This window comes from Plecotus auritus (assembly GCF_963455305.1).
Source record: "Plecotus auritus genome assembly, chromosome: 6".
Taxonomy (NCBI): Eukaryota; Metazoa; Chordata; class Mammalia; order Chiroptera; family Vespertilionidae; genus Plecotus; species Plecotus auritus.
Window position 1 is genome coordinate 118,399,697 of NC_137773.1, and position 71,502 is coordinate 118,471,198.

A 71,502-nucleotide genomic window follows, 5' to 3' on the forward strand; every position below is an offset into this window, starting at 1 on the left:
GGTCTGAGGGACAGTGAACTGGCCCCCTGTTTAAAAAGTTTGAGGACCCCTGCCCCATTGGAACGCAGTCATCTGCATGTTCATGGAGGTCACAGGAGTCTTGAAAATGTGTTCAGTATTCAAGGAATGCAACTGAAATCACAGAAATGTCATTTGACAGGACTCAAGATGAGTGAGATGGTTAATTATGACAATAACAAGTGTTGATGAAAATGTGGGCAAACACCCATAGGCTCTTTGTGTTGAGTGTAATTTGCTGTCACCGTGTGGAGAGCAATTGTGCAAAAGCTAGTAAAATTCAAAGTGTGCATATTGTTTGATTCTGTAATTCCACTTGTAAAGAAACCATTGTGACCTTGTTGGAAAAATGGGAAAGCACCTAAAATCGCAGCATCATTCCAGAAGAAAGCCGGCGCCGCATTGCGCGATGGAACATCCCAGAGCAGTTGCGATGCATCAGCCTGCACCGCACAGAGCCCTGGTGCGTGGAAGCACCCGCAAGAAGATTGGGGCTATGACACCATTTTACCAGGTGTTAACCCCCAGAGGACATATACTACTCCCTCTAGTTTTGTGTATGTTTAAAATGTTCCATAGTAATTTTTCATCAGTTTTGTTATTTGACTGAAAACTAGACACTCCCTCAGGCCAGGAGGAATGGGTGAGCTCAGCCCTCCTCCTCCTCCTCCCACTCCTCCTCCTCCTCCGCTCCTCCTCCCTTACCCTTCACCTGGGCCGCCCTGGTGGGACCAAGGGAGAAATCCATGCATGTCTGGGAGTCCAGGTGGACACTTAAGGACCTTGATGTGGCACTGGCAAGGCAGCACGGGCATGGTGTGTGGCCTCGGCCAAGCCCAGCTCAAAGAACTGGGCCCTCCACCTTCAGGACCAGGCCAGAATCCAGTTCATCTCTCCCGTCAGCAGCTGGCATCGCCCAGACAGTCACCGTGGTCCCTCTGGCCAGTGTCAGCAGCTTCAGGGTGAGTCTGACCCTCCACACCTCACCTCTGTCGGGCCACACCCGCTGAGCAGCATCAGCTGGTGGTGGAGGCGGGAGTTCCCCAGCGAGTCACCCACACGGGTTCCAGCGGGCCCAGCTCTGGGCCCCAGGGGTCCCTCCAATTGTCTGTCGGCGGCTAAGCTCAGCCCCATTGACTGAGAAAGAACCAAAATAAAAATTTTAAAGATACTTTATATTGTTTATTGTTACATGGAATGCAGTGAAGATAAAAACAGAGATGAGAAGAATATGGCTTCAATGTACCAGTGAGGGGGGAGGTAGAAGACTACAAAAAGAGCTCCCACTGAATCTATGTTTTATTTATTTATTGTTATTTTTAGAGAGAGTGGAAGGGACGGGGGAGTGAAAGAGAGAGAGAAACATCAATGTGAGAGACACATGGATGGGTTGCCTCCCCCACACACCCTGACCAGGCTGGGTATCAAACCTGCCCCCAGGCACATGCCCTTGACCAGGACTTGAACCTGGAACTCCCTTCAGTGCACAGGCGGGTGCTCCAACCACTGAGCCACACCGGCCAGGGCTATAGTTTTATTTCTTTGGGGAAAAATTCATCTGAAGGAACTATAGCAAAATATTAAGATTTGGAGAAACCAAGATGGCGGCATAGGTAAGCACCTAAACTGCTGCCTCGCACAACAATTTCAAAACTACAACTAAAAGAACGGACACCATCCAGAACCACAGGAAAGCTGGCTGAGTGAAAATTCTACAACTAGAAGGAAAAAGAAAAGCTCACAGAGAATTGGAGGTACGGCAAAGAGGAAGGGCGCAGAGAGGAAGGGCGGCTGAGAGCCTGGCTGACTTTCTCTGGCGGAAGGGGGAAGGAAGCCCCTGACGCACTGAACCCCAGTTCTGACTGCACTGAACCCCGGTTCCAGGCGAGCCCCTGGGGATCCACGCTCTTGTGGGGGGAGTCTGGACTCTCGGGCGGAGACTCGGGAGCCGGGGAAGGCAGACGTCTGAAGGCACGCGCGTGCCAGTGCACACAAAGGCTGCGGAGGTTGCCACAGGCTTTCCCTAGTGGAAGGGAGTCAGGGGCTCCTGACTGCACTGAGCCCCAGTTCTAACTGCACTGAACCCCAGTTCCAGGAGAGCCCCTGGGGACCCACGCTCTTGTGGGGGGAGTCTGGACTCTCGGGCGGAGACTCGGGAGCCGGGGAAGGCGGAGGACTGAAGGCACGTGCATGCGTGCAAGGGCAAGGCTGACGGGAAGCCAAGACTGTCTGCTCCGCCCTGAGACTCCACCCCATCCAAGCTGAGCACAGAGGCTATTGCAATTTGGCAAGTCTAATCCTATAAGGCTGTCTCCAGCACCGAACTTCTCCCAGCATAGACACAGCTGATCCTTACACCCAACTGGCCTGGAAGTCAATTCCTCCCAGTGATACCAACAACAATCAAGACTTAACTACAACAAGGCTGTACACACAGTCCACAAAGGGGTGCACCAAGAGTGTCCACCTCAGGTTAACTAGGGAGGCCGACCCACTGGGCCATATAGGAAACCTAGCACACAATGCTACCCTACCAACTCAGGGAAACAACAAAAATGCGGCGTCAAAGAAACAGATCACAAACGAAAGAAATGGAGGAAAACAAACAACTGGATATAGAATTCAAAACCACAGTTATAAGGCTTTTCAAGAATATCCTAGAAAAGGCTGATAAATATAACGAGACCCTCGAAGATATGAAAAAGGACCAACTAGAAATTAAACATACACTGACTGAAATAAAAAATATTATACAGAGACCCAACAACAGACTAGAGGAATACAAGAATCAAGTCAAAGAATTGAAATACAAAGAAGCAAAAAACACTCAACTGAAAAAGCAAAAAGAAAAAAAAAAATCCAAAAAGTTGAAGATAGTGTAAGAAGACTCTGGGACAACTTCAAGCATACCAACATCAGAATTATGGGGTGCCAGAAGAAGAGAGAGAGCAAGATACTGAAAACCTATTTGAAGAAATAATGACTGAAAACTTCCTCCACCTGGTGAAAGAAATAGACTTACAAGTCCAGGAAGTGCACAGAACCCCAAACAAAAGGAATCCAAAGAGGACCACACCAAGACACATCATAATTAAAATGCCAAGAGCAAAAGACAAAGAGAGAATCTTAAAAGCAGCAAGAGAAAAACAGTTAGTTACCTACAAGGGAGCACCCATACGATTGTCAGCTGATTTCTCAACAGAAACTATGCAGGCCAGACGGGAGTGGCAAGAAATATTCAAAGTGATGAATAGCAAGAACCTACAACCAAGATTACTCTACCCAGCAAAGCTATCATTCAGAATTGAAGGTCAGATAAAGAGCTTCACAGATAAGAAAAAGCTAAAGGAGTTCATCACCACCAAACCAGTATTATATGAAATGCTGAAAGGTATTTTTAAAGAAGAGGAAGAAGAAAAAAGTAAAGATAAAAATTATGAACAACAAATTCATATCTATCAACAAGTGAACCTAAAAATCAAGTGAATTAAAAACCTGAGGAACAGAATAATCCGGTGAATATAATAGAATCAGGGGCATAGAAAGGGAGTGGAATGATAATTCTCAGTGGGAAAGGGGTATAGGGGGTTCAGGAAGAGACTGGACAAAAATCATACACCTATGGATGAGGACAGTGGCGGGGAGGTAAGGGCAGAAAGTGGGGTGGGAACCGGGTGGAGGGGAGCTATGGGGGGAGGGAAAGGAGAAACAATTGTAATAATCTGAATAAAGATTTATTTAAAAAAATAAAAATAATAATAATAAAAAAATATTAAGATTTATTGACCTAGGAGGTAGGTAGACGCTTGTGTGCTAGGAAAAAAGTTAAATACAATAACAATTAGAAAAACATTACAACAAAAACATCTAAATCGGTAATCAATGTTCAGTTAATTAGTTATTGAGCCCTTTGCTCCCAGAGGGTCTGCCTGCTGCCTGCCCGCAGGGACAGGGACAGGAGGCGGTGCCGCTGGACATGTCTCAGCCCCTGGGGTTCTGCTTCCCCGCAGTGTCCACAGTTTGGCTCAAATAAACTCAGTTCTTCTCAGGTTTGACTTTCTTAGTGAGCACCTGCGAGAGAGAAACCAAGAGGGCCCTTCTCAGCCACCGGGCGCGGGTCCTGCTGGCGCGGGGGCGGTTTTCTTCCCGCTCTGCCGACGCGGGGTGGGGCGGGGGGGGGGGGGTCTCTGGGCGCCCCAGAAGGAGCAGGCGCCTTGAATGGCGTGGCCATGGTGAGGGCCCCTGGGGTGACCAGGACCAGAGCAGACGGAGAGGAGAGGGCCCTGCTTCGGAGAAGGAGCGAGAGAGCGAGCACCTGCCCGTGGGACGCCATCCAGGCGGGTTGTGGCCGGGAGGGGCCCCCAGGGCGGGGTGGGGGGGGCATGCGGGGCGTGGGCGGGAGGGGTCGATCCGCCTCCTCGCTGAGTAACTGGCCGCGTGTAGGTCAGGTGCTTCGGACTGTCACCTGGAACCCCACTTCTTGCCTCTGGTCACTGTTAGGTAACAGAGGAAGGGGCGCTCACGGCTTCCCCCCGCTCTGCCTGCTCCCCTGCCTGGCCATGGCTCTGCTCCCATGGCCCCTAAGGGACGAGGGGGGCGGGGCTGGGAGCACTGGGTCCTCCACGGCCCTGACAGGGAATCTTTTAAAAACTAACTTCATCACGTCCCCCTCTGATCAGCACCCTCCTGTGTCACCTCAGCTCATCTCATTCAGAGCAAAATCCCAAATCCAGGCACCGGCCTCCAGACTCCCACCCCCACTCCCACCCAAGCTCCTCACCCTCAGCCTCCTGCCCCTCCTGCCCCTCCTGCCCCTCCCCACTAGCCTAGGCCTCCTTGTTCCAGGCAGGCTCAATCTGGAACGCGGCTCCCTGGAGCTGGCTCTTCCTCCGCATTTTCTTCAAGGCTGAGGGCTGCCCGCTCTTCCTGACCTCTCTACATTGCGCTGCTCAGCCCAGCCCCACCCACATCTCTCCCTTCTCTGCGCTGCTTTCTGCAAGGCTTATACCACCTCTTGACATGCTGCATGCTTTAACCATTTGCTGAATATCTCTTTCCTCCCCACGCTGAGATTGTTGGGCAGGGCAGAGAATCTGGCCTGTCTTGGTCATTACTATATTCTCAGGGAGAAGAACGTGGCACGTAAAAAATGCTCAATAAAAATTTATTAGATCCTTGAAGTACCAGAAAGAAAGATTTTCAGTGAACACAGAGGATGGAGCGAAATATCATCTTACCCATGACCTCACTTCCTATCGCTCTTCTGGAAGCCCGCCCTCCCTCTAGGCTCCCTCGTCCTTCCTCTCCCGCCTACCCCCCCTCCCCACCTGTCCTTCTCTACCCCTTGCCCCCCAGGGCTCCTCTTCATCCCCAGGGACCTGATGAGGTCTTTCAGGCCCTGCCCAATTCTTCAGAGCAAAGCCTCCTCCCAGCAGACACATCTATCTCACTAACATCGACTACTTCTGAGGTTCAACAGCAACATGTGGTTGTGCTGTTGTCTTTTTCTTCGTCCTATCAAAGGCCATGTTCCCAGAGGGATTAGGAAGGAACAAGAGGGGGAGAGGGGAGAAAGCTCCATCTGGGCACATCTTTATAGCCCACAGAGGCAGCCACCCCAGGCAGCAAAGGTGTGGTGGCAACTGTCTATGAATCTCAGGAGCAAAGAGTCACCAGAAAAGGGACTTTCAAATACATATGCCAGCTACCAGCAGCCAGAAAAACATGTAACATTGAGATACCGCCCACATACACACACACAACTGTATATTTATGGAGTGCTACGCTCTGATATATTTTCCCATGTGATTTTATTTTTAAACTAGAGGCCCGATGCATGAAATTCATGCAAGAGTAGGCCTTCCTTCCCCCCGGCTGCCGGCACTGACTTCCCTCTGGCACCCGGCACCCAGGCTTCCCTCCAGTCACTGGCAGGCACCCGGGACCTGGGCTTCCCTCATAGCCCCAGCTTTGTCCGGAAGGTCATCCAGAAGGACGTCCAGTCTAATTAGCATATTATGCTTTTATTATTATAGATGCCAGTCTTGATTTGTAACTTTATTTTATAACCCAGTGGATCACAGACCACAGTTTAAAAACCTCTGGTCTAGACCTAAGCCCTTGAACTAGAATATCATGCACACTTTGCACCCTACCAGATAAATGTGCGACAGAGTCACTGTATATCAACACTTCCTGCTTCATGAATTCACTAGAGGCCCAGTGCATAAAAATTCATGCACTTGGGTGGATCCCTCAGCCAGGCCTGCACCCTCTTGCAGTCTGGGGTCCTTCAGGGGATGTCCGACTGACAGCTAAGGCCCGCTCCCTGAGGGATGCAGGGGATGGCACTGCTTCCCCCCCCAATCTCCATCTCCTTTCCTGACTGCTGGCACCTGCTTGGCTGGCCTGGCACTGCCTGCTCGCCAGCCCTCCCCCTCTGACTGGTAGTTCCTCCGTTCAGTCAATTTGCATATTACCCTTTTATTATATAGGAAGTGTAGGGTAAGTAAAGAAAATGATGTAAATAAGGCTGTATTCTTTAGACTTTTTATTTCCAGGAGAGAGACATTGCACTGTACATTTTGAGATATTATAGTAGAATAAAAATAATTACGATACCAGGTAAAATATTAAATAAATGGAATATTTCTTCACCATATGAGCAATTTCCAAAGCCTGCACTCTTGTGAATGTGTCACCAGATGGCTTTTACTTCCTACTTAGTGAATTTACTGAGCTTTTGTCCTTTCCCTCTCCCTGCCCTTCCTCTTTCTCTACCTTTCCCTTTCTCTCCCTCACTCCCCCTCACACACACACACACACACGCCCACACACTCCCATGCACACATTTTATCTATCCCCAAGTCTCAGGACTCAGCCACCACATTGCAGTAGGACTCACTCTAACATTGTGTAAACTAAATACCAATCACTGGAAAAGTGAGTTATTTACTGAAAGAGTGGCTAAGCCTTTGAAAAAATGTTCAAGAGCTGGGGAGCACATGGCAAGTGGACAGTGTTACATTGCACTGTGCACACAGCCAAGTGGCGGCCTTGGAGCTGCAGCTCGGCTTGAGTGGGATTTCACAGAGGACCTCCTGGCTCTAGAGTCCTGGTGGGATCGCCCTCCGCTGGCCAGGACCGCCTTACAGCAATGGTGGAGGGAGTAGGACAGATGCAGTAACTCCCAACATGCACTGTGGAAATGACTTTCCAGGCAGGTGGTCACTGTCCCCCTTCTCAAGGGCAGGAACCAGCCCAGCCCAGGGCTGTACTCAGCGGCTGCCTCCCGGGGCTGTGGGCAGCACGGAGCCAGTCGGGGGACTTGTCTGAGCATATGTGTGCCATGAAATACTATGCAGCTACTTTAAATCTGAACAATGGCCTAGGTTTAAAGCTCCTCAGAAAAGCAAGTTGGAGAAAAGTATGTATAGTATAATCCCATTTTTACTTTAAAAGAAAGGAACACATTGTATTTGGGAGAAATTACTTGTAGATGTTCATAGGAGGGTGGTCAAAAATATAGACAGATATACACTAAATGATTACTATTCATTGCTGAAGTGATATGGGCTGTAATGGTTGTCAAAAGAGATAAAGGGGTCAATAATTGGCTATTTCATTGTACAGGGTGGGGCAAAAGTAGGTTTACAGTTGTTTGTATGGAAAATAATACAATAATTAATAAATAATACAAGAATAAACTGTTTTGCATACTCACAACTATAAACCTACTTTGCCCTACCATGTATAATTTCATTTCTTTCAAAAAACAAGATTTCTCTCATTAAAAATCTAACAAAGCATATTTAAAATAATAAGAGATCATTAATTTTTTCAGCTCTCTTTTAAGTAAAGTGACCTTCCCAAGCCCACCTGAGCCAAAAGGGGCTGCTGGGACAGACCGCGAGTTTTCACCCAGCGATGCCCTCTCTTCCACGCTGCAGCTGCCTCTCCTGCATCAATGTGTGTGAAACTTTATGCCCTTAAAATAGTGTTGGGAGAACACAATAGTAAAGAACAGAATAACGCATGTGTGAAAACCCAGCCTAAATTGTTGTTACCAACAGTTTTTAATGCAAATGTAAGCCTGCAAGTCAGGTGTCACCATAGCAGCTGAAGAAATGTACTGCCGGCAGTGTTTGGCAATAAAATAATCATCACTGTGTGTATCTCTGATGAAATGAGATTTAATCCATTTGAGCTCCTAATTGTCTGCCACACTACGTTAAAGATGGATACTATTGTCTCCACTGCTCAGGAATATGAAATTCAAAGCAATATTCATAAATTCTTGAAATAAGCCAGCTTAATGAACTGGCAAATTAGACTTTTCTACCTCTTTATTTAACATCAGTTCCATGAATTTATCAGAGTTCACTGCAAAGGTGAAAATTTAAAGAAATATTCCTAAATTCATTTATAATTAGAACTAATGACTTTGGAAAAGACTTCTCATATTTTTAGAGACAGCCATTATTTATTATTGAATTTATATGATTTTGGGTAATAAATGTCCAATCTTTTCTCACTGACTTCTGTTATTTATAGTTTAGATTTTGTAATAAGACCCCAAAAATATCTCATGTAAAGAAATCAATTTTCTTCCCCAAACACTGCAATGACATTCAGAAAAGCAATGGCAAGCCATCTGTCAGTGGTTTCAGTAAGGGAGTTGCGTTGAAGGCTACATTTAGTGATATCTGGAGACACGTTGGGTTGTCACAACTGGGGAGGCTCTACTGCTATCTGGTAGATAGAGACCATGAATGCTGCTCAACCTCCCACAATGCCCAAGACAGCCCCATGACAAAGGGTTACCCAGCCCAAAATGTCAATAGCACTAACACTGAGGACCCTTGACTTGTGTAAATGTGTCTCATGTAAAGAATGCTCTATTGAATTCAAGGGTTTTAAAATAATGACATCACTTTTTATCCTGTCACGTAAATTTAGGACAAAACCAACTATAAGCATGAATCTGGCCCAAATGGTTTTTCCCCCTGAATAGTTAAAGTAATAATTACTTTGGCATCTGAAATAAAGATGATAGAGTGCTAAAATGGAACCCTTAAATATGAATTAGACAAAGAATTTTAATTTGTCCAAGTATTAATATTATTTCCAAGGAGATATCTTGCCCATTTTAAACCAAAAACATCTAATTACCTAATAGGATTCAAGATGTTTGCATTTTTGTTCAAAGTGTTTAAAAGAAATCTGCTTGGGATTCTGATTTAGACAAGAAGAATCTATTTCCAGAGTCAAGAATTATGGCAAACAATGGGGAGATCGGGAGGTGTGCTTCCCTGTGACCTGTATTTGCCTAAAATGTTATGTATGGTGCCAAAACGGGTTTGGCTCAGTGGATAGAGCGTCGGCCTGCGGACTAAAAGGTCCTGGGTTCGATTCCGGTCAAGGGCATGTACCTTGGTTGCGGGCACATCCTCAGTGGGAGGTGTGCAGGAGGCAGCTGATCGATGTTTCTCTCTCATCGATGTTTCTAGCTCTCTATCCCTCTCCCTTCTTCTCTGTGAAATATCAATAAAATATATTTAAAAAAATGTTATGTATGGTCAGCTTCAAGGCAGAGGTTCCACTCTTGATAGAGATAATTTGATGTCGGTACAGTGAGCTTCTCCTTTAGGGTTCTAGACGAGGCTCTCGTTTCGTCTGTCTCTCATATGCCTGTGTGGGGACTCTGGCTCATTTAATTTTATTAACTTGGTACTCTTATAGGCCTTATTTGTTCAAAGGAAAATCTAATCATTATAAAATGGCCCAATGAAGGAAAATGAAAGAAACTGAAATTTTTCTCATCCAAAAGAAAATAATAATCAAGTGTCACAACATATAAAATTATCCCAATTTGTTCAACTTCTTGAGAACAAGGGTGCTCCAAAGGAAAGTTGGTAAATTTCTACGATATGTTAATATCCTCTTCAATCTCATTTAGCGGGGTGAGTATAACTGAAGTTTTCATAATTTAAGGATTGTGGAACAGTATTTCTTATAGTGAGGAAAATGGCTTAATGGTTATGTGCTTATTATCATGTATTTTTTGGAAAATAAATGTTACTAGCACATTAAATGTTACTAATATTTCACTAATGTCACTAATTAGTAACATCAAATGCTACTAATATTTCTCAAAAATAGTGAAGTAAATCCAATTCAATTTAAAGACAAATATTAAGTGAATAAGAGTCGTGGTGACACTGGATGTGGCAAACATTGTGCTGGTACCTAATGAATGAAATCCCAGGCAGTGCTGCAAAGCCATCACCCTAACATTTCATTGTGTAGTACTTTGAGTGAACCAAGTATAGGGATAGAGGCATAATGCCCTCAGCATATGTCATTACATTGGTTTTTATAATTACTGATAATAGCAATTAACACTTAATGGGCCCTTATAATGATGCTCAATAACATTTCAATAGTGCTTATTACATGCCAGGATGTTGGAAGGATGTTTCTTGTTTGTTATTTTTTTAATTCATAACAACCCCATCCAATCAGTCCCAGCTAGTACATGGTGAAGGTGGGACCTACACCCCAACGTCCTCCTCTGTAGTCTGTACTCTTAGCAACTACGCCATACTGTGTTTTTTGTGATAAAAAATGTTCACGTGTCTAATTACACCTCCCAGTGACCTTCTGCTGACCCTCCTGCCCACATTGCACACCTGAGGTTCATTTCTCACTAAGCTGTGGAGAGGGGTAAATGGACTCTGAGGCACTGAGAGCCCGAGTGGAGCGGACATAGCAAGAGCCACTGAGGAGGAGGAAGAAAAGGAAAGAGAGAATTTCAACTAACATTTATTTCTCGCCTCATCCTTTTTGAAGTTCATTTTTTGTGTGGTTATAATGTACTTATACATCAACACAATAGTGTGTGATGTAATGTGTAATTAAATACACATATATTGAGAGTGTTTGAGCAAAAATTTTATACTGATAGATACATATTTTACAGTAACCCCATATTTCTTTCCTCCCTGGGCCATTCCCTCGGCATACACGGGTCTGCTCAGAAATATAAATTGTTCCCTTAAAGCCTGTGTGTATGTGTGACTTTATTTACTATGCACATTTTAACTCATCCACTCAGTACATTGTCACTGATTGCTGGGGAGTATCTCAGATATGAAAAGAGTATGTTATTTTGAGGTTTCATCCATGACAACAAAACAAAACAGCTAATCACTTCAGAGGAAATTACCTATTGCCTAGAACAGGGTCGGCAAACTGCGGCTCGCGAGCCACATGCGGCTCTTTGGCCCCTTGAGTGTGGCTTTTCCACAAAATACCACGGCCTGGGCGAGTCTATTTTGAAGAAGTGGCGTTAGAAGAAGTTTAAGTTTAAAAAATTTGGCTCTCAAAAGAAATTTCAATCATTGTACTGTTGATATTTGGCTCTGTTGACTAATGAGTTTGCAGACCACTGGCCTAGAACACAAGAGGTTAGATGGCTGAGCAGCCTGGAGATCCACTGAGCAAGACTTCACACAGCCTGTGCAGACACAGCAGGCTCCACACCCCCGCAACTCTAGCCTCATGCTGCCAGCAGTCTTGTCCAGTGGTTACGAGCACAAGTCCCTGACGCATGACCTTGGGCAGGTTATTTAGCCTGTGCTGAAGTTTTCTCATTTGTATGTACATAATAACAGTACCTACCTCAATGGGTTGTGGTGAAGGAGCAGATAAACTAATATATGTGGAGTGCTTAACACAGGGCACTCACAAAGCACTTCATTCTCCTTACTGTGCATGATGATTAAATCTGTCATGTGTCTGCTTGGCTGAGCCAGTGTGCCCAGATATTGGTTCAAACATTATTCTAGATATCTTGGTGAAGGTGCTTGTAGGGGAGGTTAACGTTTAAATCAGTAGAGCTGGGTAAAGCCGATTATCTGTATGTGATGGTCTCATCCAGGAAGAGGGTGGAGCAGAAAGAGACTGAGCTCCCACCAGAAAGAGGGAGTCTGCCAGCAGCTGTCTTTGGACTTAACTCTTCCCGGATCTCCCGCCTGCTGGCCTCTCAGCAGATTTTGGATTTGCCACCTTCCACAATCATATAAGCCAATTCCTTAAAGTAACTCTATCATCTATCCATCATCTATCTATCTATCTATCACCTATCTATCTTTATTTCTGCCTTTACCTGCCTATGTCACACACACATTCCGTTGGCTATTTCTCTGGAAATCCCTGACTAACACGCTGTGGATAATGGTAGGTAGCATTTATGAAGCCCTTCCCACATACTATTCAACACTTCAGATTTGACCTCACTTGTTCTCCATGAAAGCCCTATTTACTCCTTTTTACAAACTGAGCCTAAAAGAGACAAGTGACTGGCCCCAGATCATTCACTGGTATGGACAGAGGCAGGAGCCAATGCCCTCCCAAGTCAATGTTGCCCTTGTTTATTGTGGGGTATGAGGCTGGGCCTGCCTGTGTTGGGTAGATTGCTTTGTCTTCCTCTCATCCTCGCAGCGGGGGACGTGAGAATATATTTATGTGGCTATTTGGGCAGCATTGATTCAGGCAGAAACCCAAATAGTGCTTCAGTTGGGAGACAGAGGCAAGGGGTGTCTATGAGCAAGGGAAGGGGACAATTACATCAGTAGAAGGAAAGCACTGCTATTGGTGCAGAAAACATAAGATACTGACCCTAGTTCTAAACAGTGGTTTTAATTTTCACTCAGTAGTTGTCAATCCAGTAGTCATGATATCTGCTTTCCTGTTTTCCTGGCAAACAGTTCTTTGGGATTCAGCATTGCATTAGGCTCAGTCCCTGGCTTAATGTTCCAAAGGTCTGAGGCATGCAAGGCAGTTCCTCGGGATGGTGTTCTTATTAGTTTTTACACACCCCAAATCCAACCCACTCCATTGATGCTGCTTTCAATGAGGAAACCAAAAACATTGTTTTCAAACTCATCGACACTTCTTACTCTTTTTCTGAATTGTCTCCTCTGTGGCATCTGACACTGCTCCTCCTGCTTCCTTGACAAACTCTCCTGCCCCAGGGACAGCCCCAGTCATGCTTTCCCAGCTTCCCCGGGAGTCTCCTCTTCGCTTGGCCGTCCGGTCACCTGTCCAGTCATTAGACATGCACCCTGTGGGCCTGCAAGGGCTGGGTCCTCAACTCTCTTTTCTTCTCCTCTTCCATGTTCTCCTTCATCTGTCTCATGCACCCCACACCTGTTTCATTATCCACATATACTCCAATGACTCAAAACTCTGTGTCCTAGCTGAGATATGGCTCCCAAACTCCAGACTAGTGTCACCACTGCCTTATGAGTCAGGCTTCTCAAATTCGGTATTTTCAAAACTAAATTCATCATCCCTGCATCCTCCCCACCAACCCCGCCTCCAAACTGCGCCTACCTATGCATTTCCCATCTCAGGAAATGGCATCAACATCTAATCCTTAGCTGCCCAAGCCAGAAAGCTGGGTGCCATTTTCTATCTCATCCTGACCCTTCACATCTACTTGATTGCAAAGTACCATCCAATTGACTGCTTAGTATTGCTCATATCTATGCCCCTGGCTTCATGCTCACTCCCCGCCCCCCCAATGGGCTGCAGTGTGGTCTGCACACTCTCAGACTCACCCTTTCTAGTCCACCCTGAACTCTGCAGCCAGATGGACTTTCTAAACTGTAGCCTGACAGTGACTGTCCGAGGCTTGAGTTTCTTCATAGCTTCTCTCATGAGAAAGGCTGTATTGGACACAAACCTCTGCAGCTTCACAGAGCCTCTCAACTCCCTTCTCCGGAAGGAGCTCAGTTTGTTGCTGAGCTGAAGAGGTTCGTTGGCCTGTGCACATCAAAGCCCAATAAGACATGAACAGGAGTTTGCAGCCAAGAATGTAAGGATTTATTAAGGAGATGGCACCATGTCGCTCAGGCTCAAAGACCTGGCTCCCCAGTGGCTTGCAGGGATGGATTATACAGGGAAAAATCACTAATCATGGTGACTAATAGAGTTAGGGTCATGGTCTCTACTGATTGTTAATAGGGTCGGGATAACTGATCATTGCATCTGGTCCTGACATCAGCCATGGAGTTGTTCTGTCCAACTTCAGCAGGATCTGTTCTGTGGGATCGTTCCTGGATCTGGAGCTAAAACACAACTGAGGCCAAGATGCTTTCTTTAGTTTGATTGAAAACTCTCTCTCAATAGTCCAGTGGTTCTCAACCTTCCTAATGCGGCGACCCTTTAATACAGTTCCTCATGTTGTGGTGACCCCCAACCATAAAATTATTTTCGTTGCTACTTCATAACTGTAATTTTGCTACTGTTAATGAATCATAATGTAAATGTCTGTGTTTTCCGATGGTCTTAGGCTCTACAGCAGCGGTTCTCAACCTGTGGGTCCGTAGCAGGGTCACCTAAGACCATCGGAAAACACAGATATTTACATTACAATTCATTAACAATAGCAAAATTACAGTTATGAAGTAGCAACAAAAATAATTTTATGGTTGGGGGTCACCACAACATGAGGAACTGTATTAAAGGGTCATGGCATTAGAAAGGTTGAGAACCACTGCAATAGTCAATAGACCCAGGAACTTGCTCCTAATACTACGGGATGCTGACCAGAACCTCCTTGTCCTGATTCTTAATGATTAAGCAGGGGACAGGGAGGTAGGTGAGTCAGCGCCCCAGGTGAGGCCAGTTTGAGTCCAAGGGCGAAAAAATCAAAATGAAAGGCTAGATTAAAGGAAATAACATTCTTCATGATTATCTGTTCTGCTGGCTGGGGCCCATGCTGAAGTGTTGGGCCTGCATGTCCTTCAAGTCTCACCTCTAACCTTTGTTGTGAGCCATCCTCAACTCTCAGAATTGCACGGAGGCCATGAGTCTGGCTTCCTGGGCAGCTCCGAGGGCGAGATGATGCAACCTAAGTGTGGAGAAGAAACTCCCAATGGATGGGGCTTGAATAATGGGAAACGGAGGTGAAGGGAGCTGAACAGATCTGTTTCTCCTCTTTCTGTCTTTGTGGACTACGAGGCATTTCTTCCTACATCCTTTCTGGAGAAGTCCCTTGTCCCACGCAGTTTTGCCGTCCGAGTTACCTGCCCTGCCTCTTTCTAGCTCATGCTAACACGGTGGCCACCAAGGCGAGGTACCACAGTTTCCTCACACTACTTTGTTTCTTCATTTGCCTCACTTCCCTTTTGAACTTACCCTCACTGCCCTGGGATTGCATCTCCTAAACTAAGTGTCAGCACTTCATTGCTTGCCTCAGACGGCGCCCACACGTCCCCCCCTCCCTGGCTCGGGAACTCAGCTTGCTTCATCTGTCTGGTCATGTTCTGGCCCCACACTTTGCAGTTCCAGGAACACACCACTCTCTCCTGCAGCCCTTTGTCGGTCCTCTCATCACCCCCTAAGGTTTCAGTCCCCTCTGGGAAGCATTTCTCTTTTTAATTGAATTTATTGGGGTGACATTGGTTCACAAAACCACCGGTTCTTGGCATGACTTTTGCACCAAACTGCTTATGTCTCACATTGGCAAGCTTCACTGTGCTGTCCTGTGTGGCTTCTCACTCGGCTTGGGGTTGCCATTTGCTGGTCTGGCTTCCCCACTGGTTGGGAAGTTACTCACTATTTTACCTTTAGCACCTGGCACTATGGCTGACAAAGGGACCAAAAAGTATTTGATAAGTGATTGAATACATGAACACATGTTTTCAAAAGAAGACAAAGTCCATGGAAAAGAGTACACCAGCAAAGAATCATGCTAGTGTTGGTAAAACAGTAGAGAGAATAGTAGAATGAACCACCAGGTACTTTACACCCAGCTTTAACAATGATCAATCAGGGCTAATTTTGTTTCACCTATACCCTTATTTACTTCTTTTATATAGTTTGAAGCAAATTTCATTTACCATATTACTTCACCTGTGACTATCTCAGTGTCCATTATTTCCTAAGAAAGATTTGGTATGCTTAAAATTTTTTCTTGTTGTTGTTTCTTCATTGTGAACCTTCATAGTGAAAGGAATTTTAGAGACAGGACAGGGAGTTTTAGGGAATAAGGGAGGTCCACCGGAGAGGAATGCATATGTGAAGGGCAGAAATAGCTCCTAGCCGCCAAAGTGCTTATCATACTCTCACAGAGAATAGGGAGAAATCACAAGATACGGGAGGGAAGAGGGTAACATATTTCCACAGAGGATAGAGAAATGTTGCAAGATAAGAGGGAGAGAAAGAGGGGTCATCGCGTGGGCTTTGGACTTTGAAACTGATACTATGTAGCAGAGTAACCAATGAGGGGATCCTAAATTGAGAAAGGGTCCAATAAAAAAAGGTCATGTTCAGACAAAGAACTGCAGCATATATAAAGGGACACAAGACAAATATTTTTTATTTTTTCCATTAGAGAGAGAGAGAGCAGGTTTTCCTATTTGGGGACCCCTCGTAGGGAGAGTTTGTATACGCTTACAATAAACTTCTACATTTTTATTAAAGAAGCGTTTAGTCTGTGAATTTATTCTTCAACTTCATTGAACAAGGACCCACAGAAGAATCTGCACTCCAAATCTCACGTATCAATGGCAGTTAATAACATGTAGTTGAATGGTTAGGTTTTATGACTAGGTACAGGTGGGGCTCAAGGCTTAAATGTTTAAATGCCAGCACTCCCACTGACATGTTTTAGGGGAGTGCATGTAACCTTGGCATATACCTGGACATAGGTTTCCTCATCTGAAAAATGAGGTTAATAATAGTCTCTACCTTATCAGACTGTTAGAATAGTAAATAAGAAAAATAGCTAAAAGGCTTGGTACAATGTTTGAAACCTAGTGATGAGTGTTGGCTACCTTTACTACTCTTATTTGAAGAAGGCACCTTTAGAATCACCTCCTAAATAATTTGGAAGCCTGTTGGGTTGGATGTTTCTATCTGCAGAGTACTGAAAAGCCCAGCCTACATGACTTAGCAGGAAATGCAATATCTGACATCCCTGGAGGAAGAGCGTCCATCAGTAGCTCAAAGATGCCATCAAAACCCCAGCTCTCCCCATCTCTCCACAGCCCCTTTCTCATTATATTTTAAGACTCGTTCTGGAGCACCTCATGACTCCCAGAGGGCCGCCAGGGTGAATGCTGCTGTGTTCTCAATCACCTGGTGAGAGGGAAAATCACACCCTCAAGCAAGGAATGTAAATCTTTCCTTCATTCTGATTGGACCAACCTTATGTGAGCCATGGAAACAGTGGGGTGGGGTAGCGAGGAGGAGCAGCATGTAATTGGCTCAGACTGCGCAGGTCCACTCCTTTGGGTTGTGTTAGATGAGGGAGAAGCAGGAGTGAAGGGGGTCTGCTGGGCAAGTGGTGGCAGTTCCCACCTGTCTATTCTCAGAAACATGGAGATGCCTATTCATCAAGAGGAGGAATTCTAACATGTTTCATTATGTTCAGAAACTATATTACCAGATTTAAAACATAAAGTATATATGTATATTATTACTTTACATATTTATAGCTAATATTCACTGAGGGGTTACTTTGTGCCAGACGCTATGTTAAGTAGTCCTTTATATTCACAAACACTCTCATTTATTTGATCAGCAAATACTTACTGAGCACCTACTGCATTCCAGACACTGTGTCCTCACTGGGAATGATAAAGGCCAAAAAGAGACCAAGAGCCCAGTGGTTGAGCATCCACCCAGGAACCAAGGGGTCACTGGTTCGATTCTCCATCAGGGCGCATGCCTGAGTTGTGAGCTTGATCCCTGGTGAGGGGCATGTAGGAGGTGGCCAGTTGATGTTTCTCTCTCATCATTGATGTTTCTATCTCTCTCTCTCCCTCTCTCTTTCTCTCTAAAAATCAATAAAAATATGTTTTTAAAAAGACAGAGAGAGAGAGAGAGAGACCAAGGCCCTGCACTCTCATGGGCCCTGAATTCCATAAATAGGAAACAGGCCACGAGGATGGAGTGAGTGGGTGAGTGGCTGAGATCACGCAGCGTGAATGTGACAGTGTTGGAATTTAAATTTGGGGAGTCCAACTCAGAGCCAAGCGTGGTTTGTGACAGGAAAATGTTTATGTGGCTCCAAAGGACACAATGCCATTGTGAGGTAAGAATTAACTGGAATCCAGTCACAGTTCTCAGCTAGCTTCAGGCTCCTTCATCCCTGCCTCCACCCTTCAGGGAGGCTCCCTGCAGCTTTGAGGAGGCGTTGAACCAGGGGTCAGCACTGCCTCCCCTGGAGATCTTTCTAGGTGGTGACAGGCAGAGAGCAGGCCGGGGTGTCCACCTGGACCAGGGTGCTGCCAGAGCCCCTGAGGAGCCCGGGACAACACACACAGGAGGCAGAGGCTCCCACTGAGACCCACCCTCCTCCTAGGCCTCTAACTCTCATTTGCATAATTTCAGGTAGCCTGTTTCTTTGCTTCTGAGCTACGAGTGTAGCCAAATTATGGGGGTGCCAGAAGAAGAGAGAGAGCAAGATATTGAAAACCTATTAGAAGAAATAATGACAGAAAACTTCCCCCACCTGGTGAAAGAAGTAGACTTACAAGTCCAGGAAGCACAGAGAACCCCAAACAAGAGGAATCCAAAGAGGACCACACCAAGACACATCATAATTAAAATGCCAAGAGCAAAAGACAAAGAGAGAATATTAAAAGCAGCAAGAGAAAAACAGTTAGTTACCTACAAGGGAGTACCCATAGGACTGTCAGCTGATTTCTCAACAGAAACTATGCAGGCCAGAAGGGAGTGGCAAGAAATATATGAAGTGATGAATATCAAGAACCTACAACCAAGATTACTCTACCCAGCAAAGCTCTCATTTAGAATTGAAGGTCAGATAAAGAGCTTCACAGATAAGAAAAAGCTAAAGGAGTTCATCACCACTAAACTAGTATTATATGAAATGCTGAAGGGTATTCTCTAAGAAGAGGAAGAAGAAAAAGGTAAAGATAAAAAATTATGAACAACAAAGTGACAACAAATACATACCTACCAACAAGTGAACCTGAAAATCAAGTGAATAAAAACCCTGATGAACAGAACAGACTGGTGAATGTAAAAGAATCAGGGGCATGGAAAGGAAACAGACTGACAATTCTCGGGGGGAAGGGGTTGTGGGGGGTGCGGGAAGAGATTGGACAAAGAGCTTACACCTATGGAAGAGGTCAGTGGGGGTAGGGGGGGTGGGAGGCCTGGAGTAGGGTGGGAACCGGGTGGAGGGGAGCTATGGGGGGGAAAAAGAGGAACATCTGTAATAATCTGAACAATAAAGATTTTTTTAAAAACCTATACAGAGAATTAGTTATTGAATTTTTACTGAATCATATAAACTTGACTGAAATTAAATGTGTCTTTTCATTAAAATTGGTTATTTGATCAAGTTCAACATTGTGTTTTTTAAATCAATCTTGCAGAGGGTTTCAAGCCCCACTATGTGCCAGGCAGGCACCGTACCAGGCCCTGGGTGGAAAAAAACCAGCATGGCTTGTCCCCTGAAAGCAGACTGTGAAACAAAGATTCTCATGCAAATGATTTTTCTTTTTTTTACTTTTTATTGATTGATTGATATTAGAGAAAGGAGAAGGAAGAGAGAAACATCACTTTGTTGTTCCACTTGCTGATGCATTCATTGTGATGAACTCAAAACCTTGGCATATGGGGTTGATGCTCCAACCACCTGACCACCTGGCCAGGCTGCAGGTGACTTCCTAATGCAGCGTTCCCAGGAGACCCTGGTCTGAAGGTGGGGGTGTGAGGATCAGGGCAAGAAGGCAAGCCCAGTGGTGCTCCCAGGAAAACTCCCACCTCAGCCTTCTCTTTCGGGAACTCGGGGGCTTTTCCTGAATCAAGATAGGGCACTGGGCTTTGTCTCCTGTGTGAGCCAGTCGCTGGCTGCAGGTCCTGCCACTGAGATGCAGGCTCAGGCACCCAGCCTCCGGCACAAGCAGAGGGAAGCCCCGCAGAAGCTGTGAGTAGTCCTGCCAGAGTTCCCTGTGGGCAGCCGCAGTCCATGGGGCTCAGGGAGAGCACGTGAGGGAGAGGGGGCCAGCAAGCACAGGTGGGCAGAGCCGCCACCTTCTCCCGACACAGTGACCACCACCCAGTGGGCTGGAGAGGGTGTTACTAGACCAGTTGGTGCGGGGCTGGCCCTGCCCAAGCAGGGATCGCCAGGCTCTTAACTCACTCAAGAAAGAGTTCAAGAACCAGCGGAAGTGAGAACAAAAGCAGGTTGTATTCAGGTGGAGGAGAAAGGCAGGGGTGGGCTCCTGGAGATAGGCCTGAGCGGGGTGCCTGCGGCCTGGTTGCAAGTCTCACCCACGGGCTGTGAAAGAAGTGAGTGCTCATGGAGTGGGCGGAGTGGATGCTGTGGGCATAATAGGTGGAGTGGACGCAGTGGGCATAGTGGGTGGAGTGGATGCCGAGACCCAGGAGCTGTCAGGTCAGTGGCGTCCTGGGATTCTACAGGTTCCCAGTTTTTGAACTTTGTGGCGCCTTGTTTCTAATAGGCCCCTTCAGAAGTCATGGCAATCGCCTCCCAGCCCCCTTCTGCTTGTGGTGTTAGTTTTCGTTACAAAGATGGTGTAATGAGCTTTGGTGTCTTCCTCTGGAAAATTTCTCTCCATCTTGGATTGACCTGGTTTCGCCCTTCCTGTTGACCTCTGGACCACCACGGGCTTCCTGCCGCACCTGTTCCCTGTGATGGGGCGCGGGGGGGGGGGGGGGGAGAGGAGGGGTTGTGGGAGAGGACCGGGGCCTCTGACCCAGATGCCTGCTCCCATGTTCTCACTGCACTGGCTGGGAGACTTCCCTAATGAGTCCCATCTTGCCCAGGACCAGGAATGAGAACACGGGTAAATGTGTCGTTATGAACTATGAACAGAGTGCAATTTCAGAGACTGACGGGCAAATATCCAGTTGGAATGGTCACCAGAGGCAGGCATTCTTTGCTGGGCACTGTGGGATGCTTAAGCCCATTAGGGTCCCCTGCCCCTAACTGTGATCAACAAAAATATCTTCAGACTTTGCCACATGTCCCCTGGGGGACAAAATCTCTCCTAGTAGCAAACCACTGGTTTAACATGTGAACTTTTTATTTCAAAAAGCCATTTAAAACTTATAAGTTTTATAGTAATTATCTACAAACTTTACAATTAAAGATAAATTACATCCAAACTACAAGACAGCTCTTTTGGTCCTTCTTTGATGTAAACATTAAAAACAAAATCTGCAATTAAAAAAATATTAATACAAATCATAAAAGAAACCCAGTGTAAGTGTGCCTAGAGTAAGTAATTTCTTGCTATATATCTCAGTTCTCACATCTATAAATGGAGAAACTTACATAAGAGAGTTCCAACATATTTTTCTCCTTTAGAATTAAAATTATGTCATGATTCACTGAAAGTATGTTTAGTTACCTTGGACTTTAAATGATGATTCAGTTTACAAAAATGCAATTCACATGTAAATTTAGGGAAAATAGGTCTATAGAATGAGGCATACTGTTTTTCCTTTCAAAAGTCTTTTTGAGAAATATAATTATTTTAAGGTAGTAAAATTGCCATATATATGTACGTACACATACACACATACACACACTCTACAAAGTAATTGCATCACTGGTTAAAGGCCAGGTTTTACACTGCTGTCTTCTGAAAGCATTATTACCAGGTTCTTCGCTTTCTTTTACAACTGACATGGCCACAGGCAAAGAGAAGATGCCAGGAAAGGTCAATAAATGCTGAGGCGAATCACTTTGCATGGGGGAGGGGGAGGCTGTTTCCATGGCTTCTGATAGAAGCAAAGGGAGAAATGTGAAGAATGGAAACTAGTTTTCAGTGACGAACAAAACGAACTGGTCTATAAATACTTCATCATTTCAGCCCATAAGGTTCATTGTTGGGTTATCTTATTATGAGTAATCATGGGTTCCTTTTTTTGTTTGTTTCTTTTTCTGCTGATCTCTGTGCTACTCATCTCTGAAATAGCACCCACTAATTTCTTTTCATTTACTTCGTTCTGCTATAAAGAAAATATATGTAGTCATCAAGTAGGAGGTTAGAGCCATCACCACCCAATTTAAATATATAAAACACATTTTTAGAGTCAAAGAGTATCGTGTACAATGATAAAACCCAAAGTGCAGTCTTCCAATGTCTGCCGGGTGAAGCAGCATAGGTGGCTGGTAAGATATCACTGGTTTTCTACGTGATTGAGAAGGTCCTCCGAGCAGCAGGTCTGTCTTCCTGGGAGTGGCTGCACGGACCTCCTTTGTTCACAGGTTAAGCGCCATGTCAGTCACCAGTGACTGACACTATGCTTTCCGTCCGGAAGACAAACTAGGCTGGGCGCTTAATGTGGGGTCTCCCCTCCCTTAAGAGAACACCCCTCTCAGGCTCAGTGCCAGGGGCCTGAGTAGGATGGCCTCGTGCGCATCTCAGCGCCCCAGCCCAGGCCACAGGCCTGTCCAACCACACGTCCCATCCCAGGCTATAGGCCTGTCCAGCAATACATCCCAGCCCAGGCCACAGGCCTGTCCAACCACACGTCCCAGCCCAGGCTATAGGCCTGTCCAGCAATACATCCCAGCCCAGGCCACAGGCCTGTCCAACCACACGTCCCAGCCCAGGCCATAGGCCTGTCCAACAATACATCCCAGCCCAGGCCACAGGCCTGTCCAACCACATGTCCCATCCCAGGCCACAGGCCTGTCCAACCACACATCCCAGCCCAGGCCACAGGCTTGTCCAACCACATGTCCCAGCCCAGGCCACAGGCCTGTCCAACCACACGTCCCAGCCCAGGCCACAGGCCTGTCCAACTACATGTCCCAGCCCAGGCCACAGGCCTGTCCAACCACACGTCCCAGCCCAGGCCACAGGCCTGTCCAACAATACATCCCAGCCCAGGCTACAGGCCTGTCCAACAATACATCCCAGCCCAGGCCACAGGCCTGTCCAACCACATGTCCCAGCCCAGGCCACAGCCCTGTCCAACAATACATCCCAGCCCAGGCCACAGGCCTGTCCAACCACACGTCCCATCCCAGGCCACAGGCCTGTCCAACAATACGTCCCAGCCCAGGCTACAGCGATTGGTTCAGAGGTGAGCACGCACCCCACCATGGTCCACTCAGACTCAGTCCTGGGATTCCTGCCGGAATTGTTGGGGGGCCTGGAGTGCTCCCCCTTTAGTAAATGAGAAACAGAGGACGCGAGCCTGGTGCTGCTGGGGCCACCTCGCTCCGGAGGCCCGACAGGAGGCCGGCCAGCCAGGACACGGCGGCGGGAGCCTCACTCACCACAGGCCTCTGGGTTCCCCAGGACAGAAATTCTTTCTCTGCCTCAGCCAGTTTGAATGGGATTTCAGCACTTGGCAAGTGAAGGGTTCCTGAGCACCGGGCTCAGGCCTCGGTTGTGGAATGGAGCAGAAGAATCCCTGATCGCCGGTTCTCTACACCGTGGCAAAACTCCAAAACACGCAGGAAGCGCTCACCCAAACCCTGAGGGCTGCAGAGCACTGCTGTCAGAGCTGCTATTGGACACACAGGCACTTGTTTTTGTATGTTTTAACTTACACATGTATGTTCTACTTTAGCTATAGCTTATACATATATTTCAGTTTTTCAGAGGTTAGGAAACTTGTCCCAATCGCAGGGCTTATCATGCAGTAACATTAGTACTCCTCTTGCAGGGCATAAAGGTTAAATAGGTGACGCATGTCAGGGTTCAGTATCATGTCAGACGCGTAGCGAGTGAGCAGTAGGTGTTAGATGCTATTCTAACTATGACGACATCTTGGGATGTTGGGAGCATTATAGAAAAGAATGCATATTCAACATTTAGCATAACATCTGGCATCTAGTAAGTGCTTATTTTCATGTTTGCTGTCGTTATTTTTATCAGAACCAGTTACTGGGTTTTCCTGGCCAGCACTGTCTTCCACAGCCAGACCATTTCTCTCCTACATTCAGGCTCTCAGAGCGAAAGACATGTTATTGAAAAGGGATATGGGTAGATATTGAGACATCTTTTGTATACCTTTCCAGCCTTCGGTTTCAAGAATCTTCACAGCAGTGTAGATACTTTCAATTTGCACCTATACTATAAGATACAGTAGCTAGTAGCCATGTGTGACTATGTGAATTTAAATGTAATTATAAATTTTGTTCCTCAGTTGCACCCGCCGCGTTAAAGTGCTCCTGGGCTTGTGGGGCTGGCTGCACCGCCCTGTTGTGGAAAGTTCTGCTGGAAGGCACTGTGATGCACTGGGAGCGATTCAAACCAGAACTGGAAAAGCAAAGAACCTTCCATTTGTGCCACTGGGAAGGGATTGCTGTCTGGGAAGGGCTTCCTGGCTGTGTCCCTAAAGGGGTCACAAGGTGACTTTACCTTGATCCAGTGATGATCGGCCGGCTTTCCCTAAGCCTTGCAAACCCCCAGCCTTACCTGCCTGCCCCTCCAGAAGCGGAGCAGGGCACTTGTGGTAACCAGGTTTGGGTCATGAAATAAGGATGCCAACCTGTTGATTTATGATGAAAACTTTCATGCCCAAGGCCCTCGGGCTCTCCAGGCCTCGCCTGCAGGCAAGCCCATTGGAGCCCTGTGTAAGCGGAGGCTGCAGTGAGCCAGTCAGAGCAAGGCGGGGTCGTGGGGTCTGAATGTGCTCTTCCTCAAGTTCAAGGGGCTATCACTGGTGCCAGACAGGCATGTCCCGGGCTGGAACCCTCTGGCATTGCCAATTTGTACGTCAGGACTCCCCTTTTTCTTTCTTTCTGATTTGTTCCTCTTAAATGTTAAGTTTTTGAAATAATTTTAGACTCACAAGACAGTTCAAAAATAAAACAGTTTCCAAGTACCCTTCACGGACTTGCCCCAAGGACAGCACCTTACACACCCAGAGTGACTGTCACACCAGGACCTGGCGGGCACAGTACCCTTTCCTTTGACAACCGCAAGTGCTTCCCTAGGCCCTCACACTGTGTCCCGCACATTGCCGCCGAGTGCTGACAACAGCCCTATGCTGCGGGCAGGAGTATTAGCTCCACTCTATGGACCAGAGCCTGAAGCTCTGAGAACTGAATCTCTCTCCCATGGCCGGGCAGAGCGGGCCGACGCCACGCTGAGTCCAGAGCAGCGCCCCATCTGTGGGAGTCCATGTCTGCTAGGTCCTCCCCTGCCCACAGGGAGCAGGGGCAGCAGTGGACTGCTGTGACTGCCCCACCCCCAATTCTGACAACACATTGTGAAACCCAAAATGTGCTCCAACTTTTAGTAAATTTATTGTAATGTTTAAGAAAAGCAAATAATAGTATTAATAAAGTGTACATGTATTGAGCGCTTATAAAGATACAGTTCATGGATTACACTTATGCATCGTTTCACTTAATTTTCACGCATAGGATTTCACTTCGTTTTCACACAGCCCGTCAAGCTCGGAACCATCATGATCTTCACTTTGCAGAGGAGGAATCGGAGGCTCTGGGACGCGCAGCAACCGATCGTAGGAGAAGGAACCTGGTTCCAACCCAGAGTGCCTCTCGAGAAGGCCCTCCAAATGCGCTCGGACTTGAGGAAAGATGGTGAAGTAGCACGTTCTCTGCTTCCTCTTCTCTGATTAAAGACGCAGCGTTTGGGACATTTTCTACCACACACTGGAGGCTATTGCTGCTCCTCACGCTCCACTTTTCTCATGTTTGTATATTCAATTTGCATGTAAGGGCACACAATGTTTTTGTTATACTTACCTTCTCATAAAGTGTTATCATCAGAGAGTTCTGAAAGCAATTGTTTTTAAAAATTATATCTCAGTATTTCTATCTAAAAATGCATCTGAACAGTACACATTAATGTAAAAAGTTTTACAAATGCCTATTTTAATCAATTTGGAGCAATACATCATAAACACTCAGTGTTATCTTTAAGGATAGAAAATTGGGAGATAATTTTAATGTCCAACAAATAGGGCTTGGTTTTCTTATATCATAATAGTCCACAGATGGCTGCAAATTGTGCAGATCTGAATTTGTTGACATAGAGATAAATTGCATGATATTCTTAAGGGGAAAAAGGCAGATTTTCAAAACTATATGTATAATATAACTCAAACTTTATATAAACAAAGCCAAATATATTATGTAGACATGTACATAGATTGTACGAAAAAATAAAATTCAGTGGTGTATTAGACATATGTAGAGTATTCCTGGATAATGGAATGACAGTAGTTTTTATTCTTACTTCTTTTCTGTATTTTCCAAACTATCACAAACAGCATGTGTAAGTTTTATAACCTGCATAAAATTGTAAGCATCATATGAAGAATGATAAATATTTTTAGAAAGCTGCTAAAGTCACTGAAGAAAAAACACTAAGAAAGGCCTGGCAGGTGTGGCTCGGCCCAAGGACCAAGGGTCTCGGGTTTGATTCCCAGTCAAGGGTATGTCCCTTGCAGTTTCGACCCTCAGCCCAGGTCAGGGCTCATGTGGTAGACAACCAATCGATGTGTCTCTCAGACATTAATGTTTCTCTCTCTTTCTCTCCCCCACCCTCTCTCCCTTTTACTGTCTCTAAAAATCAATGGAAAAAATATCCTTGGGTGAGGATTAAAAAAAAAGAAAGAAGAAAGAAGAAAGGCCAATACTGTGGGACCCTATGAGCCTGTATTGTATTGTTCTTCGCCAAACTTGTGTCCATAGTTTTAATAAATTTCTGGTAACTGGGGAAAAAAGGGAAAGAAAAGAAACTGTTGCTCTGGAAAGAACCATCTGGTAGCAACCTGCAGTGTGGACAGCACTTTCCCGAGCCCACAGGCACGCAGCCAGCCTGGAGCCGGGAAGGGACGCCCGGCTCTCTGCACAGCCCTCCGTCCTGCCTGCGTATTAAAGAACCAGAAAAAGTCAGGAATAACTTTATCCAACAGGATTATCAAAACTCAGGCATTCCACTAGGAAAAAATTGCCTGAAAACTACTGGTTTACACAAACAGTATACTTATAAATCAGATGGGCAATTTTTTTTCTTTTTTTAGAGCCAAAAATATGGGTTTTATTAAATACTAGAGACCAGATGCACAAAACTCATGCAAGAGTAGGCCTTCCTTCCCCCAGCTGCCGGCACTGGCTTCTCTCTGCCACCCGGGACATGGGCTTTCCTCACAGCCCCAGCTTCATCTGGAAGGATGTCTGGTCTAATTAGCATATTATGCTTTTATTATTATAGATATGTAGAGGGGACAAAACAAGAGTGATTAATACTCTTTTTCGAGACAAGACAAATTTGGGAAAGATTTAAAAGGAAGAATAGTGATTGAAATATTACACAGGCTAGTCATGAATCAGAGCAGTGGCAGTACCTGTAATAATTCTACATTGAGCATTTGCCACACAAATTTGGCTGGAACAAACTGGCATGTGTCATATCCCAGCTTGAAGAGCTCAAGCAACTTCAAAAAAGAATGCTTCCTTGAGAATGGCAATTATTTAATTCTAGAATAACTGAATAACTGAAATCCCTTGGATAGGATTTTGGGGTCTTCATCAATTTTAAGGAGGACTGTAAGCCCTCTCAGTCAAGGCAGGCAGGGCTCTGGAGCCCCAACCACTGTGCAAGGAAAACACTTGGACTAAAGCATTTGAGGAAGCTCATATCCTGACCTCCTGCCTCTTCCTCCTGCTCTGTCTCTAGTTACTATGATAGGGATCTGTTGTTAAACAGACAAACAAGAGAAAATGGTGGCGATGCTGCCATAAGATCAGGAAGGCACACTTACTGTGGATCATTGGCCAGGTCTTGGAAATATTTTCATTACAGTGAATTGCAGTTGTCAGCTTGAAAACATTTTAGAAGTAAACCAAAGAGGAGTTAGCAATTTACCACTTAGTCTCAAAGAGAGGGTTTATCCCTCTAACCTCTCCCCCTCAAGCCTATGCTATTCTTTTTGCTACTTCATGGGCCAAAGGTTGATATAATACTCCTGTATACATTCAGCAAACCCAAACTCTGCCAAACTATATGAAGGGCAAATGACACCAGTGGGTAGAGAGCCAGGGTGCTCTACCATCGCCTGCACAATTTGGTGGCATCTCTCACTGTAGGGACAATGGAACCAGCAATTGCAATGACTCAACCTAGAGGGCAGGAGTCTCCATAAACTAGTCTCCTGTTTTTGGAAAATGTGTTTATAACTGTTTTGTAGATGGTCCCCATACCTCAAAGAAGTGCACATATAGTAAAACAAAACAAAACAAACAAAAACACACAAAACAAACTTGAACTAGAAGACAGGAGAACCACGACTCAATCCCAGCTATGTCTCCTTGTTCCTATGAGATGAAATATTTGGTTCCTAGTTTTCTTGTCTGTAAAGCAAGTTTGAGGAATTAGAATATCCCAACATTCCTTGTATTTGATTGATGAGCTCATCCAAGACTGGCTACATATTCAAAAACACCATCTAAATTTAGTAGGAATTTTGTTAAGGCTTGCATATGGTCAAGATAAGGGATTTCAATTTCCCTAAAATTTTATCCCTGACACATGCAAAAAGCGATCTGTGGCCAAATATTTTAGAAAATCTGGGATGCACCACATTGGTCTGGTTTCTTCCTACAGGACTTCTCAAGGCCTCTAAGGTGTTGATACAAATTATGTCTCCTTAAAAGGTCTTCAAAATTATTTGATCATAAAACTCAATATTATTCTAAGGAGAAACATTCATTGGCAGATGCTGTGCTAGAACGCTTAGCCTCCTGCTGACTCTTCTGCCTAAAGGGTGAGCAGGATGCCCTTGATAGGCCGCTTATCTTTTTAAGACGGAGGTACCAGTCTTCTCTTAGAACTCTGACAAATGCACCCGCAGAACAGAAATGCTGATTGCCTGTTTCCCTTACAAAAAATACAGTAGCTCTTCTGAACCTGTTCTTCAGAGGCTCTCTCTGGGAAAAAAAAAAAAAGTCCTCCCAAACAAAAAGGCACATGTGTAGAATTGTACTTGTTCTCTGCTACCGTGTTTCCCCGAAAATAAAACATCCTCCGAAAATAAGACCTACTTACAGGTTTCCTTCTGAGGGAAATATAAGGCATCCCCCGAAAATAAGGCCCCCAGGCTCTGTCTCAGAATGAAAATTAATTTACTGTAAAATGGTTGCTAGGGCCGCCCCGACTGGCATCTAGCAACCAGTGACGTTACGCGGAGTCCTGACGTCACTGCTGTGTGGAGGTGGAGCGGAGGTCGGAGTGAGCGGTGAGTGCGGGGCGGGAGAGAGGAGGAGACTTTCGCAGATGCGTGTAGAAGAACAGGAGGATTAGAGCGGACGGGATGCGGCGAAGGTGGTGAGTGCTGGTCTGTCTCTGGTGACACTACCTGATGCTCGCGGCCGCCTTCACGATGACTGAAGGTTCTCAGTCAGTGGCAGACCCTGCTCCAGCCCAGATCCAGGCCCCAGAAAGCCCAGTGACAGTCCCCAGGCAGGCCCCAGGGGGTAAATGTCTGATAAAGGGGTAAGGGGGATGCCTGGTGAAGGTGTTCAGTAGCACAGGGGTGGGGGGAGGGGGATCACTTAAAATGACACAGGAGGATCAGAGGGGGCAATCAAAATGACACAGGAGGAACAAAAGTGGTTACTAAAATGGTACTGATTCTCCTGTGCCATTTTGATTCCCCCCTCTGATCCCCCCTGTGTCATTTTGAGTGATCCCTCTCCCCCACCTTGATAATTTCCTTCAGCAAAGTGAACTGTCTTTAAGAAGATCTACAACATTGTTTAGGTGGGAAGATACTCAAGTTATTAAGCGAGCACTTGCATTCAAGTCCTTTATTGATGATGCTGACTTCTCTAAATACAATCTTTCCACATGATTGCTATGGATGAAACTGCAGTGTTTATTGGCCAATCATCTCAAACAACAATTGAACAGCGGGGTGCCTCCTTAGGGTACATTCCCTCCACTGCTTACGAAAGTGCACGTTTCCTGTATTTTGGCAATTCGTCTGGATGGCACTAAAATCCCACCTTTAATCATTTCTAAGGGCAAGAAGGAAAAGATTGAACGTGTTTTGGGCGTTTTTATTCCTGAAACTGAAAAAGCCTGGGCCACACAGCAGTTATAAGGAAGTGGGTCGATTTAATGCTGCCGCTTATTATGCGAGGGAGCCAAAGAGGTCTGCTAGTCTGGGATGCAGCCAGCACTCACCGTGCTAAAGACATGAAGACATTTCTTCACGAAAGAAAAATAGATCAGATAATGATTCCCGCAGGAATGACGGCCTATCTCCAGACTCTTGATAATGCAATAAACATGCTAGGTCTTATTTTCAGGGGATGTCTTATTTTTCCATGAAGAAGAATATGGTACACATTTATTGTTAAATGAAAATAAAGGAAATTTATTACCTGTATACGGTACAGTAGTACGGTAGTTGTCAACACAAACCAGACATACTGTGAATCCTACAGTATCAAGAATTTACTCATTTATTCAGTGACAATCATGTCATCATCTTCTGGAACATCATCATAACAATCCAATTCCTGAATTTCCTGGTGAATTTCTTGTGACTCCATTTCTTTCAGAATCAGTGGACCAAATCTCTCATGTTTAGCAATAGCACTGTCTTTAAATGAGTACTTCTTGTTAAGGTAGCCTGCTCACAGTGCATTTGCAATGCAACTGTCAGTGATTTTCTCCCATGAATTCTTCACCCAAGTCACAACTTCTTGCAGTTTAGGTTTCACAAAGTTTCCATGCTGATTTCTCTCCATTCTATTTTCAATGTAGTCATTAATTTCCATGCGCAAATTGTCTTTGAATAGCTTGTTTATTGCAATATCAAGAGTCTGGAGATAGGCCGTCATTCCTGCGGGAATCATTATCTGATCTATTTTTCTTTCGTGAAGAAATGTCTTCATGTCTTTAGCACGGTGAGTGCTGGCTGCATCCCAGACTAGCAGACCTCTTTGGCTCCCTCGCATAATAAGCGGCAGCATTAAATCGACCCACTTCCTTATAACTGCTGTGTGGCCCAGGCTTTTTCAGTTTCAGGAATAAAAACGCCCAAAACATGTTCAATCTTTTCCTTCTTGCCCTTAGAAATGATTAAAGGTGGGATTTTAGTGCCATCCAGACGAATTGCCAAAATACAGGAAACGTGCACTTTCGTAAGCAGTGGAGGGAATGTACCCTAAGGAGGCACCCCGCTGTTCAATTGTTGTTTGAGATTATTGGCCAATAAACACTGCAGTTTCATCCATAGCAATCATGTGGAAAGATTGTATTTAGAGAAGTCAGCATCATCAATAAAGGACTTGAATGCAAGTGCTCACTTAATAACTTGAGTATCTTCCCACCTAAACAATGTTGTAGATCTTCTTAAAGACAGTTCACTTCGCTGAATGAAATTATCCAGCCAGTGTTGTGATGCTTTGAAGTCTTCGGGGGCTATGTCAAACTGTGGTGCCATTGCAAGGGCAAATTCTTGAATCTGAGCCCTATTCACAACCAAAGCCTTTGCTCTCCTGTCAACAACCCTTTCACAGATCAGGTCTTCCAGCTCGGAAAATAATGGTTGCTGACCTGATCCACACTTGTGCATTTTAGCATTTCCCTTGTCCAGTTGTTCAATGAGGTTACCATACTCTGCTCGCCATTTTCGGACCAATCAGATACTCAACATCTTTTCTTTGCAGAAAGCAGTAAGATTTTGGCCCCAAGAGTCTTCCATGATTCCTTTCTTGTACTCCATAGAGTAGCTTTTTCTTTTTGCGCTCATTTCTAGGGGTTAAAAAAAAGGAATTGGGGTATCAAGGTGGGGGAGAGGGATCACTCAAAATGACACAGGGGGGATCAGAGGGGGGAATCAAAATGGCACAGGAGAATCAGAGGGGGGATTACCATTTTAGTAACCACTTTTGATCCTCCTGTGTCATTTTGATTGCCCCCTCTGATCCTCCTGTGTCATTTTAAGTGATCCCCCTCCCCCCACCCCTGTGTCACTGAACACCTTCACCAGGCATCCCCCCTACCCCTTTATCAGACATTTACCCCCTGGGGCCTGCCTGGGGACTGTCACTGGGCTTTCTGGGGCCTGGATCTGGGCTGGAGCAGGGTCTGCCACTGACTGAGAACCTTCAGTCATCGTGAAGGCGGCCGCGAGCATCAGGTAGTGTCACCAGAGACAGACCAGCACTCACCACCTTCGCCGCATCCTGTCCGCTCTAATCCTCCTGTTCTTCTACACGCATCTGCGAAAGTCTCCTCCTCTCTCCCGCCCCACGCTCACCGCTCACTCCGACCTCCGCTCCACCTCCACACAGCAGTGACGTCAGGACTCCGCGTAACGTCACTGGTTGCTAGACGCCAGTCGGGACGGCCCTAGCAACCAGTTTACAGTAAATTAATTTTCATTCTGAGACAGAGCCTGGGGGCCTTATTTTCGGGGGATGCCTTATATTTCCCTCAGAAGGAAACCTGTAAGTAGGTCTTATTTTTGGAGGATGTTTTATTTTCGGGGAAACACGGTAGATTATATAGGATAGGATTGCTTAACGGCGGGGGGGGGGGGCTTTTTCAGCAGGAGGAGATGCTCTTGGCAGACAAAAATACATAATCCCTATATCTAGGCATATGCACTATACTGCCAAACCAGTCATTAAAAAATTGAACCACTTTCTTACACTTTACACCAAACAGCTGTTGCCCTTAAAACTCCTCCTCAGGCCCCACCTTAGGTTCTGCCTTCACAGTTCACCCAGAGTAGGTTCTGATTGGTCGGTTTCTATGCCAGTCAGTGTCAAAAGCTCTGTCTCCTAGGCAGCCATTGGCTCCTCACACTTCACCCAGATTTGGTTCTGATTGGTCAGTTTCTATGCCAGTCAGCATCTCTGGGCCTATCAATGGGCTTGATCAGAGAGGCAGGGCTGATCAGCAGCCCCAGTGGAGGCCAGAGAAAAAGAGAGGCACGGCTGCTGGCCAGGCCCAGAGTGAAAGAGAGAGGCAAGTGCTGATCAACAGCTGCCACAGATCAGATCCTGCTTCTCTCTCCCCAGGCCTCTCTCCAGGCCTGATCTGCAGCCCCCTCGGCAGTCAGTGCTGGGTCGCCATGGCAACCCAGCACTGACTTTCTGTTGGTCGAGCCTCCACTTGTTGTGGATGTTACGAACCCTGGGTTTTTATATATTAGGATTATTGAGATTTATTGAGCACCTACCATGTGCAAAGCATAAACAAAGCCAGGCTTTACATTTAGAAATTGAGGTTCTGTTAACTGGTTTGTGTCTATAAATTTCTATACCCAGATGCCTGATTATTTCAAGTCCTTTTCCTCTGTAGAAAAACAAATATGATCCAAATTTCTGGGAAAGAAACAAATTGCTAAATGAAATTTATTTGTATGGGATACATAGTAAATGTTGATCTAAAAGAATAAAAATCTCTACCCCCAGTTTTTATGCTAAGAAAATTCTTTACTACATGAGATTCTCTTTGGAAATTTACTAAGTATGCTACAGATTTGCATCACAGCCTCTTCCTCTTAGTGAAATACATGATATATAAGCCTTAGCCATGAAACTCATCTGCAATGAAAAATATTAAATACATTCAGCATTATAATGAATAAAACCTAAATGTTTTAGAACCCAATGTTCATCCTAACCCCTCATATTATTTCAAATATATTTTATACTATTTATTTTGAGGAAACTCTTTCTCCAGAATATTTCAACTATTAGAACTAGGTAAGCTTTATTATATATCATCACTTGAATAGACCAAATAATTTTTTGGGTATCTTTATAAGTAATTGGCTTTCAAACTGAAGCATGATGATTTACTTTTAAAAATTAAGAGAATCCCTAGCTGGTTTGGCTCAGTGTACAGAGCATCGGCCTGCAGACTGAAGGGTCCCAGGTTTGATTCTGGTCAAGGGCACATGCCCCAGTTGTGGGCTCGACCCCTTGTGGGGGCATGCAGACAGCAGCCAATCAATAATTATCTTTCATCACTGATGTTTCTCTCTCTCTCTCTCTCTCTCTCTCTCTCTCTCTCTCTCTCATTCTCTCTCCCTGAAAATCAATAAAAATATATTAAAAAATAAAGCAAAATCATCAGCATTAAAATAGATGCCTTATTTATAATAAAAAAAGCAATTCCATTTTTCATATGTCACATTTAAAGCATGATTATTATTTTAAAAATATATTTTAGACTAATATTATGGATTTGTTAATAAGAAAAGCCACCGTGTAATAGTATAGTGATAAAAAACTAAGGTAAAGAAATAAAAGCATATCTATTTTAATTTTTTTTAATCCATCTAAATGAAAATTATTTACACAAAGACAAATGGGATCAGGTAAAAAATTACCAGGCCTACCTATTATGCAATAATAATAAGAAGTCATATGAAGACACACAAAAAAAGTCAGTCCTCAAGCATGCTGGAATCACTTTTAAAACAAGAGCTTCACATACAAGAACAATAAAAGCTCTCTTCATTTATATGGTTGAGAAAATATTTCAGGCTTCCAGTTCAAGATGACAGACCAAACATCCATGCATTGCCCTTCTTCCTCAAATCCCACTGGCAGGCAGTATATTTGTTGAAACACTACCATGTAACAGACAGTTGACATGAAAGTACATACAACAAAGTGAACATGCTAGGGGCTCATCAGGAAGCAGGCAAATGACTTATAAATGAGAGTACAGCCCATAATATACGTGGTGGAAACACATTTGACCTGAGGAGGAGTAGAGAAACTCCAGACTCCGCTTCTTTGTCATCTAAAGCAAGCAGGAGTCCTGAATTATATAATCAACTAGAGGCCCAATGCATGAAATTCATGCAAGAGTAGGCCTTCCTTTCCCTGGCTGCCAGCACTGGCTTCCCTCTGACACCCAGGACCCGCGCTTCCCTCGCAGCCCCAGCTTCGTCTGGAAGGTTGTCCAGAAGGACGTCCAGTCTAATTAGCATATTAAACTTCTATTATTATAGATGACTAGAGGCCCGGTGCATGAATATTCATGCACTGGAAGTGGGGGGGTCCTTCAGCTCAGCCTGCCCCCTCTCACAGTCCGTGAGCCCTCAAGGGTGGGAGGCAACCCAGCGATCAGGGGAGGGCGATGCCCCATCACACCTCTGCTGCTACCACTGCCGGCAGCACAAGCCTCGGCTGGCCCTGGTTACCTGAGCCTCGGGCGGCCCTGGATGGCAGGACAGCCACCATCTGAGGCTTGCCTTCACTTTGGGCCAGCTCTGGGCAGCTGGGCAGCTGCCTTCCAAGGCTTGCCTGCACCTCAGGCAGGCCCTGGGCAGCTGGGGGGCTGAGGGGACTTGGGGACTCCGGAGGCAGACGTGCGGGGCAGGCCTGGCCTTGCCACGTGCCTGCTGCCCTGGCAGGCCTGAGGGGACTGGGTGCCACCATCTTATTGCTGTGGGCACCACCATCTTTGAGGGTGGGGCAGTCAATTAGCATATTCCCTCCTTATTGGCTGTGGGCACTGCATCTTTGCGATGGCTTGAGGGCCAATTAGCATATTCCCTCTATATTAGATAGGATTATTTGACTCATGCCCACTTTCAGAGGGCTGGCTTCATGTCCATTTGCTCATCATTGTACCCCCAGTACCACACACAACATCTGGTCATAGTAAGTACTTAGTTAAATGAATGAACAAATGATGGTTTACTACCCACCTAAAAGAAAATATCAGCTTAAACATGTACTCTTTCAGAGTCTTTGTATAATTCTAGTATGAAGAATACTAAACTAGTATGAAGAATACTCAACTAAAAACCAACAACACAAAGGAGACACTTTGTTTTAATTTACAATAATTATTAATATCATAAAAAGTTTATTACCCTCATTAAGAAATCTAAGCCATGATTGATCCCTTTCCTATAAAATGTGGTGCTAGTCATTACTTTTCTGGTTCTCAGAAATCAGAGTGCCTTGTAGACTTGCACTGTCCATCCCCTTGAAGATATACTAGTCATGTGACTTGTTTAGCTACTAAAACCTGAGCAGAAGTGATTGCTTCAATTCCAGGCAGAGGCATTTGAAGACTGCTGAGCCACCCTCCAGCTCCACCCGCCTGTATTAGTCTGCTGTGGCCTGTATTAGCGTGCTGTGGCCTGTGTTAGCGTGCTGTGGCCTGTGTTAGCGTGCTGTGGCTGCCATAAGAAATTACTGCAACAGGTACTTAAAACAGACAGGTGTTCTCTCATGGTTCCAGAGGTTAAAAGTCTTCGATCAAGGGTGTGCTCTTCCTGAAGGCTCTCAGAAGAGAGGACCTTTCCTTTCCTCTTCCAACTCTGAGCTGCTGGCAATCCTGGGCATCCCGTGGCTTGTAGACACCTCTCTCCAGTCTCGGCCTCCATCTGCACAAGTGCGCTTCTGTGTCTCCTTTTATCTGTGTCCATCTCCCTCACTTTCTCTTATCACAATGCCAGTCATTAAGTTGAGGGCCCACCCTAATCTGGTATGACCTCATCTTAAATTGATTACATCAAGCATGTCCAACTCATGGCCAGTGGGTTTTAAATAAATGAGGCATGTGGCCCGCAGGCCTCGAGTTTGACATGCTTGGATTACATCTTTAAAGACCCTCCCACTAAATAAGGTCATATTCACAGATATGGTATTTGGGATTGGGACTTGAAAATAGCTTTTGGGCGGATGGAATGTGACCCATTGCACAACCCTCCACTGGCATCATGAAGCACATGTTGAGATGGATCCTTCACCAGCCTGGGGCCCAGACGGTCTCATTGCCATGACAACAAGACATGTGTGTCTCCCCGTGTACCTCATTTCAGTCCATTTGCTCATTGAGTAGAATGGTGGCTGAATCACCTGCACAAGGGAAAGAATCTATACCTCTAGCTTTTTGGTGACTGCATTTAACGAGTTCATATCAATTAAATGCATCTACTGTACATCACTTGCTTGTGACCTGCCTCTGTACTGTCCTCTAAAGGATATATTCCTGCTGATCATCAGTCACTTAGGGAGAGGCCTGGAACATGCCTAGCCTTGTGCTCTGTACCCACAGGGTGTGCGGGAAATCAGACACAGGATCCCAATGGGGTGTAATCTAATCTGGTGGAAAGGCAAAAATGACGCTATCAGTGTTGAATGAAATGTAGAGGACACCAAGCAACAAGACTTGGTAAGGGGTCACTCAAACGAGGTTCCTCGTCTGCCCTAGGCACTGTGCTGACCACATCACAGGCATTACGCTCTTCAAACCCAAGGAGGCTGTAACCCATGAGGTTGGTATTTTCTATTCATTTTATAGGCGAGAAAATAGAGGTTTAAAAGGTTACTAGTAAGTAACTTGTCCAATGGCCACTCAGGATTCCAAACCAACTCAGTCAGATTCACAAATGTGGGATCCCGTGGACTCCCTGCGCTGCCCATGGATTCAGCCAGACCTTGCTGGTCTGCTGCAAAACACAGTCTACACTCTCAACTAAACAGACTGGGGTGCTCCTCATGCAAGCATCCTGGGCAGAATGGCTCCTGTGGCCAGATAACAGGCTGCAGTGACACATAGAACAGGATAGGCAAGCTACTCTTCCATTTCTATTCCAATGTGGGTAGGCTGGCCTTCCTACCTCACTTATTTTATGAATTAATCCAAATTCAACCTTTCATTTTTCCATTAATAAAATGGAGCTAACTTTCAGACTGTTTTCTAACTTCGCCATACATGCAAAGATTTGTCATGCCAAGGCCTTCATTTCTCCTCTAGAGCATTAGACCAATAAACAGAAACAACACAATCAAAAGAAATATGACACCAAACCAACCCTATTTTTAAGTGTTTCTAACCTTGTTTCAAAACAGCCTATGAGGATTGTTTTCCAAACAGCCACGTAGGAAGCACAGCTGTGTAGATGTTTCCTGTTTTCTGTGCTTGGAGAAGCAGGCACTACCCAAGCTGGCATTCAATAGTAGCAAATATGAAAGAGAGCATTTTTTTAAAAAGTTGTAGGAATGTTAAAATCCATGTTGACTGGTTTTCCCATTTACCCAGCGGCATTCCCAGGCTAGCGTTGGCATGGAGACTGGAAAAGGAAACTTTCCACCGTTCTGTCACTTGCTACTGTTTCCACTTATTTTACTGAGCCCGATTTTAACAATTTTTTTAAAGTTTGATACTTTTGATGTTTGTATTCATTGTTTCATTCTGAAACATGAAAACGGGTGAAAAGGTTTTTAAAATCAGTCAAAGATTTCGTTTTCCAAATATTCAGCTGTTTAACATTCGGATAATTGCCTGCTTTTTTCCTTCTTTCCACATTTGGTCTAAATGCTTTGGCATGGGGGAGCCCCACGGTCTGGCAGTGACTGCCCGGCTCTCCTCATTGTTTTTATTAAAGATGCTGAAGGCGCATCTGCTTCTCAAAACTCTGTGGTCCTCGAGGGGCAGGGAAAGCCCGCGGTTCTGGAGCTTTAGGGAGAGTCCGCGTCCCAAAATCGCAGCGCTCTTTGGCGTGGTCACGCCTAGTCCTCCTGCCACCCTGCTCGCGGAGGGAGGACGGGCTGCGATTCTCGCCGAGGGTCCGAGGGGGAGGGCAAGTCCGCCACTCATGGCCCGGAGCCCAAGGCCCGAGAACGACTCGCCCGCGGGAACGCGACGTGCCCTCCCCCGAGCCCGAGGCGGTGTGCCGGGCTGGGAAGGCACTAGGCGCTGCGAGCGGCCTGGGGCCCGGACGCCGGCGCCCCATCTCCCCTCCGCGGCTTCCAGAACAGCTGTCGGAGCTGGTGAGGCCTCGAAGGACGGCCGGCTCCTGGGAACCCGGGAGGGGAGCGAGGTGGGACAGCCGCGGGCTCACAGGAGGACGTCTGCAGTGACAGAAACACGCCGGACTCCCGCCACGGGCTGCGGGCGGGTGACTTTGCTCTCCCTTTGTTCTCCCCACCCCCAACCCCACCCCCACTCCCACCCCCTTCCAGGTTCCCGCGTAGGTGCGGGCCGCTTCTTGGGTGATTGGACCCCAGAACAGTACCTGGGCGGCGCGCTGTGCGGACCTGCGGACCAGCGGGCACGTGCAGCTCCCCCCCGCCCCACCCACCCACACACCACCCTCCCACACACACACACACACACACACACACACACACACACACACGTGTCCACAGCGCGCGGCACGTAGTAGGCGCCCTCACATCTGGAGAGCAAATGCGCTGCAGCAGTCTCGCTGGGCACGTGTCGCTTGGAAACGAGGACAGCAGCGAGGGAGGCTCAGCCCACGGCAGCCACTCGGCCCGCGCGAACGGCCGCGGCGCAAGTCTGGCGCGGGGCGCGGGGTTCCCAGGGGCTGCCTGCGTGGCACCCGAGGCGGGGCGAGGGGTGCGGGCGCCCGCGGTGGGCTGGCGTGAGAGCGGGGGCGGGGTGTGCCCGCAGCGCCCGCGGCTGAGTCACGGCCGCGCTCGCCTTTATATACGCCCGGAGGCTCGCGGCGCCACCAGCCCGCCCCTCTGCGCCCCAGCGAGCGGCAGCCCCGCGCTCTAACCGCCCCAACGGCCCCAACGGCCGCCAGCCCCGAGGGCGCCATGAGGCACCCGCGCTGCGCCCCGATGCTGCTCCTGCTGCTGCTGCTGCTGTGGCCGCTGCTGCTCGCTCCCCGCGCCGGGGACGCCGCCGTCATCACCGGGGTAAGCAGCCCCGCACCTGTCGGCGGCGGGCGCCCGTGGGGCTGGGGAAGGGCGACGCGAGGGCGGCGAGGGGCGCGGGGAGGGTGTCCCCGCGCCGGTACCCCGGCCTGGGCCGCCCCGTGGCGCACTTAGAAGAGTGCCCGGCAGCACGGGACACGGGGCGCGGCCCGGAAGAAAAGTGACCCAAGTGCTGCTCTCAGCGCCTGCATCCCACTTTCCCCGCCTGTGTCCCTTCTCCCCTCACCTCTTCTGGGGTTCGGTCTTTCTGTTCCGCTGGAAGATGCTCTTCAGTCTCCTCAAGCACTATCCCAGGACGTGCCAGCCAGGACGTGCCCACCTGAACCTGAACTCTGAGCCCCTTCCTGAAATGCCAAGGGGCCTGGCGCATCCCCCTCTGGGCCCTAATCCTCTGCAGCGGGGACTTTGCTCCCCACGCGTCCCCCACAGAATCGCTTGGAAAGACCTTGGTCCAAGGCCACGTGTGCGCTTTGAAAAGCAATGTGGGTGCTTCTTTCTGGATCCCAGGGTTGTGTGTGTGTGTGTGTGTGTGTGTGTGTGTGTGTGTGTGTGTGTGTTGGGGGGGGGGGGCGTTTCCCCGGCGTCTTGAGAATCTCCCTATGAAAGTTTTCCATTTCCAGTTCCTGATGAAGCACCTCCATGCTCCTGCATAATTATGGAAAAGGGGGCCATGTAAATGCTTCAACTTAGAGAGGACACCTGCTTTGGGAAGCAGGAACTAACTCGCCTTTCTCCCCGCCCAGAGTGCTTCGTGTGGGTCTGAGGGTGAATTTCTAGCACAGAATCCATAGGTCCATTCCACTTCAGAGCAACAATGCCAACTCGCTGTCACTTCCTGGCTATTCACTGCTCACTCCTTTCCTCCAAGTCTGACATTATTTTACACCTCCATTAAACTTCTAATGTCTAAGTGCACGTTTTAGGATTTAGATCAAACTTCTGTATTTGAAATGAAAATGAAATAACATTTAAGTTTAAGGGAAATGTCATTGTCTTGAGAAAATAAAGCTCTGTTGTCTCCATGCTAATTCGTAGGCTCAGAGCACATTGTGAGCCCTGGGACACAGCAGTATTTGGTTCTGCCCAGGAGATACGCAAGTGTACGAGTTGGGATATTTATTAGAGTCATTTAGAGATTTTTTACAAAATCTATTTGAATAGCTTTGTCAGTAGCCAGCTGGTGTGGTTGAAAAATGTTTTTATAGGTCTTTCTAATACATGAGAATTGAAACATGATTTTCCCCCTCTTCTCCCACTGGCTCATTTAAAATTTCTGCTAATCCTCTGAGCCCAAAATTCTTTTGCAATATAAGTATCTTTTTGTTCCATTCACGGGACAACACAGTTTGAATAGATCTGCAATGGCTTAAGGCTGAAGGGCATTAGGAAACAGCTGTCTAATTAAAAATATATAAACCTATGCAATTCTTTGAAAATATTTCCAGGAACTGAAGCTTCTTGTTACAAAATGAACTCTTTATCACTTTGGATGTTTATCTATAGAGAGATTTAGACGAGCTTGTTCTATAGTGTGTGTGCTGTTTGTTGTTGTAATTTTAACTCTGTGTTACAAAAAGAGAATTCTTTTAACAGTCTGTAAAGCTGCACGGCAATAAAGAAATGCAGTTAAGTCTCCAGGACAGGAACCATCTGGAGTCAAATGAAAAACTAAGTAACTTATCTGGAGATATTGTCTATAGGATATTAAACATCCAAGTGATTGAATTTTAAAAGATTTTTGGCTGGATGTTGATTGTCTTATAAAAAGAGTGGGTGGGGCTTCAGAATTCGGGGTCTTGAGCGTCTGTTGAAATAAAATACAGCCTGAAACCTCCACCTTAAATACTTACTGTTTGGGGGAATATATGTAGTCATTTAAAAACCATTGATTTGTTAAAACCACATTGGAAAACATCATGTACTGAACATCTCATTGATGGATTAGGATGACCACATAGGCATGATACCTGGCATACAGATAAGAGCTGGAAGATGGAAATGTTTAAATATTTTCCTATAAATATCCAACTATCCCAAGGTGGAAATTGTAGTTTTAGTCCAGATACTTGTTTTAAATAGGTTGAGAAAAAATGTTAGCGGGGGAAATAAACCAATGAAAAGTAATGAATAAGCATGTGCCCATGTGTTTATATTTTAAGAAGTTATGGCTGTCCCCAAAACTAGAATTTTGAAGGAATGCTTTAGTTGTTTCCAATAAATGTACATTTAAACTTGTGCCTAAATTATAATTTTTTTATTTCTTACATATTTTATAGGACAGGATGTTTTTACCTTAATGTTGGAAAAGGAGATTACTACACACCATTCAAACAAAGCATCCTATTTTTGGTTGATTCTAGGAAAGAACAATAGACCTTCAGATCAATTTTCAAGCATATAAATTTAGACTTCATTGTTTATTTCTATTTATCACAGTATGAAATTCCTTCATAGTTGATTCTTTAATTGTGTGTATTTACAGTGTTTGTATTGGGAGCAGGTGCCTTGAGTCATCACTGTTGACAATTGCATTTCATCTGATGGCTCCGATAGAAGCTCCATTGGTGTTGTAATGTGCACATGTGTATATCCTAAGGCCTAAGGCAACAATTTTCTTTTTGCAGGTTACTCACTGGAGATAAAAGAGTAACATAAGGGAAAGCCTTGGTCTGCCCATTCTCACCCTATGAGATTTCTTTCTTTAAAGAGGAAATGGTGAAAATCAAGTCAGTGGTGTGAGAAACATCAAGTCTCATGAACCAAAATGCAAATATTTAAAAAGGAAAATGAGGCCTTCTAAAATTTACATCAGTGCCTTGATGGGTCTGTAGCAGTTCATGCCAGACTTAGAGACCATTTAAATCCCTTTGGAAAAAGTGGGCCCAATGTATTCAGTTAATAATCATACAATCTTGTGATTTGACTTATGTAGTACTTAGTGGCTGTGTATGGTATAAGATTAATATAGACTCATATTTTTAAAGTTCAAAACAAATTCAATAAAGCACTGTAAAAAGATAACTGGTTTTTAAAAATATTGTGTTTAAGATTTTCATAATGTGTGAGCCATTTTTAGACCATTTTTTTTAAAAAACTAGGAAAATCTCTTCTGATTATATTTTATGGCAAACATGGACAAGTAAATGAAGACTGCAGTTTTTTATATATGTGGTTATTATCGCAGAGCAGTTAGATATTTAAAGCGCTTTCTTGTGGCTATTTTTAGATCGCCTCTGCCTGAGTCTGTCCGCTGTCTGTATTTATGTTTGCTTCTTTCATCTCAGGCTTGCATCGACGACTTCCAGTGTGATGGAGACACGTGCTGTGCTGTTAGTCTCTGGATCAGGGGCCTCAGGCTTTGCACACCTATGGGCCGAGCAGGGGACAGCTGCCACCCGAGGTCTCGGAAAGTGAGTATATTTGTGTTCACGGTGGTTCTCTCCTGTTGCAGTGCCCTCACCTTGAGCAAGGCTGTGTGACCTGCAGCCCAGGGTATGGAAGTTGGAGAAGATGACAGTGGAAAGCACCTGCTCTGCCCTCTGCCCTTCCGTTGGAAAGAATTGTGTCCTCTAACTTATTCTGGTGATCAGTTTCCTGTCATAGTTCTCATGACATTAGAGACACTTCATAAAAATAATTTCAAACACATGAATTTGTCTAAAATCATTTAGGAATCCTATCTAATAAAGAGGGAATATGCTAATTGACCCTCACTCCATCACAAAGATGGTGGTGCCCACAGCCAATAAGGAGGGAATATGCTAATTGACTGCCATGCCCTCAAAGATGGCGGCACCCACAGCCAAAAGATGGCAGCATCCAGTCCCCTCATCCCCGCTGGGGTGGCAGGGGTGCAGCAAGGCCGGGCCCGCCACCAGGCAGGCCTGGCAGCTCCACATGCCTGCCTCCAGAGTCCCCCAGTCTGCTCAGCCCCCCAGCTGCCCAGGGCCACCTGAGGCTCAGGTAACCAGGGCTGGCTGAGGCTTGTGCTATCAGCAGTGGCAGCAGCAGAGGTGTGATGGGACATCGCCTTCCCCTGATTGCCAGGTCATCTCCCACCCCTGACGGCTCCCGGACTGTGAGAGGGAGCAGGCCGGGCTGAGGGACCCTTCCCCCCTCCAGTGCATGAATTTTCATGCACCAGGCCTTTAGTATATCTATAATAATAAAAGTGTAATAAGCAAATAAACCGAACAGCCAAACAGCGCAACAACTGTCCAGATGACCTTGCGGATGACCTTGCGGATGACCTTGCAGATGAAGCTGAGGCTGCGAAGGCCTATTCTTGCATTGGACCTCATATATATATATATATATATCAGACCTACTGCTAAGGCAGAAGTAAATAAGTTGTGTCTTGTGGTAGAGGGTGTGCTGTGCTGTTAGTGTCTGTGTTCAGAACATAAGAATTTGTACACCTATGAGCAAAGTGGAGGCAGCTGCCATCTGCTGTTTTATTTTTTCAGAAAATCATTGATAATACAACTAGTCTTGTATCTTAATTTAAGATATAAAATTAATTGACTATTTATAGGATAGATTGTTCACAGTCCTAGGGGTTAATGATAGTTAATTTCCCACTGTATCTTATCTAACAGGTTAATATCAGAGTGGCCCAAGCCACCCCTTTGAAGCGTTACCGGCAATAATTGGTATGAGCTGGGAGGGCAGGGTTGAGTGGGGCTCTGGTTTGTGCTGCAGACTCCTGCTTGTGGGCCCCAGCTGGTTACAGGCCTCTAGAAGGGGCAGGTGGGGAGGAGGTGGGAGGGAGCAGAGAAGTGTGGGGAGTCTAAACAGTCCTTGCCCTTCAGATTCAAAACTTGTGAAATGCAAAATCTCCAGGGACACAGTGCCTTGCTCTCTAGTCCCATGTCCGCATTTACCAGCAGTACAGTGAAGGTCACAGGGACGTGCTGGGCAAGGTGGCTTGTTGCAGGCAGAGCTGGTCTCTGCAGTTCCCCTCTACACGTTACCGAAGCAAACTGGATTCCACTCCGCTTTACCGCGTGTGCAGAGAGGTTAAAGCTGCGGCTGAATCAGGCATCTTCCGGTATTGCACAGGCGCAGGTGAGGCTCCTGTTTCCCCTTCTCGGAATAAACGTAATGAAATCATTGGCTGAGGTTGAGCTCTGTGACTTGTCTGCAGTAGGGACTTTGGTTGTTTGGACATATCTGAAGCTGAGTGTAGCTCTCCTGTGGTTTCCTTGAGAAACACTTCCTGTTACGTTTAGATCATTCTCCCCCAGGGTTTTATCGCTCGCGACTATACTGTCATTTTTAAACATGACATGCACCTTTAGTCTTGACTATTTAGAACTGGGAAGGTCTTAAGCCACCGTCATCTGTCTTGGTTCCAAACCTCGGGAAGGTGCCATTGGCCCAGCTGCCTGGGCACCAGCCTCCCCTGGGCACTGGCCTCCCTGGGCACTGGTCTTCCTGGGCACTGGTCTCCCCTGGGCACTGGTTTCCCTGGGCACCAGTCTCCCTGGGCACCGGTCTCCCCTGGGCACGGGTCTCCCCTGGGCACCGGTCTCTCCTGGGCACCACTCTCCCTGGGCACCGGTCTCCCCTGGGTGCCAGTCTCCATGGTCACGTTCCTTTCTAAATGTTGGCCATGCTACGTGTGCGCCGTGCTGCTGAGAGCTACCCTCGCTTAGCCGGTCCTTTAGGATGTGCTGCTCCTCAGCTTAGCCTCCCGCCAGGTGCAGGGACAGGCTGCGGGCAGGTCTGGTGGTCACAGCAGGACCTGCGCTGCTGGACCTGATGGTGCTGCATGTCTGGCGCTCCACGCTGTGACGGATTCGCGGTGCTCACAGTGCTGGGAAGGAGGGATGCTTTTGTCACGGGCTCCACACACCGATGTTCAGACTGCAGGCTTCAGCAACTGCTGTCACAGGTGCCAGGTCAGAAGGCAGACCAGGCTTCACTTCTTGTCTGTGGTCTTAACCTCTATCCACTTCTTCCTCCACAAAAGCTGTTGTGTTTATGGCACAGCATCGAGTCCAATGGACTGGGACTGACTTGTGTGGGTGAGGATTAACAGTCCAAAGTGGGAATTTGTCTCATCTTATAGTTCCAATGAGTTTTCCCAATGGGAGATGTTTTTATTTATTTTCTGTTTTTCCCATCACCAATTACTCCTCTATACCCTCTTCCACTCCCGTCCTCCCCTCCACAATCACCACAGTGCTGTCCGCACCATGAGTTCTTTCTCTTTCCTTGCTCAGTCCCTCCACTCTGCCCAACACTCCACCTTGGGAGCTGTCAGCCTGCTCTCTCTGAGTCTGTCTCCATTTTGCTTATAGTTCAGTTTATTCGTTAGATTCTACATATGAGTGAAATTATATGGGACTTGTCTTTTTCTGACGACCTTATTTCACTTAGTATAATGTTCTCCTGGTCCATCCATGCTGTCGCAAAGGATAAAATTTTTTCCTTTTTATGGCCAAGTAGTATTCCATTGTGTAAATGTGCTACAGCTTTTTTATCTACTCATTTACTGATGGGCACTTGGGCTGCCTCCAAATTTTGGCTATTGTAAATAATGCTGCAAGGAACATAGAGGTGCATATATTCTTTGTAGTTACTATTTCTGGTTTCTTCAGATAAAACCCCAGAAGTGAAATTGGTGGTTCATAGGCAGTTCTAGTTTTAATGTTTTGAGGTAACTCTGTACTGCTTTCCACAGTGGCTGCACCAGTCTGCTCTCCCACCAGCAGTGCATGAGGGCTCCCTCTTCTCCACATCCTCACCAACACTTGTCTGTTGATTAATTGATAGTAGCCACTCTGACAGGTGTGAGATGATACCTCAATTGTCATTTTAATTTACATTTCTCTCATGACTAGTGACGTTGAGCATCTTTTCATATGTGTATTGGCCATCAGTACATTCTCTTTGGAGAGTGTCTATTCAGGTCCTTTGTCCATTTTCTAATTGGACTGTTTGTGGGGGTTTTTTGGGTTAGGGTTAGGGTGGGTTTTATAAGTTCTTGATAAGTTTTAGATGATAACCCCTTATTAGATGTATCATTGGTGAATATGTTCTCCCATTACATAGGATGTCTTTTCATTTCCTTGATGGTTTCCTTTGCTGTGCACAAACTTTTGAGTTTGATTTAGTCGCATTTGTTTGCTTTTTCTTTTTTTTCCTTTGCCCAAAGAGATATATCAGAAAAAAATATTGCTATAAGAAATGTCCAAGATTTTACTGCCTATGTTTTCTTCTAGATTTTTATGACTTCAAGTCTAACATTTAAGTTTGTAAGCCAATTTTTGTTTATTCTTATGTGTAGAGTGAGGAGGTGGTTTAGTTTCATTTTTCTTTTGCACGTATCAGTACAACTTTCCCAACACCATTTATTGAATAGACTATCTATAGCCCATTGTATGTTTTTGCCCCCTCTGTCAAATATTAAATGACTATAAAGGTGTGGGTTTATTTCTGGGCTCTCTATTCTGTTCCATTGATCTGTGTGTCTGTTTTTATGCCAGTCCTAGCCACAGCAACCAGAGAAGAAGAAGAAATACTATGCCTCGTAGTAATGAGTAAATAGTTTGATATCAGGTAGCGTTGTTCTTCCAATTTTGTTCTTCTTTCTCAAGATTGCTGTTGCTATTTGGGGTCTTTTGTGTTTTCATATAAATTTTTGGAATATTTGTTCCAGTTCTGTGAATACACCATTTGGTATCTTGATAGGAATTGCCTTCAATCTGTATATTGCTTTGGGTAGTATGGACATATTAATGTTACTTCTTCCATGAACACAGTATATGCTTCCACTTGCTTGTATCTTCTTTAGTTTTTTTCAAATACAGGTCGTCTACATCCTTGGTTAAATTCTTTTAAAGCAATTGTGAATGGAATTGTTTTTTTAGTTTCCCTTTCTTATAGTTCATTATTGGTGTTTAAAAATGCAACTTATATCTGGATATTTATTTTATTTTGCTACTTTACTGAATTCATTTATCAGTTCTAGTAGATTTTTGGTGTAATCTTTAGGATTCTCTCTATATAATATAATGCCATCTGCAAATAAGTTCAGGTTTACTACTTCCTTTCCAATTTGGATGCCTTTTATTTCTTCTTCTTCCCTGGTTGCTGTGGCTAGGACTTCCAATACTATGTTGAAGAAGAGTGGTGAATGTGGACATCTTTGTCTTGTTCCTGTTCTTAAGGGGAATGCTTGTAGGTTTTGCCCATTGAGTATGATGTTGGCTCTGGGTTTGTCATATATGGCCTTCATTACATTAAGGTATATTCCCTCTATTCTCACTTTGCTGAGAGTTTTGATCAATAATGAGTGCTGGGTTTTATCAAATGCTTTTTTATGCATCTATTTATATGATCATGTGTTTTTTATCCTTAATTTTGTTTATATTGATTTGCAGATATTATACCAACTTTGCACTCCCAGAATAAATTCCACTTGACCCTGGTGTATGATGTTTTTAATGTATTGCTGAACTAGGTTTGGCAATATTTTGTTGAGGGTTTTAGCATTTATGCTCATCAGGGATATTGACCTATACTTTTCTTTCTTTGTCATTATCTGGTTTTCAATATTTTGGAATAGTTTGAGGATAGGTGTTAATTCTTCTTTGAATGTTTGGTAAAATTCACCTGTAAAGGCATCCAGTCCAGGGATTTTTGTTGGGAGTATTATTATTGTTATTATTATTACTACTACTAGAGGCCCGGTGCATGAAATTCATGCACTTGGGGTGCAGGGAGGGTTCCTCAGCCTGACCTGCACCCTCTTGCAGTTCGGGAGCCCTTGGGAGCCCTCACAGAAGTGGGCCTAAGCCACAGTGGGACATCCTTAGTGCTGCCACAGAGGCGGGAGAGGCTCCCGCCACCGCTGCTGTGCTTGCCAGCCGTGAGCCCAGCTTCTGGCTGAGTGGCGCTCCCCCTGTGGGAGTGTACTGACCACCAGGGGGCAGCTCCTGCATTGAGATCTGCCCCCTGGTGGTCAGTGCACATCATATCAACCGGTCATTCTGCCATTCAGTTGATTTGCATATTAGCCTTTTATTATATAGGATTACTACTACTTTAACTAACCTGTTTAATCAGATTCTCTGATTCTTCCTGATTTAGTTTTGGAAGATTGCATGTTTGTAGGAATTTATCCATTTCTTTCAGATTGTCCAATTTGTTGGCATATAGTTAGTTATTTATAACATTTCTTACAATCCTTTATAATTTTTTGGTGTCAGTTGTTACTTCTCTTCTGTTTCTGATTTTGTTTATTTTGGTCCTCTCTATTTTTTCTTGATGAGTCTGGTTAAAAGTTTGTCAATCTTGTTTATCTTTTCATAGAACCAGCTCTTGGTTTCATTTATACTTTGTATTGTTTGTTAGACTCTATTTCATTTATTTCTGCTCTGATCTTTATTATTTTCTTCCTTCTTCTCACCCTGGTCTCTTTGTGTTGTTCTTTTTCAAGTTCCTTTAAGTGTAAAGTTATATTGTTTATTTTAACTTTTTCTTGTTTCTTGAGATAGCCTGTAATGGTATAAATTTTCCTTTAGGGCTGCTTTCCCTGTATCTTACAGACTTGGAGTTGTTTTGTTCTCATTTTCATTTGTTTCAAGGTATTTTTTGATTTCTTATGTGGCTCTAGTCTGCTCTGCCCTCCCTCTGCTGAAACCCAGGGTAAGTGGCTGCGAACAAAATTTTGTGTGTGGCCCTGTATTGCAAGCTGTCTCTCCCTGGAGGACAGAAACCCCAGATGTTTTCACAGCCAGATCCTTTGTGGGTGCCCGGGGGGGGTCAGGCCTAAGCTGGCAGGCGGACATCCCCTGAGGGGTCCCAGACTGCGAGAGGGTGCAGGCTGGACTGAGGGACCCTCACCCCCCGCGAGTGCACAATTTTTGTGCACTGGGCCTCTAGTATGCATATAAGTCCTTTGGGTGATCTCTTCCCACCGACCTGCACCTTCCCTCTGAGATTCCACAGTCTATTCTATGCTTCTATGTCTCTGGATCTATTTTGTTCATTAGATTCCAAATATGAGTGAGACCATGTGATACTTGTCTTTCTCTGACTGGCTCATTTCACTTAGCATGATACTCTCCAGGCCCCTCCATGTTGTCCCAAAGGGTAAGAGATCCTTCTTTTTTACTGCTGCATAGTATTTCCATGGTATAAATGTACCACAGTTTTTTAATCCACTCATCTGCTGACGGGCACCTAGGCTGTTTCCAAATCTTAGCTATGGTAAATTGTGCTGCTGTGAACATAGGGGTGCATATATCCTTTCTGATTGGTGTTTCTAGATTCTTAGGATATATTCCTAGAAGTGGGATTACTGGGTCAAATGGCAGTTCCATTTTTAATTTTTTGAGGAAACACCATACTGTTTCCCATAGTGGCTACACCAATCTGCAATCCCACCAGCAGTGCATGAGGGTTCCCTTTTCTCCACATCCTTGCCAGCACTTGTCATTTGTGGATTTGTTGATGGTGGCCCCCTGCTTTTTTAAAGAAAAAGAATGGATTAACTGGTCATGGTCACAGGAATTGGTGTTCTAAAAACATAAGGCTATGAATAGGTGAAGACTAAACTTATTTAAATTTTAAACTTTCCATCCCGGTTTGACTTAATCATTAGCCACAAATGTCTATTAATTTTGATGAAGTGAACTTATATTTAATGAATGAACTTGATAACGATGCATAGGAATTGGTAGCCCTGATCTCAGTTTACTGTGGTATTTCATATGATTCAGTTCACTTGTGGAGTGTGCAGATCTGAACTTCCTCCATATTCAGATCTGACTAGGCTGTACTGCTATAATTATAGGGATATTTGTTTGTTTGTTTTTTAACCCTCACCTAAGAAGTAAGGATATTTTTTCCCATTAATTTTTAGAGAGAGTGTAAAGGAGGAAGGGGAGAGAGAAAAAAAAAAAATCGATGTGACCTCGGTCGGGGTGCATCAAACCAGCAATCCAAGTACCAGAACTTGACCTGGAATTGAACCCAAGACCCTCTGGTGGGCAGGCCAATGCTCTAACCATGGAGCACACTGGCCAGGGCTATACTTATTGGTTTTTAACTTTATATTTGACTAGAGACCCGGTGCACGACATGCGTGCACTTGTTGCGGGGTGGAGGGGGGCGCCTTCAGCCCGGCCTGCACCCTCTCGCAGTCCGGGACCTCTCAGGGGATGTCCAACTAACAGCTTAGGCCTGCTCTCTGTGGGGAGCAGGCCTAAGTCGGCAGTTGGACATTCCCCAAGGGGTCCTGCTCTGCCCCGGAGGCGGGAGAGGCTCCCGCCACCACTGCTGCACTCACCAGCCATGAGCCTGGCTTCTGGCTGAGCGGTGCTCCCCCTGTGGGAGTTCACTGACCACCAGGGGGCAGCTCCTGTATTGAGCATCTGCCCCCTGCTGTTCAGTGCACAACATAGCGACCAGTTGTTCCACCGTTTGGTCAATTTGCATATTAGCGTTTTAACAATAAATTTTTAAACTATTATGAATAAGTTACTGAATCATGTCTACAGGGAATACTTTTCTGTTTTTAAAAGATGCCTATTTTAAAGTTTACTAATACCTATACTTTCCAGAGTTTACAAAGACCAGCCAATTCCATCCCATTCTGCTTACCTGATGGTTGGGAAGTTTATAATTACATATTTAATACTTTTACTTTTTATTACTTACTATTTTATGAATTTTTTTAATTTAACTATTTTCTCCAAAAAATTAATCTGAATATTTATTTTGTTCCACTTTTTATGTCAACATTTTAAGCATCAGTTTTAGTTTTTTTAGCAGCATTTTTAAATGACAAATTATTCTTTTTTCAAGATAAACAATTTAAATTAGAACATGGGTCTTTTGTTTACATAAAAAGAAAATGGAGGATTTTAAATGATTAACTTTCTGTTACAGACTGAACCTGTGACAGAACATTGTAAACACCTGTAATTTCAGGATGGGGTATAAAATTTTTGAAAATACCAACTAAAATATAACTCCTATCACTACAGAATGCAGTGAAAACGGGTGGAAGAAAGCATAATGGGTTAATTGCCTCATCTTTCATAACACGATGTCAAGAACCCCTGTCTAGTTTTGCTCTCTTGGGGGCAGGATCGTAGCTGTGATTACAGGGTCATTGGCCATTGGCAGAGAGATGCTGAAGAAATAAATATAGTTTAGTCTAAGCAGAGTTTCTCAACCTGGCCACCACCAACCTCTAGGTCAGGAAATTGTGTTGTATGGGTTGTCCTGTGCATTGTGGGAAGTTTAACAGCATCTCTAGCCTTGATCTGCTATCTAGTTGTGACAACAAAAATGTCTCCAGACTATGACACATGTCCCCTTGGCAGGTTTGGGGGCATTTGGAGGAGGTTGTGTTTTGGAATCGCCCTGGTTGAGCGCCGCTGGCCTCATGCTACATTAATCTAGCCTACAGGACACAGAATGGAGATCAGCATCCTCTTCTCATTGGGAGCTTCAACAGCTACCCAAGCACACAGCTTCTTTTGGCCTCTCAACTCTATGGGGTGCTACCAAATTTGAAGGCCAAGGTATGGGACTCCCCTTGATCCACAGAAGCTACCACCCTTGTTTTTTGCAAATCTGTTGTGACTCCCTAGCCCCAGAGGCCTGAGGCCTGCATGCCAACAGCTCCCCTAACCAAAGTTCACACAGCCAGTGAGGCCAACCTGCTGCTCCCCATGTTCAGCCAGTCTTCTCGAGGGCACAGTGCAGCCGAAGGCCAAGGTCAGTGGGGCAGCCCAGCATCCCAGCCCAGGTCAACCCTCTCCTCACAAGAGGAAGCCACGTTGATGATTGCATTATTTAGGATTATATGAATGTATATGTATTTCAAAAAAACTTGAAGAAACAATTTAAAATTTAACCAAATTAAGATACATAGTGATCTTCATAATTAATAAAACCAGAAACTGTGGGAGTTTTGAACTCTCAGTTTTATTTTATGCATTATTCTACCATTTCATTTTTTTTAAAAAAACTATGTACCAAAAAAGTTGTTGCAAAATGGTTTTATTACAAACTAGTGGCCTGGTACACGGATTCGTGCACATTGAAAGGAAATTAATTAGAAGGAAGATTTGGGTGGTAATTACATTACTGACAAAAATTACATGTCAAATAGTATATATAATATAGTATTATAAAATTAAAATACAAAATATTTTAATATTGCTATTCACCCTTTCTCTATAATAGAAGTGTCAGAGATGAAAGAAAATTAGTAAAATGTATATGAAAATAATATATAAATTTATTAATAAATAAACAATATTCTGTCCATAACGTCGCTTTCTTTTGGCTTCAGAAGTATGTTGTGCCAATAGTTGGTCTTCAGATACATTCTGGTATTGCGTGTGATTGGCGCCAGCAAGAGCTTTATATGTATCGCACATGCGTGAGTCAACGTTTATTTTTAACCTTTATTTTTAAATTGCTAGTGCATGTCATATGTGCCAGTTGGTCGGACAGTCGGATGTACATACAGTCGGTCAATTAGCCTTTTAGATAGATAGGTAGGTAGGTAGATAGATATAGATAGATAGATAAAAAGACACATGACTAGGCTTTTCTTCCCATCTCCCATATAGTTTCTTCTTTAACATAATGGCTGTTTGGAGAGAAACGCTGTTTCCTCTTCTAAAACCTGGTGCCAACGGGTGAGGCTCACGCCTTCACTACACGCTGGTGCTCTGCTCCATGTCTCCCAGGGCGTGCGCTTGGAGTGCTGGGCTAGTGGGAACGTTGGATTGATGTAGAGTTGATTCTAAAGTCTGGACTGAACAGTTAGCTGCTGGGCTCTCTTGTTCCTCTGATATGCGTTGTCTGTCAGCACTTGCTCGGCACTGGTGACTGTCAGACACCTACTAGTTTGCCACTCCGTGTATGTAGATCTGGAAGTGAATGGGCCAGTGAAGAAATCAGCAAGGCTCTCTGAGTGTGTCATATCAGAAACTGTGGCCTTTGTCATCAGAGCTGTCATATGAAAGGGGCGGGTTAAGATGCTGTACGAGGCTTGGCCTGTTTTCCCTTCCTGTCTGCTTTTGGTGCTGACAGCCCATGTGACAAGCCAGAGTGACCACAGCGTAACGCGCAGGATGGTGAGCACGGCGAGGGCCGTGTTAGTGACTGAGAGTATTGCACTGGCTTATCTCTCATAATTAAAGTATGAGCTCCATGATGGACAGGGGCCTTCCTTTTTTTGTTTATTGCTGTATCCGCAGCACCTAATACAGAGCCTGACATGCTGGTGACGCTCAGTAAATGTCCGCTGGATGGATGAGTGAACGAGACATGCTTGGTATTTATTTTTATAGTTTCAATTCACTTCCTTCAGCTCCTTTTCCTTGAAGGTTGCTGCCTGTGCTCGTTTTTCTAAACCTCAGCACTATTCACATTTTGGGCCAGGCATTTCTTTGCTATAAGGGCTGTCCTGTGCATTGGAGGGTGTTTAGCAACATCCTTGGCCCCAACCCACTAAATGTCAGTGGTACTGCGCTCTTGGTTGTGAAAAACAAAAATGTTTCTGGATGTTGCCCGATGGTCTCTGGGGGAGTGGCAAGGAGCATCAGCCCCCAAATGAGGAACACTGGTCCGCGCAGCCGTTTTAGGCTGGACAAAAAGGAAGCTCTCACAGTCCCAGAAGGGACTGGAAGTTCATAGAGTATAACTTCTCCTACTGTCTATAGTCACCCAGCTTGTCCAGCAGCACCCACCTTCTCTGTCAACAGGTGAGCCCACCATCCATGCACCTTTTGACACACACAGTGACAGGAGCATTCTGAGCGTAAGTCTGCACCGTGCTGGCGCCATGCGCCCGTGGAGACAGTGTCCTTAGAGCCTTGAAAGCGATGCCCTTTCAAAAAGACAAAGGAATGGGATGGCTCTGCCTGCCCACCACACACAGACCCGCCCTCCTCCTGCCTCCCTTTGTATATATTGTTCTCAACCATCTCCCTGGCCCTTCCAGAACCATTTTGGAAATGAAAGGCAGGAAAGAAGAAAGAGGAAGAGAAGAAAAAGGAAAAAGGAGGTAAGAAGAGCATGGTGTGGTCCCACTCAAAGTTAACACCCAGAATAAGTAGCCTTGATCCTTGGGCAACCAGAATCGGGTCTGTTCCATCAGTTCAATCCAAATGAAGGTTAGGATGGTTCTGCAGACCGTCCTTCTTTTTCATAAAAAGTATTTAGAAGGCACTGGAAGATGCATCTCAGATTTCTCACAAGGACAGATCATGGGGACCGGTGGCCTCTTTTGGTGGAGTAGAGTAAGGAATACACCGGAATGGCACTGAGGAAAACATGTGGGTTGGAAACAGGAATGTGTGAGCTGTGGGACAGCCCTGAGGTGGGAGTCTGCTAGCTGGGCTCTGACTTTACCTGAGTCTGAGGAACTTGCCCTCCCAGTTCACTGACTGTCACCACCTCTAAGCTGATGAACATCCCCCGCGTGTCCTGCAGAAGGTGTCCTGCAGAACGGGCAGATTCTCATGAGGCACCCTGGTTGGGGAGGAGGGTGACTGGCTCTCTGCCTGCAGAAAGCACACGCATTTGGAGTGCTCGCCACTTGCCCCTGCACGGAAAACCACCGGCCCAGTTGCTGGTTGACATTCCTCAACCAGCCCCGTTGGTGGCATGGGCAGGGTTCAACTGCTTTCAGAATGAGCCGGCCTTTGGCTACGGGCTCTGCCTCAGCGGGGTTTGCTTAGTTCCATGTCAGCAGACCAAGCTTGCTCCTTCCCGAATGTCCCTCTTATTTCCCCCCTTCCTCCCACCCCCGGGGTTTGATTCCTCTGACATCTGTATGCAAAGGTGTGAAGCTAGGCATTGCTTCTTGTCTGTGAACTTGTTTGCTCATTAAATAGATGTGGTCATGCCCACAGTGCCTGCTCTTCTTAAGGCGCCTCAGGAGCAGGAGAAGGAATCAAAATGAGAACGAGGGAAAGGCACTAGAGCTTGGTGGTTCAAAGCTTAGTCTCTGGTCCAACTACCAGCCAAGCTTCAAGTTCTGGATATGACCTTGGCAAGTCACTAGGCTCGCCGCCTCAGTCTCTCACCTGGAAATGGGTATAACTAAAGCAGTTGCCATGCTCAGAGTGGCAGGAGGATGGAAAGGGTAACACATAGAGGTGCTGACCACCTTGCCAGGCAGCTGGGCGAGTGGTGGACACTCAGATGATAGTTATTATTCAAAGAGGTTTCCCAAGAAGAGTTCTGTGGGGTTTTTGTTTGTGTTTGGTTTTTTTTGTTTGTTTCCTGCTCTGATGCGGTTTTCTTTTTTATTTTAGGTTCCATTTTTTGGGCGGAGGCTGCTTCACACGTGTCCGTGCATGCCTGGCTTAGCCTGCTCACGAGCTTCAGTCAACCGATTTGTTTGTTCCCGAAAGTAATCACTTTAGAGTAGAAACTTGAAGTGTGAACAGCCACATGATGCCTGTTAACATCTATTCCTTGCTCTTGTGCCAGACATATAGTGTGCCAGACAGAACGCTAGTGCTTCCTCCGCCTTCTGAGTGACGTTGCTAGCTTTGATTTTTAAATGACCTCTTTTTATTGAAAAACATTTAGTTTGGGGTAGAAATGTAATGTTCAAGGCATTGTGGAACTGGTTCTAATTTCCCGGTTTGGATTAAGATTTGGTTTGGCTTTTTTTAATGCCAATAACTCACCCATTTTCACAAAAATGAGGACAATAAGAATTTGATATTTTGTTATACACACTTCTTTTTTCTTAAACCCTTCTCCTCCCATCCCTGTCCCACACACATCCTCACTCACCCTTTGATCTCTCACTCCTCAAGAATTTTAAGGACCTCACTTTGTTCTTTGCCATTTGCCTCCCTTTGCTTGTGGCATTTTAAAATATATATGTGGTGGGGGAGGGGTGTCCATATCCATAGTTTGCTGGTGGAGTCACTGAGGAAAATCAAGATTTTTGATGATGCTTAAGCAGTGAAGAGTGTAGAGCTAAACTAGACACTCCAAGCATCTCTGACATGGAGTGAGGGTGGGGAGCTGCTAGACGCCCATGGGCCTGTCTGCGCAGGCCTCAGGCCTGTTGGGTGCCCCTGTGAGGACAAAGGAATGGAGGGTCAATTAATTTAGTCCAGGTTTACAGATGGGTTTTTTTAAAGAATTCCCAATACAGCAGTGATTTTCATCTGGTGTGCCCTAGCACACTGGTGAGCCACAAGAATTTTTGAAACATGCAACACCTGACTCCCTTAGATTGTCAAATTAAAAAATGACAACAGCCAACACACAATACCCATCTGGTGTGAATGAATCAAATTTATAATTTTTTTTGTCAGACTGGCAAAATATTCTTTTTGGTGTACTACAGAATTTCAGTAATCAGTTTACGTGCAAATTGCTGCAGCACAGTATCACATTTATCTCTTTTTTTATGAAGCTAATTTTATTAGAAAACTCTTGTAGTTAGAGTTGTTCCCAAAAATGTCACTTGAAAAGGAAGTGTTGATTTTATTCTGGCATAAAATTAGTTATCCTTTTAAAATCGGTATTAACTTGTAAGTTAAACTTCATTAGCAATCAAAAGTTCTATTGTAATGGATTGCCTGACATCCTGCCATTTGCACCTGTATCACTATTGCTGTGTAAAAGTTCTGTATCAGAATTTCTGTATCAAAAATCCTGAATCAGTACTGTACACCACTTGCTTTATTTTAATATTATATCCTTATTTTTGTCACAGTTGTCCTCAGTTTTTATTACAAGCTGATTTTTATATAGCCCACATCCCAAACTTGACAAAGACTCTTCAGTTAGTCAAATAGCACTATTGTCTGTGCTTTTTCATTTTACATACAAAATTCTGTTTGCATGAATGTTAAGGAAGTACAAAAACCATGTAAATCAGCGAGGTTTTGGAAAATGAAGGGAAATTATGACATACAGAACTGACTGCAACCAGAACAACTCGTGGGGTGTCACTGCCGACTCAGCAAGTAGTGACAGCATATTCAGCCTGGCACTGGGGCAGGTGCCGGTGCTCACCAGACAGCAATGCCAGTGTGGCCTGGCCTTGAAGACCCAACGAGTGTAAATGGACTCAATGTGACAAATAAATCACTTATGAAATATGCTCACTGAGTAAATTTCATCATGCCGACCTACTAACCGCTTCAAAAGAGGGCTCCTGTGGTCGCTGCTTACTCCGCCAGGGCTTTGACGCCCCCGGGAGCTGCTCAGAAATGTGGGGGGTTGTGCTGTGCTAATTACCATCCTTGGTCACGGACGTATTAGTTTGGGTTCAGTTTAGTCTGTGTTCAAGGAACATTCCTTACTGAGTTTGTTGAGAAAAAAAATTTAGACTTCAAGTGGAATCATAGGTAAAAAAAAAACAGGCAGTTCAGCAATTTTGCTACATGTTGCTTTCACATAATGTTCAATACATCCTTTTTAATAAGTGGTGCAAACACTTGGATCAATCATCCATTCTTTAAAAAAATATATTTTTATTGATTTCAGATAGGAAGGGAGAGGGAGAGAGAGAGAAACATCATTGATGAGAGAGAATCATTAATTGGCTGCCTCCTGCACACCCACCACTAGGGATCGAACCTGCAACCCGGGCATGTGCCCTTGACCAGAATTGAACCAGGACCCTTCAGTCTGCAGGCTGACGCTCTATCTACTGAGCCAAACCGGCTGGGACCCAATCATCCATTTTCACCCATGTTAAAAATCACATAATCAACTTTTTAAAAATTTACTTTTACAAATGCCAATCAGTTTTTAACATGGTAGACTGAACGCAGCCAAGAGAGAGAGTGGCCTAGAGCTGCACCTACGAACTCACTGCCACCCAGAAAGCCAGCTTTGCCTTTGATACTTTCCCTGGGTTATTTCTATGGAGGAATAATACTCCCTTTTTCTGTTTTTGTTAAATCTCAGTTGAGGGTATTTTTTCCATTGCTTTTTAGAGAGTGGAAGGGAGGGAGGGTGAGAGACAGAGAGAGAGAAACATTGATGTGAGAGAGACACAGCAACTAGTTGTCTCCCACACATGGCCCAACCTGAGGCTGGGAGTGAACCTGAAACCCAAGTACATGTCATTGTCTGGGAATTGAAAACAAGACCCTTCAGTGCACAGGCTGCCACTCTAACCACTGAACACACCGTCCAGGACAATACTTCCTTGTTTAGTATGTAGTTCTGTTTAGTTATTGTTTTAACCTATTACCAAAGTTAGCTAGCACCTTTCAAATATTTCAAAAATACTTGTAATCAGACCTCATGGAGACTCTTGAAAATAATTCTATACACAGAACAAAGTGTTGCTTTATAAAGACTGTGGCATGGTTTCTGCCAGGCCCAGCATGGTCTCTCACTAAAATTGGGACTTTGTAGGCCAGAATGTCTACAAGATAAGGCAAAGCTATGTGCTTTGTAGTAAGTGTTATGAGTGGATGGAATCCATTATGAGGTAGAAATGAATCCTATGCCTGAAGCTACTGACCAAACTCAAGTGCACCTTTGGATTTCATTGCAAATATTGACTTTCATGAAAACTGTCATTTCTGACCTCAACAACCTTATTTTAAAAGTAACACTTTTTTTTGCAATATTAACCAATTAGCTTTATTCAATCTGTTAATGAAATATGATTAATATGATCTAAACATTAATTTTCAATTATTTTTTTCTTTTTATTTTATTTTTAATTTATCTTTATTGTGATAGTGTTACGGATGACCCCTTTGTGTGTTGTTTTTTTTCCCATTGACCCCTACCACCCTCCTTCCTGCCCTCCCAGGCCTACCCCACACTAATGCCTGTGTCCATGGAGTACACATATCTCTATATCTATAAAACCCTAATATGCAAATAGACCGAACGGCGGAACAACCGAACAACTGGTCACTATGACGTGTGCCGACCACCAGGGGGCACGTGCAGAACATGGTGGGCATCAGCAACAGGCGGCAGAGTGCGGAACATGGCAGGCATTGGCCGTGGAGGGATGGTGGAGCAGGTGAGAGGGGGCGCCAGACCAAGGTGGGGCTCTGGTCGCTGTCATCCAGCGAGCCTCTGGTGGTTACTGAAAATTCTTTGATCCCGCGCGCCATGGTCCCACCCAGCGCTTGCAACCTCTGCCGGCAAAAGCAGCAGCTGCCAGCCCCCATCGCCCCTTAGGGCTTCTCCACCTCCCTCTGCTCCTGAGGGGCAATCAGGGCTGGTAGCCACCTCTCTTACCCACTGCCAGCGATGGCCCCACTCGCACCCACAGCCGGCATTGGAGTTGCCGCTTGCACCTGCTACAAGCACCCGGCACTGGTCCCGATTGCTCAGCGCTGTCAGCGGCTGTCAGCTCCTATCACTTCTGAGGGCTTCTCCACCTCCCCTTGCTCCTGAGGAGCGATCGGAGCAGCAGCTGCCGCTTACACCCACTGCTGGCGCTGGCCCCAATCACTCAGTGCCATCAGTGGGTATGAGCGGAGCCAGCACCGTCAGCACATGGGGATGGTGGTGGCGGGAGCAGGGCTGCCCGTAGACAGGGGTCTGGGGGCCGCAGCAGGAGGGGCCTGGTAGGGTCGGGGAGGTTGGGCCAAGACCCACCCCAGTGCCCACTGCAGCTTCGCAGCCCACAGTTTCTTTCAAGGTGCACAAATTCGTGCACTGGGACCCTAGTATGCATATAAATTCACTGATTAATCTCTTCCCACCCACCCACCCTCCCCCACCTTCCCTCTGAAATTTGTCAGTCTGTTCCATGCTTCTATGACACTGGATCTATTTTTGTCAGTTTATTGTGTTCATTAGATTCCGCATATGAAAGAGATCATGTGATCCTTGTCTTTCTCTGACTGGCTTATTTCACTTAACATAATACTTTGCAGGTCCCTCCATGCAGTCGCAAAGGGTAAGAGATCCTTCTTTTTTACTGCTGCCTAGTATTCCATGGTGTAAAAATGTAACACAGTTTTTTTTGTCCACTCATCTACTGATGGGCACTTGGGCTGTTTCCAGATCTTGGCTATTGTAAATAACACTGCAATAAACATAGGGGTGCATACATTCTTTCTGATTGGTGTTTCAGGATTCTCAGAATGTATTCCTAGAAGTGGGATTAATGGGTCAAATGGGAGTTCCATATTTAATTTTTTGAAGAAACTTCATACTGTTCTCCACAGTGGCTGCAACAGTCTGCATTCCCACCAGCAGTGCACGAGGTCTCCCTTTTCTCCATATCCTCGCCAGCAGTTGTTTGTTGATTTGTTGATGATAGCCATTCTGACAAGTGTGAGATGGTACCTCATTGTCATTTTAATTTACATCTCTTGGATAATTAGTGACTTCCAGCATTTTTAATATGTCTCTTGTCTTCGTATGTCCATGTTAGAGAAGTGTCTAGTTAGGTCCTTTGCCCATTTTTTAATTGGATTGTTTGTCTCCCTTTGTATCATTGCCAAATATGTTCTCCCATACAGTGAGCTCTCTTTTCATTTTGTTGGTTTCTTTTGCTGTGCAGAAGCTTTTTAGTTTGATGTAGTCCCATTCATTTATTTTCTCCTTAGCTTCCTTTGGCCTAGGAGATGTATCCATAAACATATTGCTACTAGAGATGTCTGAGATATTGCTGTCTATGGTTTCTTCTAGGGTTTTTATGGTTTCTGGACTTACAATTTAAGTCTTTTATCCATTTTGAGTTTATTCTTGTGTATGGTGTAAGTTGGTGGTCTAGTTTTGTTTGTTTTTTTTTTTTTTTTTTTGCATGTACCTGTCCAATTTTCCCAACACCATTTATTGAAGAGACTATCTTTACTCCATTGTATGCTCTTGCCTCATTGTCAAATATTAATTGAGCATAATGGCTTGGGTCAATTTCTGGGTTCTCTGTTCTGTTCCATTGATCTATATGCCTGTTCTTGTGCCAGTACCAGGCTGTTTTGATTACAGTGGCTTTATAATATAACTTAATATCTGGTATTGTGTTTCCTCCAACTTTGTGATTCCTCCAATTTTGTTCTCAAGATTACTGTGGCTATTCGGGGTATGTTTTGGTTTCATGTACATTTTTGGAGCATTTGTTCTAAATCTGTGAAATATGCCATTGGTATTTTATTAGGGTTTGCATTAACATTTCAATGATGTTGATTCTACCAATCCATGAACATGGTGTAGTCTTCCACTTGTTGTCTTCCTCTATCTCTTTTTTCAATATCCTGTAGTTTTCTGAGTACAGGTCTTTTACCTCCTTGGTTAAGATTTTTGTTTTGTTTTGTTTTTTAACCACAGGAAAGTTTGTGCCAAAAACAATTGTCTTATAGCCTCTCCTATGTAACTTCCCGACATCTCAGTGTGGTCTTGTTGGAGTGTGACACAGCCAGTTAGTGATAGAGCAAACATATAGCCCAGGTTTCTTCATTGGTCTTAATATCAGAAATCTCATCCCACTTGTTTCTAACTTCACTTATTAGAGGATTAAAATTGGGGAACACTTTTATTTTAAAACAGGACATTTTTAGTACTCAAAGAGGGTCACTGTCTAAAAGTCACTGGCAACCTTTTATAATCTTCTGTTGCAACATGCTGTCATGCATTTCAGGTAATCTCAGAATAAATATTTCTTTCATGTTCTAATATCTCCCCCTTAATTTGTTAATCCTCGGTCCTCCCTTCTGCATTAAAGAGAACTATATTCTAGTATTTTTAATGTATCCCATAGCTGGCAATCCTTCACAACATAACCCCCACTTCCCCACTCCCTCCTTCCCCAGAAAAGAAAATCAGGGTACTTTCAGAACACACATTTCCCAAAATTAGAGGTGCCGTTGATGTGCTGATCGTGAAGTACTGTTCCCATTTTTTCCACCATCTCCTGCCCTCAGAGACTCTGCTTTAACTTGTCTGTGGTAAGGTCTGGGTTTGGGGCTTTTTTAAAGCTGTTCATGTAGTTGTCAAGGGCACCCAAGGCTGAGAGCCCTGACAGGCTACTGTTTCCCTGTGGCACTACTCTAGGAGACACTTTTCTGGTTAAATTAGAAGTCAAGAGTGTAGCTACATGTCTGTCTTTCCTTGCCACTCTCCCAAGTTCCTAAGCCCCTCAAACACAAATGAATGCTTCCTCTCAGTCCCACCACCGCTCCTAGAGGGAAGCTCACAAAACGTCCCACTTGAGAATTTTTGTGGCAGCGACACAGCTCACGTGAGGAGCTTGTTCAAAGATGAGGGGCCTGTGCTCAGCGTCGCTGGCCCCCGGTTCTCCTGCTGCCCCTGCTTCCAGGATCTCTCACTTCTTCCAAGTGCCTCCTCCCAGGCACCTTACCTTCCAAACACCCAAGCAGATGCCCCCTCTCCAGCCCCTTTCCCCTCATCTCAGGATTTTGTTCTATTTTGTCACAGAAGATTGCAAGCAAGAAAGAGGAATACCATGGTGCGAGCATGGTTTCTGAGGTAGAATGCCCGGGCCAGCCTCTATGGCGTGTATCCCAAGTAGGCATCCTCTGTCCCTATGGGCTCCCCTGTGCAGTGGTGTACTGGGCAGCTGCTGGCCTGCTCCAAGGAGTGGCAACCGTGGCAACTGCCTCCAGGCAGTCCCTCACTCGTCCAGGTTCTCAATCTCAACACTGGATAATTTGGGGGAGGGGGTGCATTAAGCATTAGAGGATATTTAACAGCATTGCTGGCCCTACCCAGCAGATGCCAGTAGTTACCCTGAGCTGTGACAACCAGAAGTGTCTCCAGATATTGGCAAATGTCCCTTGGGGTGCAGGTGGGGTACATTATCCCCTTGGGAGACCCACTGTTTAGTCTGAAGATATTTTGTGTCTGCTTGGCATTATTTAATGATGCATTTTTGTTTCAGTAATCAAACAAAATATGAAATGACAGTATCCAAATGGGATTTTACAAAATCAGTATCCTAAAAATGAAAACAACAACAAAACAAAACAAACAATTATCACCTGGCATCCAAGTAGTGACCAGGTAAACATTTGATGGTAAACTTTGTGTGGCCAACCAAAGAAGTAGGAGTCATATTTCAGCTTGTAGTTACTGTGTTTCAGTTATCTACAGACTAGAGGCTTGGTGCACGAAATTCGTGCACTTGGGGGTTGGGGTCCTCAGCCCAGATTGTGAGAGGGCACAGGCCAGGCCGAGGGACCCCACTGGTGCATGTTCAGGACCAGGGAGGGATGCAGGAGGTTGTCCAGCTGGGGAGGGACCACGGGAGGGGTCCAGGGCATGTCTGGCCCATCTTGCTCAGTCCCAATTAGCCAGACCCCAGCAGCAAGCTAACCTACCAGTAGGAGTGTCTGCCCTCTGGTGGTCAGTGCATTTCATAGCGAGCAGTTGAGCGGCCTTAGCATATCATTAGCATATTATGCTTTGGTTGGTTGAATGTATGACTGCACACTTAGCATATTTGGCTTTTATTATATAGGATATATGAAAATCTAAGCGACCGTTACAACCAAACAACCAGAAAGACCACAACAACCAGTCGACCAGTCGCTATGAGCGTGCACTGACTGCCAGGGGGCAGACATTCAATGCAGGAGCTGCCCCCGGGAATCAATGCACTCCCACAGTGGGAGTGCCACTCAGCCAGAAGCTGTGCTCACGACTGGCAAGCACAGCTGAAGTGGTGGGAGCCTCTCCCACCACCACAGCAGCGCTACCGAATGGTGGCGGAGGTGGTGGTGGCAGACATAGTGGGGCTGGGATGAGAAACAACAGAGTTGTGCCTAACCCCAGCTGGGGCTCCACCCCGGCCGCCTGCCACTTTTGCAATGCTACATCACCCGAGGGGTCCCAGATTGTGAGAGGGCACAGGCCAGGCTGAGGGACCCCACCTCTACACAAATCCATGCACCAGGCCTCTAGTCCTATATAAAGGCTAATTGCAAATTGTTCCCTTGGGAGTTTGACCGACAGGGAGTTTGACTGCTTGTTATGATGTGCACTGATCACCAGGGGGAGCACGGCACAAAGGAAGGCCACGGATGACAGCCTGAAAGCCCCAATCAGCCCTGATCACTGGCCAGGCCTGAGGACCCTACCTGTGCATGACTTTCATGCACCAGGCCTCTAGTATTAATTATAGTTAATTCACTTTTTAAAACTTGAGGCAGCTCAGGCCAGGAGCTCGGTTGGCTAGAATATCCTCCTGATATGCCAGGAATGTAGGTTTGATCCCTGGTCAGGGCACTTACAAGAATCGACCAATGAGCTGGGCTGGCCTGTGTGGCTCAGTGGTTGAACATCTACCTATGAACAAGGAGGTCACAGTTCAATTGCCAGTCAGAACATATACCTGGGTTGTGGGCTGGATCTCCAGTGTGGGACTTGCAGGAGGCAGCGATCACTCCTTCTCTCTCATCATTGATGTTTCTATCTCTCTCTCCCTCTACCCTCCTCTCTGAGGTCATTAAAATATGCATATAATAATAATAATAATAATAATAATAATAATAAAGCATCAACCAATGAATACATCCATAAGTAGAACAAGGGGGAAACACATGACAGCAGAGGAGCTGGAGACTTTGTGCCCTTGCTCCCAGTCAGAGACCAGATTTATTTTTTTGTTTGTTCAGATTATTACAATTGTTTCTCCTTTTTCCCCCCATAGCTCCCCTCCACCCGGTTCCCACCCCACCCTCTTCCCTTACCTCCCCCACATTGTCCTCATCCATAGGTGTACGATTTTTGTCCAGTCTCTTCCTGCATCCCTCATACCCTTTCCCCCTGAGAATTATCAGTCCACTCCCTTTCTGTGCCCCTAATTCTATTATATTCACCTGTTTACTTTGTTCCTCAGATTTTTAATTCACTTGATTTTTAGGTTCACTTGTTGATAGATATGTATCTGTTGTTCATAATTTTTATCTTTACTTTTTTCTTCTTCCTCTTCTTAAAGAATACCTTTCAGCATTTCATATAATACTGGTTTGGTGGTGATGAACTCCTTTAGCTTTTTCTTATCTGTGAAGCTCTTTATCTGACGTTCCATTCTGAATGATAGCTTTGCTGGGTAGAGTAATCTTGGTTGTAGGTTCTTGCTTTTCATCATTTTGAATATTTCTTGCCACTCCTGTCTGGCCTGCATAGTTTCTGTTGAGAAATCAGCTGACAATCGTATGGGTGCTCCCTTGTAGGGAATTAACTGTTTTTCTCTTGTTGCTTTTAATATTCTCTCTTTGTCTTTTGCCCTTGGCATTTTAATTATGATGTGTCTTGGTGTGGTCCTCTTTGGATTCCTCTTGTTTGGGGTTCTGTGCGCTTCCTGGACTTGTAAGTCTATTTCTTTCACCAGGTAGGGGAAGTTTTCAGTCATTATTTCTTCAAATAGGTTTTCAGTATCTTGCTCTCTTCTTCTGGCACTCCCATAATTCTGATGTTGGTACGCTTGAAGTTGTCCCAGAGGCTTCTTACACTATCTTTAACTTTTTGGATTCTTTTTTCTTTTTACTTTTCTGGTTGAGTGTTTTTTGCTTCTTTGTTTTTCAAATCTTTGACTTGATTCTTACATTCCTCTAGTCTGCTGTTGGGTCCCTGTATAATATTTTTTATTTCAGTCAGTGTATGTTTAATTTCTAGTTGGTCCTTTTTCATATCCTCAAGGGTCTTGCTAAATTTATCGGCCTTTTCTAGGATATTCTTGAAAAGCCTTATAACCGTGGTTTTGAATTCTATATCCAGTCGTTTGTTTTCCTCCATTTCTTTCGTTTGTGATCTGTTTTTTTGCCTCCGCATTTTTGTTGTTTCCCTGAGTTGGTAGGGTAGCTTTGTGTGCTAGGTTTCCTATATGGCCCAGTGGGTCGGCCTCCCCAGTTAACCTGAGGTGGACACTCTTGGTGCACCTCTTTGTGGACTGTGTGTACAGCTTTGTTGTAGTTAAGTCTTGATTGTTGCTGGTATCACTGGGAGGAATAGACCTCCAGGCCAGTTGGCTATGAGGATCAGCTGTGTCTACCCTGGGAGAAGTTCGGTGCTGGAGACAGCCTTATAGGATTAGAGTTGCAAAATTGCAAAAGCCTCTGTGCTCAGCTTGGATGGGGTGGAGTCTCAGGGCGGAGCAGACAGTCTTGGCTTCCTGTCAGCCCTGCCTTTGTGCGCGCACCTCCAGACCTCTGCCTTCCGCGACTCCCCTGAGTTTCCGCCTGACAGTCTAGATTCCCCCTGTATGAGCCTGGGTCCACAGGGTTTCACCCAGAACTGGGTTTCAGTGCAGTCAGGGGCTTCCTTCCCCCTCCCACCAGAGAAAGTCAGCCAGGCACTCAGTCGCCTTTCCTCTCTGTGCGGGTCTCTGTACCTCAGCCCTCCTTTGCCGCTCCTCTGATTCTCTGTGAGCTTTCCTCTTTCCTTCTAGTTGTAGAATTTCCACTCAGCCAGCCTTCCTGTGGTTCTGGATGATGTCCATTCTATCTTTTAGTTGTAGTTTTGAAATTGTTGTGCGAGGCAGCAGTTTAGGTGCTTACCTATGCCGCCATCTTGGTTTCTCTCCAGAGACCAGATTTGTAGCTAAAATGCAGCATAACCAACTTGACAAACAAAACAAAATATTGAAGAAGAAAATAAGACATTTGGGGAGGGGGGAGATTCTAGCAGCCTGACTCTGTATCCCTAATGCACATTCCTGTTAGCCTATAGTCTAGTCACTGACTCTACCTTAGTTATCTGGTCTTGCAAGATCTATTTACCTAAATACTTCCATTTTGCAGAGGCCATAAACCATGAACAATACATAACCCCCAGAGTGGGGTATCAGTGCTGGCGGCAGGCAGGCCTTTAAGTATGGTCTCCTGGCCCCCATCACACCACACGGGGTTTTTTGCAAAGCCCATGAAAGGTTTGGAAGTCTGATCCATATTTGGGGGACAAAGAAACAAAAGTGTATAAAGGGAAAGCTTCATCCATTTTGGCTTACTCAGGATTTGGCGGACTGACCTCCTGAGTCACTGTACTAGTACATGTGAAACATTTGAAAATTAAAGGGTTTTTCTGTATCTTCGGGTACTCCTGTGTATTTTTCATTCAGCTGGTAAATTCTGTAACATAAAGATGGTTCCCTGACCAGGAAAACACAGCTGAAGTTGCCTCCTTGAGGCACTGATAAGGGAGAGCAGGAAGGTGGGCCCACTCGACCCACCTAATGATGGGAAGGTGCACCTCGAGTGATTTACTGGGTTCAAGTCCTCATGGGCCCTGGGAAACCAGGGCCTCCACTAGCGCTACAGTGGACTCCAAGGAGGACAGGAAAGCCCTTTCTGGAACCAGACATCTGACTGGTGAGTTTTCCCCCGGGGGACCAGTCCAGTTTCAGGCCTGCCTTTAGGGGCAGAAGAAGGAGCTGGTCACCACTTAGGCAAATTATTTGCCTCAGTTCAGGACTTTCTGTGGGTGGAAGTCAAAACTCAGTCTAACTGGTGTGTGAATGTGAGTGTGAGAGCCCGCAAGAAGCGAAAGCTACCTTGGGAGGGGATTACACGGTCTAACTGCGAACATGGGAAGTAGCTCCTCTAAACCTGCTGCCTTAGAATGTATGCTAAAGAATTTTCAGAAGGGCCCAGACTGCTGCCTGTAATGGAGATGTCTCTCCATGAAATCAGGGGCCCACAGCTTATGGCCAAGGATTGGAAACATGAGAGTGTTTTTGTTGATGTTTTATGACTCTTTTTGTTGTTTAATTTGTTTAAAGATGGGGCACATCCTGCTATGGGGAAAGCCTAGTTGTGTGTGGTGACACTGAACACATGACAGAGATTGCAGGACATCTTAGCAGCTGCTAAGAATCCTTATTTTTGGGGTTTCATCTTGCTCTTTCAGTCAAGGCATTAGCCTGCCAGAAACACTTAGCTAGTGAGATTTCTGTCTATATGTCTGTGAAGCAATCTTGGCTAACTTTTAAGGACTTTAATTTGCTCTTCCCTGATTTATGATTTTGCTGTGCTGGGTTAAAATTTCAAGATTCTAAGGTTAATTTAAAAGTGTAAAATTTGTTAAGGTTGTAACCTAGGAAAGTTAAAACAAAAGCCAGCTAATTCCAAGCCTAACAAACCATTATATTCCCCACCTGAGGTAAAGAGGGAGGAGAAAAAATAAAGGAGAGCCATTTTACTCTGAGTAAAAGCCGAGGTTTCAGTTTCCACTCCAGACAGAAAGAGAGGCAGTACTTGCCAAACTCAGCAGGGTGGAGAAATTTGCAAAACCCAGCCCAGCATCACACCTATTAAACATCTGGTTATCAGCATTGGTATTAACCAGGACGGGACTGGAATGGGACCTGAATGGGACCAGGATGGGAAGCAGGTGGCCCACGCCTGCTTGTGATGTCACAAACCAGCACAGGCCAGCCATGGTGGAACTGAGGCTGGCTATGAAGCAGTCACAACTTTGCGGCTTCTGTGCCCTTGAGGGTAGGGCAGCCAGGAGATGGGCCAGTGGAAGGCGTGTCCTCACAGTGTTTTCTCTGGGACATTCAAAATATATCGTATCAGTGAGGTTACTAAAATACAAAAATTTAATAGCCAAATTGAAAACAATTAATTCTGTGGTCAAGACCAAATCTTTAATGTTACAACTGGTTTAAGGTTTAAAACTATTTAAATTGGGTATATTTGACAGCTTTTCCGAATGTAATATTTTGAGAATTTAACTGAGAGACAGCTTTGTGACATCTCAAGGGCCCTGAGGTGACACAAATATCTACTTTCTCCCTAAAAAGAAATATTTTTGAACTAAATTAGACCAATACAATATACTTGAAATTACATAAGGAAGTAAGCTATGCAGGCTGGTTGAGTAACAGGATTAATGCTTCCATGATAATGGGCGGTTCCTCCTTGGGGGCATATGACTCCCAGCCAGATTAGTGTGTCCTTTCCTTGAACAGAAAGTGCAGTCATGGTTATTGGTCAAGAAAATGTTTTAGGTAATAATTGGCTTTAAAATCTCAAAGTTGTTAAGATATAATAAATATAATAAATAGATGTAACTAAAATGAAGAATTTGGATAAAGCCTTTTCCGTAATAATTACAAATATGTTAATAATGAAAGTCCAGTCACTCAAGAGGAGACTGACTCTGCTCTCTGTTGGAGGAAGGGGCCAGCCTGTAAAAGACAACAAAAAGAAGAAGAAGAAGAAGAAGAAGAAGAAGAAGAAGAAGAAGAAGAAGAAGAAGAAGAAGAAGAAGAAGAGGGAGAAGAAGAAGCCTTAAAGAGAACAAGGGCAGACTGAAATGAAATGCTATGGCAATCTGGGAATCTGGGAAAGGGAGCACCTGGCTGGCCCTGGTGTGCTTCCAGCAGATGTAAGATTTCCAGACCCGGGAGCCCCAATGGGACTCAGAACCTAAGTAAGGCCTTCAACATTCAGCAAGGCAAAGAAGAAGGGTCTTCCGAATTTACCAAGACTACAAGATCAAATGAGAAAGTACTCTGGGCCAGACCCTGAGGACCTATTGGGCCAAGAAATATTATAAATTACATTTTATCACCAATAGTTGACCTGACATCTCAAGAAAACTGAAAAGTTAAAGACTGGAAGGATAGACGTGCAGAAAAGCTGTTAAAAGAGGCTCAGAAAATCTATGAACATAAAAATAAAGAAGGCAAAAAGAGAAAACTAACATAATGTTCACAATTCTAGAACAAGTGGCCTAGGGAAGGGCTGGCCTGGAGGGCCAGAAACAGAAGCCACAGCAGTAACCTTAACGTGTTATCTCTAAGGAGAAATCTGGCATTTTAAATCCAAGCCACTATAGGCCTGGGAACAGCCTGCTCCCTCCTCCCCCTGCCTTCTCTAGCCTCATATGCCTATACGTAATTTTCCAAAAGTCTTAATTAACTTAAAGGCTTTGGAGCATTGCTGAGTTAAATGATAAACACCTAAATATTTTTTAATGAAACATTAATTGCTAGACACATTTTAATTTGCCTGCTCTCAGTTTTTATTACAGGTCTTTTGTACTTTGTTGAAAGTATATTTTCTTGAAAACAGGAGGATTGTTTAAGGAACTTTGGTACAACATGAAACATAACAACATCCACATCATGGAGAAGGAGAAGAAAACAAGCAAGGGTTATAAAACCTTTTTGAGGAAATACTGACAGAAAACTTCCCTAGCCTGGTAAAGGAAAATGTCACACAAGTTCTGGAAACACAGAGAGTCCCATCAAGATAAAGGCAAAGAGACCTACAACAAGGAACATCATAATTAAAACATCCAAGATTAAGCATAAAGAGAGAATTTAAAGGCAGCAAGAGAGAAACAGTCAGTTACCTACATGGAGGCTCCCATAAGGCTGTCAGCTGGTTTCTCTACAGCAATACTCAGGCCAGAAGGGATTGGCATGAAGTATTCAAAGTAATGAAAAGCAAGAACCTGCAATCAAGACTGCTATATCCAGCAAGGCTATAATTTAAAACCAAAGGTGAAATAAAGAGCTTTCCAGACAAAAGAAGACCAAAGGAGTTCCTTACAACCAAACCAGCATGGCAAGAAAGCTAAAGTGAATGCTATAAGAATAAGGAGAGAGAGAGGGCGGGGGAGGGAGAGAGAGAAAGAGAGAGAGAGAAACATAGGCATAAAAAATGGCAACAATAAGTACTTATCTATAATAATAAAAGCATAATATGCTAATTAGACCAGATGTCCTTCCGGACGACCTTCAGTACGAAGCTGGAGCTGCAGCTGCAGGATCAAGGAAGCCACTGCAGCTGAGAAGGCCTGCTCTTTCATGAATTTCTTGCATCAGGCCTCTAGTCAATAATAACCTTAAATGTAAATGCATTAAATGCTTC

The 71,502-nt window shown here is 45.1% G+C and overlaps 1 protein-coding gene across 1 annotated transcript; it reads left to right on the plus strand.

The window, feature by feature from the left end:
- Positions 1 to 39,592: 39,592 nt before the first annotated feature.
- On the plus strand, positions 39,593 to 56,115 carry PROK2 (prokineticin 2; the record flags this gene model as incomplete). The annotated part of the gene is made up of 2 exons (XM_080677091.1): positions 39,593 to 39,694; positions 56,014 to 56,115. The coding sequence occupies 2 exons, from the start codon at positions 39,593 to 39,595 to the stop codon at positions 56,113 to 56,115; spliced, it is 204 nt and encodes a 67-aa protein (XP_080533217.1).
- Positions 56,116 to 71,502: the final 15,387 nt, after the last annotated feature.